Genomic DNA, 72,089 nt, shown 5'->3' with positions numbered 1-72,089 from the left:
ATCTAGTTTCCTGTAGCGGAGAGTCTGGACTGGCTTACTGACACTGAAATATATACGAATATTTAAAAGTACCACAACACTGTATACTGTTGTAAGCTTCGAGTACATTTCCCTTTTTCTAATTTTTATATTCTGGTGTAATCCGTACTGAGCCTGTGAGAGTTTGTGTCAGACTCTGCAAAACTATACGGAGATTTAAAATGACACCTACAATGTATGCATCTGTACGCCTGTAATATATTACCCTTTTTGGACTTTTTATATTCTTGTCTAATCTGTTATGAATGAGTCACCGGAGGAGGAAAAAACAAAAATGCAAAATAAGTCCAGAAAACCGGAGAGGTTGGTAGCTAGCGGATTGCAGACCCCTGATCCTATTCACAACAACTAACAGTAGCCGTGGGGTGTTCCTACAGTGGTCCTAGACCACTTAAAGAAAATTCGGCCAAGGGCAAAAATGAAACCCAATCATCCTGATCAGCAGAAATAAAACATCTCAAATAAGACTCCAAAGTCTGGTTTGTTCTCTCCATCTGCCCATTGGTCTGAGGGTGAAACGCAGAGGAGAAGGACAACTGAATTCCCAGCTTGGAACAAAAAGTCCTCCAAAATCTAGAAACAAACTGAACTCCTCTGTCAGACACAATATTCTCAGGAATCCCATGCAAGCGAACCACCTGTTGCAAAAACAAGGGCACCAACTCTGAGGAATATGGCAACTTAGGGAGTGGTACAAGATGGACCATCTTAGAGAATCTATCACAAATCACCCAAATAACAGTCATTCTCTGAGCGACAGGCATATCAGAAATAAAATCCATTGAAATATGGGTCCATGGCCTCCTGTGCACCGGCAAAGGCATCAACAACCCACTAGAGCGAGAACAAGGTTTAGACCGAGAGCAAGTCCCACAGGACTGCACAAAATTCCTACCATCATGAGACAAGGTGGGCCACCAAAAAGACCGACTCACCAAATCTCTAGTACCAAAAATACCTGGATGACCAGCCAATGTGGATCAATGAACTTCAGACATTACTCTCTTCCTCCACTGGTCAGGAACATACAATTTTCCAATGGGACAACGCTCAGGTTTGTCCTCCTGAAACTCTTCTAGAGCACGTCTCAAATTGGGGCGAGATGGCAGAAAGAACTACCCCCTCACCTAAGATGGTAGCAGGCTTGGTCACAATAGGAGAATCAGCAAAGAAACTCCTAGAGAGGGCGTCTGCCTTGACATTCTTAGTGCCCGGAAGAAAAGAGACCACAAAATCAAAATGTGTGAAAAACAAGGCCCACCTAGCCTGTCTAGGATTCAAGTGTTTGGCCGACTCAAGGTAAATCAAATTCTTGTGGTCAGTAAGGACCACGACTTGATGTTTAGCTCCCTCCAACCAATGTCTCCACTCCTCAAATGCCCATTTCATGGCTAACAGTTCCCGATTCCCCACATCATAGTTGCGTTCGGATGGGGAGAACTTTCGGGAAAAGAAAGCACAGGGATTCATTTTAGATGTTACCGGATATTTTTGAGACAAAACAGCTCCTGCACCAATCTCAGAAGCGTCCACCTCTACCTGAAAAGGGAGTGAGACATCAGGTTGCCGCAAAATCGGAGCAGAAGTGAACCTCTGCTTCAGCTCCTGAAAGGAAGAAACAGCCTCTAGAGACCATCAGCACCCTTCTTAGTCAAATCAGTCAATGGTTTGGCAATACCAGAAAAATTAGCTATAAATTTACGATAAAAATTAGCAAAACCCAAAAACTTCTGGAGGGCCTTCAAAGAAGTGGGCTGAACCCAATCATAAATGGCCTGTACCTTGGCCGGGTCCATTTCAATAGTTGACGGAGACAAAATAAACCCCAAAAATGAAATCCTCTGTACACCAAAAAGGCATTTCGATCCCTTAACATACAGGGAATTCTCCCTCAAAATCCGGAACACAGTCCGAACATGTTCCACATGAGAGTCCCAATCCCTGGAAAAGATCAAAATATCATCCAGATAGATGATCAAAAATTTATTCACAAAGTCCCGGAAAATATCATTCATGAAGCACTGGAAGACAGAAGGGGCATTAGTGAGCCCAAAAGGCATCACCAGGTACTCAAAATGTCCCTCCGGAGTATTAAACGCCATCTTTCATTCATCCCCATGCTTAATGCGAATAAGATTATACGCCCCCCTGAGGTCAAGCTTGGTAAACCAGCAAGCACCTTTAACTCTGGAGAATAGATCAGAAATCAGGGGTAACAGATACTGATATTTAACAGTAATTTTGTAGAGGGAACGATAGTCAATACAAGGCCTTAATGAACCATCTTTCTTGGCCATGAAAAAAACCCAGCACCCAAGGGTGAAGAGGATAAATTGATAAATTGAAAAGTTGACCCTTGGGAAATTTACACCCAGGGCTCAACTCAATTGCACAGTCATAACTCCTATGAGGAGGCAAAGACGCAGACTTATTCTCGCTAAATACATCATAAAAATCAGCCAAATAGTCAGGAACATCATGCGACTGGGGAGAGGTGGAGAAAACAGGAGCATCACCAAGAGCACACCGACAACCCCAACTCTCCACAGACACAGATTTCCAATCCAAAACTGGATTATGGATTTGCAACCAGGGAAATCCCAGAACAATGGTATCATGCAAATTATGCAACACCAAAAATCTGCAATTTTCTTGATGGTCTGGGGTGACCCGCTTTACCACCTGGGTCCAAAACTGAGGTTTATTCTTCGCCAAAGGAGTAGCATCAATACCCCTCAAAGGGATAGGCATCCGCAGAGGTGTCATAGGAAACCCACAACGTTTAGCAAAATCCAAGTCCATCAGGTTCAGAGCCGCTCCCAAATCCACAAAATCCTTAGCGGAAAATGTGGATAGGGAGCAGATCAGAGTAATTGCCAGAAGAAACTTAGATTGAACACCACCCACAGCAAATGTGTGTGCAAAACGTTTCTCTCGTTTAGGGCAGACAGAAATCATATGAGAGGCATCTCCACAGAAAAAACACAGCTTATTACGCCTCCTGAACTCCTGACATTGCACCCTAGACAAAACTCTATCACATTGCATAGGTTCAGACATTTGTTCAACAGGTGGCAACATTTCTCGTGTACTTTTACATTCATGCAAATGCCGATCAACCTGAATGGCTAATGACATAGAATAGTCAAGACCAGAGGGAACAGGAAATGCCACCATAATATCTTTTACGGTTTCTGACAAACCCTTCCGAAAGAGAGCTGCCAAGGCACCATCATTCCAGATAGTAAGGACTGCCCACTTTCGGAATTTTTGACATTATAACTCTGCAGAATCCTGACTCTGGCTCAATGCCAACAGGGCTTTCTCAGCTTGATCAATAGCATTAGGTTCATCATACAACAACCCCAAGGCTTGAAAAAATGCGTCCACATTAGTTAGAATAGGATCATCAGGTGTCAAAGAAAACGCCCAATCCTGGGGATCGCCGCACAGCAAAGAGATGACAATTTTAACCTGCTGCGCAGAGCTCCCCGATGAGTTAGGCTTCAAGGCAGGAAATAATTTAAAATTATTCTTAAAATTCAAAAATTTAGACAGATCCCCAAAAAACACATCAGGAGTAGGGATCTTTGGTTCAGCAGCATGTGAATGAGCAAGATAGGCGGAAATTCCCCGCACTTCAGCAGCCAGCTGCTCCACACGATCAGACAATTGCTCAATCTCTATTAAGAAAATTCCTCCTACGGCCCCAGAGAAAAAGAGGAAAAAATATACTTAAAAAAAATTCTGACACTTTTTTTTATTTACAATTCTCTCCTGCTATTGAGTACCCTAGAATCTGCGGTATGGCTGGTGATTCTGTTATGAATGAGTAACCGGAGGAGGAAAAAACAAAAATACAAGCTAAGTCCAGAAAACCGGAGAGGTTGGTAGCTAGCGGATTGCAGACCCCTGATCCTATTCACAGCAACTAACAGTAGCCGTGGGGTGTTCATACGGTGGTCCTAGACACCTCGTTCACAGACAGAGAACTAAATAAACCTAAAGAAAGAGAGGGGAAATCTAAACTGCCCCAGAGCAGACCCCAAAGCAATAGACAGCCCCAAACATGTATTGATGGTGAAAACAGATGAAAACACAGACACAGACAGAAAGACAGGCTGAGCAAACGATGGGGCCCTCACTAACTAGATAGGACAGGAAAGAAAAGCAACTGTCTGCAATCACGCAAAAACCCTGCCAAAAATAATGTCCAACATGTCTGATAGAAAAGGCCCTGAAGTCACTAGACTTCAAAATCACTATATCAGCACTCAGGTATATTCTGAAAACAGAGCAAAGAGATCAACTGATCGGAGACAAAAATGGAGTTCAGCCAGTCCCAACCAGGGCTGGCTGAACACAAACACTAAGTAAACCAGACAAAATCTCACGGAACAATAGCAGAGTAAAAACTTAGCTTTAGTAGACAGGACTAAACTGGAGGCCAGAGCTCAGAGCAGAGAGGATCACCAGCAACCCAGCAGGGCGTTGGCGGCCTTATATCCACTCAGAGATTCCGGATGTCCAATCACACTCCACCTGTTCAGATGACAGGTTTTTCCCATCCAAATCAATTTCACTACCTCCTTTCACCAGCAGAGGGAGTTCATCGGACATCAAAGGTGAAGGAGAAAATGAGCTCATAACACTAATCCATACTGAGACTGGGAGTGTATTTTTCTGACTCCGGAAATATAGACAGATATTTCCAATTACCCTGGACTGGATACACCTTGTATTTACTGATACAGTACCTTTTTTCAACTTGTTTGAGTACGGTTGAATCCATACTGACTGAGTGAGCGGGTGTGGTTGACTCATGAAATCCAGTGGTTGGAAAAAATAATGGAAACACATGGAAACATCAACACAACTTAGGTTAATATGGTGTAGGTCCACCTTTTGTGGCGATTACAGCCTCGATTATCTGAGGTATGGATTCAAACAAGGTGTGAATTGTTTCCAAAGGAATTGTAGCCCATTCTTCAGTTAAAACACCATCCAGTTCTTTGAGCGACAATGGTGGCGGAAGTCGACGTCTAATTTGAATCTAGAAAATCTGCCATAAATGATCAATAATGTGGAGGTCTGGGGATTGTGGGGGACAGATGAGATGCTCAACTTCATTACAGTGTTACTTGTGCCATGCTTTAGCGATTTGAGCTGCATGAATTGGTGCATTATCATCTTGAAAGATGGCGTTCCCCTCCGGTAACAGTGCCTGATCTACAGGATGCACTTGGTTGCCCAAAATGCCTAAATAATCGCGGCTGTTACTTCTTCAATTAAGGTATATCATTGGCCCGGCATATCTCCATGAAATATCACCCCAGATCATCACAGAACATCAGCCATGTTTTACAGTTGGGAGAAGGCAGTCTGGATTGAATGCTTCTTTTGGCTATCTCCAAACGTACACTTGGCCGGAGGTAGTAAATAGGGTAAATGATGATTTGTTTGAGAATATAAAATGTTTTCACAGCTCGAGAGACCTTTTCTGTAGGTTTCTACACCACTCTAAATGCATGGAAACATTTGTCATTGAGAGAAGCGTTTTTACAATTGCATTTCTTCCGTGGAATCCAGATTTGTGCAGCTCGCGACAAACTTTTTTCGTGGAAACTGTGTTCTGTAGGTGTTCATTGAGCTCTGCATTGTTTTCCGAGCAGTGGTCTTGCGATCCTCTCTCCAAATTTGCTTTATAGTCCGACAGTAACTCTCTCAGTCAACTTCAACTTTCGGCCGGACCAGTGTTTTGCTATGGACGTTTTTCCTTCTCTTTCAAACGCAGTCATTACTTTGGAGACAGTACCCCTTGACACGCCAAGCATACGGACACTTTCTGTTACACTAGCACCTGCCATACCAGCATCAAAAGTTTGGGCTCTTTGAAAATCAGAGAGATCTGCCATTGGCATCAGGTTTTCCTCAATGTTCTTAGAATTATGCAAAACAAACATTTAATTTACATACATATAACACATGAGACAAATAATCAACTACAAAACATTAACATATGTCACGGTTTGCATATTTATAACATGTTTGAAGATTATGATGACAACACGTTAGGTGTTTGGTTGCATTATTTTGTCCAACCCCTGTATATACGGAGTGTGCATAGAAGCCCTCACTGCCGACAGCCATTTTTCTGCTACCCATCTTTACAGTAGGGAGAGGTTGCTGACGCTGTTTATGATTTGGGAGACACTTAGGCCTGTAAACAGAAGTTATGTGCTTGCGCTGAACGCAATTGTTGTGTTCTGTTAGTGTGCAGTGACAGGGGAGGATTTTCTTGTGTGCAGTAGCGCCAGTTATTAAGCTGCCTGCCAGTGACAGGGACCATTTTCTTGTGTGCAGCAGCGCTGATTATTAGCCTGCCTTATTGCAGCATTGCTGTGTGGACACTGCTGTGCAGACTGCTTTTTACACAGCACTCCTACTTTTATTCTGTTTTCCTGCAGTGAACGAATGTTCATTATTTCACACACCGTATAGAGCTGTATGCTCCTCACACACTACCGTGTACCGGATGGTATCACGGAGAAATACATGCTGACTATCTGTATGAGACTACGGAAATATATAGGGAGATTTACATTTTCTATTACACTATATACACCTGGTATTTGATGATACAGTACCTTTGTTCTAAATTTTTGCTTATGGTATATTACATACTAAGTGAGTGTGTGTGATTTACTCATTCAATATATACGGAGAAAAACATTTTACCCTGTACTCTATACACCTCCTATCTTGTGATACAGTACCTTTGTTTGACATTTTGTATTACGGTCAAATCCATACTGGGTGAGTGTCTGAGGGTGACTATGGAAATATATACGGAGATTTAAATTGTACCCTACAATAAATATACTTGCTATCTTGTTATCCAGTACATTTTTTAAACATTTTGTATTATGGTCAAATCCATTACCCTTTTATTGCTTTTAACATTGTGGTATAATCCATAATGAGCCTGAGAGCGTCTGTGTCTGCCTCATGAAATATATACGTAGATTTAGAATGTTAAAACTATACCATATATATACCTGGTATCTGTTGTTACTGTTCAATTTTCACTATACTATATACAGTATACCTGCTATCTGTTGACACAGTACCCTTTGTGCCAGAAAGTCCTCCTCCACCCACCACTCTATAAGTGTCTTATTGACAACGTGAACATTGGCCCACATGTGTGATTATTTCTTGCGGATCTTCTTTTTATATTATGAGGTTATCCATACTGAGCGTGGGAGAGTCTGTGTGTTACTCCTGAAATATATATGTAGATTTAAAAATTACCCCAACACTGCATACAGCTGTAATCTTGTGATACATCACCCATTTACTGCTGTTTATATTCAGGTCTAATGCATACAGTGTTAGGCGTCGGATTCCTGCAGCGACACAACAGGAATCCAGAGCCTCATATGCTGCTCTGCAGCAAGCCATTTTGAGGCTAAGTCCCTCTGCCGCTCCACTGAGCATGCTCATGAGACGATCTCCCATTGGAGGTCGGGAGTCACGTGCTCAGGTCCTTCTCCAGATCTGATTGGTCCATCTCAGAGATCTGGAAGGTCCCGGCAGCGCACGGCTATAAAAGGCCCGCATGGCCGCTTGGCCATGCACTAGAATAGACTTTACTTGCTAGATGTGTGAATGATGATGGATGTATGATTCTGGTAACTGACATATTAAGATTCCCCTCCATCTGATATTATGCATGTGGATAGGGAACTAGAGAAAGAGTCAGCGCCAGTCATTGGCAAGCCATAGGCCACTGTGCACACCACACCTCTACACTAGCGTCCGATTGTGTCACGTCTCACGGCACTATCGTATAGCGGCTGTGTTTGCCGCCGCGCTGCAGTCAGCAGCACTAACCAGCGTCTGTGGTAGCGACGCCGCACACACGGTAGGTCTAGACGGACACCGACCTCAGCCTTGGGCCCGAGTCCTGTGACCGGATACCACGCGTGCAATTTCGCTGAGACCTGTGAGTCTAACAGGCTCGGCGTTTATGTTTATGTTTATGTTACAGCGCCTCTGTGAGCTAACAGTTTCCGCTCAGCGCACATTGGGTGGCGTTTAACCCATGCACGTTATAAAGCCATATAGTGCGTCTGCCATTATTCAGCAGCAGTGTTAACACCTTCTGAACGGTGGACCCCCAGCGGCGAGCGCACTTTATAATTTATTTATTTAGTGCGTTCTGCCGTTCCTAACATACAGAGCCAGTGAGAGTCTGTTTATGGCTATGGAAATATATATGAGATTTACAATGACCCCTATACTGTATACAGCTGTACGCTTCAGATCCATTGCCCTTTTACTGCTTTTTACATTGTGGTGTAATCCTTAATGAGCCTGAGAGCGCCTGTGTCTGCCTCCTGAAATATATACGTACATTTAGAATGTTTAAACTATACCATATATATACCTGGTATCTGTTGTTACTGTACCCTTTCTCAACTATTTATATTACTGTCTAATCCATAATGAGGCTGTGAGCGTCTGAGTCTGACTCATGAAATATATACGGAGATTTACAATTATCCCTAGACTATATAGAGCTGTACGCTTCTGATACAGTACCATATATCTGCTGGTATTTTGGGTACATTTTCACAAAAATTAGTAACTATGGTGGAAGAGGCCGCAGACGTGGGCGTGGGGGGCCAGCTGGTACTGATGGTGGTGGTGGTGCATCTGCTGGTACGGCCAAAAGCACAATAGCAGCTAAGGCTGGAGGTGTTGCAACTGCGCCATGGTCTGGTTCAGGAAGGCCTGGAAGGCTACCTTTTCAGGGATTCGGTAAACCGCTTTTATTTCAAAAATTTTGTATTACATTAAAAATTTAAGAGGAAAGGAAAGAAAGGGAAGGGTTAGGATTAGGAATGAAAAACCCCTGTGAAGACAGGGAGCCCCCAGATGGTGGATAGACAGGTAGACATACAAAGAAATGACATAATTACATAAACGATAATGTTACACTTTTTAAATTCAGTACGTTAAGTTCCCTTAAGATTGATTTTGTCCACTGCTTTGTACCATCTTCTATAAATAAACAACTTGTCTCATGAGCATGTTTGACATGTGAATACAAAGATCACAAAGCATAAAATTTCTGCTGCTTCATACCATCAGCTATAAACAAACTGTCACCTAAGCTTTATATTGTATATAGGACCTTAGAAAGCGTTGTAATATAAAAAATTCTTACATAGCGCACGTACTGATTACCTATCCCTAAACAAAAAAACAAAATATTCCCTATAAATGTATGATTCCCCGTCCCGTCCGTGAACACCGTTGGTGGTTCTAGGACAGATGTGGAGGCAAAAGAAAAAATGGTGCATTCAAACACTACAAAAGCGAAATAATCTTCTTTAACTCTACATAAATATAATACTAATCAAATTAATTATATAGTTTAGACACAAATAGTTAACTCCTGAAGAAAGAAAAAGAAATAAAGCCGCCATTAATGTCAGAATCCTTACAATCTTCAAGTGCTTTCAATTAGGGTGAAGATCCAATTTAGATAGTCTAGAGAGTCCAGGAGAAGCCATAGAAGATAATATTCCTGTGTTTTTCAAGAACTCTCCTCTGGTGAGGATATACCAGTCATTTTTGAAGCAAATTGGACCTGCAGAACAGAGTGTTGAGTCCAAATGTAGGGAATGCCTGCACGACGGAGTTCTTTTGTTGTAGTTTGAAATGATTTCCTTTTTATCCAAGTGTCTTGCGAAAGGTATTTGTAAAAGGATAAGTGGCTATATGGAGATGAAAGAAATGTTGGTTCCTTGGAGACTTTTAGAAGCGTGTTCCTGACCCATTTGGGGTAGAATGAGACGCTAACGTCCATGGCTACATCAGGTGGAAGACAAGGGTGTCTACGAATTCTAAAAGCTTTCTTGATTAGATTTCTCTCTTCAATGTTTGGAATAGTGGGGTGAATCATAGAAGAAATGGTGCTTTTCAAGTGGAAGGACAGGACTTTTTCGTGGACCATCCATAATCTTGATATTGTTTCTCCTTTTAAAATCTTCATATGTGGCCAAACTGTTTGTAAAGGAATCTATGTCCTTTTGAATATTCCACACGGATTCTGTAACTGTAGCTAAAATCTTAATTACCCCAGCACATAAAGACGCATATTCTGAATAAGGAGATTTAACCCTATTGTAGTCATGAGAAGGACTGTCTGAAATTTCAGTAGCATTCAAATGACAATCTTCTACAAATAGTAATAGTGTCTTTCGGAATAGCTTTTTTATTAAAGCTTCGGAGGCCTTAGCTTGCTAAGAGCCTGTGTTTTTTGCTTTTAAATCATTCAGTGTTTCGGAAACATTATCTCTAATGGATTTTTTCCCAAAAAAAACATTGATTTTAACAAAGCTTTGAGCATTCTAGCCCTAAACCCTCTGTAGGGTATTCATCTGAAGCAGGTATTTCATCAATTAATGATGTCTTCGAAGTATTACGCCTTCCATTGTTGTATGGCTTCTCATGATCCCAATAATCTATATCGATTTGGGTGGTATAATTTTCTCCGGACTCATAATCACAGTTACAGTTGTCATGTTGGACAATATCGTCAGAGATTGAGCCTGAGGAATTAGATTTCTCATAATCCGTGTCAGCAGATATGTCACTTCCCCCAGATTCAGGTGACCCCATACCCTCCATAAATTCCGCCGAATGTACATTATGCAAATCTTCAAGTGAATTGTAGGACTTATATGAGTGGTCTGATAAATTATCTGTGTAATTACTCCCTTTTAGAAGTTGAAGATTACAGCCTTCTTCTTTCTCCCCTTCCCATATCCTATTATCATTCTCCCCATTCCTCCCTGGGACAAACACTGGCACATTGTACATGAGCCTGCCATCAGCAATCAATCTGGGTTAAAGTGATCTGCCTGCATTTTGCCATATGATTTTCCTCTTTAAGCACTGCTAAGTCCAATATGTGACAATTCTCCCCTAAGCCACCAAATCTTGCCCAGTATGGAGGATGCAGTTTCTCCCTCCTCTGATCCACAGCATCTCCGACACCTTGTCTCCTCTGTTGCTATGTGCTGCCTTCACTCCCCATCTCCACCGCAAGCCTCAAGCCTCTCCCTGCAGCTGTCAATGATTATTCATGTACCCCTGATGAATTTACCGCCGCTTCTCCTGGATTCCCAGCTGCTCCTGCAGCCGCAGATGAGTCCACCGTCGCCTCTCCTGGGCTCCTGGCTGCTCCTGCATCCTCTGAAGAGTTCACCACTGCTTCTCCCGGGTTCCCGCCTGCACCCGCTGTCACTGGCTTTGGCTTTGAAGTGTATGCCACTGCCTCCCCAGGGCTACCGCCTGCTTCCTTCCCCGCCACTGCAGTTAACACCACTCCTCCTGACCTCCGGCTCCCTGTGTCCTGCCCAGCAGCAGGCTTACCGCCGCTCAGGACCAGCGCCGACAATGATGATGTTACAGCTTTAACGGGCGGTCTTCCTGAGTCGCACCTTCCCACGGTCTCCCGACGCTGCTGCCAGCATGTCTCCTCCGGCACATTTGTTGTGGCCTGCAGACTCCTCTTCGTGCCCGCAGTCAGGGGATTTCCCAGAGCCTCCTGAGCCATCAGCTTCCATCTCGCTTGTTCAGATGCTGTAGCTCCAGATAGCTGGTTAAGTTGTTTTGCTCTGGGGGAGAGGAGGCCTACCTCGTATCTTCTTAGTGAGCTTCTTTGGCCATCAATAAAGTTTTTCTTCATTGGATCCTGAATTTCTTCCTTCTTTCTTACTCCAGGCATGTTCCAACAAGATTTTAAGTCCAAAATTCTGCTTTTAGTGCACTTTTGCAGGCTTAAATAGGGGAATACCAGGAGCTCCTGATAAACAGGTCTGCTCCCTTCCCCTGCAAACCAAGCCCCGTAAAACGCATTTAAAGCCAGAGCATCAGGAACTGGCTTTGGCTTACATTGGCTAAGCAGCATCCAGCTCTATCACCTCCTCTTCTGAAGTTTCAAAAACTGCAAGCACTAAGTCATCAGTGCAGGCTTCTGGTCAGGAACCACCCCTTTCCTAGTGTCCTTCACCCCCACCAAAAGTGAAGCATGCGGCAGACCCCACTTCAGATAACTCCATGGAGCTCTTTTCATATACCATGCCTGGGTTATCAAGTCAAATCCTGAATTCCCCAGTCCAATATGAATCTGACAAGGAGTGCACTGATGCACAGCCACTGCTAGATGATTCTGCTGGTACATTGACCCAGAGCAATACATTTCCCTCAAAGTCTAGTGAGCCTGAATCAGACCCTGATGAAACTCAGGTGCCCCTTCCCGCATACTATACCACCTTACACGGTGACCCAGAGGAAGGTGCAGATGAAATTGAAGAGGAGGTGATGGATGACCCAGTTGTTGACCCGGATTGGCATCCATTGGGGGAAGAGGGTAGCGCTGGAAATAGCTCTTAAGACAAGAAGGATCCGCAGGAGGCATCGACATCACAGGAGCGGTTATCTGGCAGGACCGTAGCTGTACAAAATCTTGTTTAAAAAAACAAAAAGAGTTGCATGAGAGCTTGGACAGACTTCAAATTAGCACAGCGTGCAAGGCCTGCAAATTTATACCATAATACGAAGAGTGCAGTGTGGCACTTTTTAACCAAAATCCTATTGATGAGGCAAAGGTTATCTGTAAGAAGTGCGGAAGGACCTTTAGCCGACGTAAAAATCTCAGAAATTTGAATGCCAGTTGCATGCTTACACATTTAATTACCATGCACTTGCAAGTGTGGACGGACTACAAAACCTCAGGTAGCACATGTGCACCTGCTCTGTCTGAAGGTATCCAGCAATGCTCCATTGCTTCCCCCACTGAAAGCCCACCGGTAAGCACACCACCAGCAAGAAATTTTGAGGTGTCGTCGCAATGGCAAAGCAGTCAGGGAATCACTATGTTTTGGCTATGAAAGACTGAATCTAGGCCACCACCACCATCACCATCACAAACCCCCTCTCAGTCCGTCAGGTCCACCGCTAGTTCCCCCATATGCAACTCTCAAGTCCAGCTCACCCTAGCAGACATTCTGAGTAGGACAAGAAAGTACTCATCCTCTCATCTGCGTACACTGGATTTGAACAGCTACATTGCCAAACTGATCTCATTAGTGATGATGCCCTTCTGTTTGGTTGAAAGCAAAGCATTCCAAGAGCTCATGACCTACCCAGTCGGCACTTCTTTTCTCGAAAAGCCATCCCTGACCTCCACCTGCATGTGAAAGACCGCATTTCCATGCACTCAAACAATCAGTGAGTGGAAAGGTGCACCTCACAGCAGATGCATGGTCGAGTAGGCATGTCCAGGGCCATTACGTGTCCATCACTGTGCACTGGGTTAATGTGGTGGATGCAGGATCCACAGGGGACAGCAGTGGTGGAACAGTGCTGCCTAGCCCACGGTATAGGCATTAGACCCTCCTCCTCCTCCCAGAAGCGAAAGCTCGTCAACAGAGCGCAGTCGCACGAGCACTCCATCCGCGGCTGCCAGTATTATACATGAGGTGTCCCACTATCGAACAGCTAGTGGTAAGCGGCAGCAGGCTGTTTTAAAGATGGTGTCTTTGGGCGACAATAGACACACTGCAGAGGTACTGGCCGACTACTTGCAGCGACAGACTGAGTCATGGCTGGGCAGTCTACATCTTGAGCCAGGCAAGGTAGCCAGTGTTAACGGCCAGAATTTTGTGGCAGCCATAGCACTTGCAATACTTACCTCTCTCTGCTCCACCGCTGTGTAGTCTGGGCAGTGAAATCCTTCACAGGGACGGCCACTACAAATTTTGTGAACTGATCGATGATGGTTAATACGTAGCTATGGCCTGTCCTGCTGGCCTCTACCTTCAGATGATCAATGGCTATCATTCGTAATGGACGTCGACTCACAATCGGATGCAGTGGTGCTTTATGATCAGCTTTGACAGTTTTCCTAGTCACAGATGTGTGACATTCTTACCACCATTTTACAATGTCTCCTCTCATGCCAATCCAATAGAATCGCCAACGCCCTGTGGCTTCTGTCTTTTGCACTCCAAAGTGACCAGACAGATCATGATAGGCAGTGAGGACCATGTCTACATCTCTCCCTGTGATCACAATTTGATGGAGGCGAGTTACGATGATGGGATCCACGCTACTGTGATACAGCAAACCTTTCTTCACAAAGAACCATTTTCGCTGTCTCCACAGACAAAGTAATTGAGGGTCAGCATCGCCTCTGCGAAATCTCCCGGGAGGTTTTCCCATGATTAGTAATTCCCAAATTTCAGCAATCACTCGACTTACCATCTGTACTTGTAACCATCTAGTTTCCTGTAGCTGAGAGTCTGGACTGGCTTACTGATACTGAAATATATACAAACATTTAAAAGTACCCCAACACTGTATACTGGTGTACGCTTCGAATACATTTCCCTTTGTCTTCTTTTTAATATGAGTGTCTGTGTCTGACTCTGCAAATATACACAGAGATTTACAATTAGCCCTAGACTGGATACTCCTGGTATCTGCTGATACAGTACCTTTTTTCTACATTTTGGATTACAGTTAAATCCATACTGACTGAGTGAGCGTCTGAGGGTGACTCCTGAAATACTGTATATACGGAGTGTGTATAAAAGCCCTCACCGCCGACCGCCATTTTTCTTCTTACCATCACTACAGTAGGGAGAGCTTGGTGATGCTGTTTAACATTAGGGAGACACTTAGGCCTGTAAAAAGAAGTTATTATGTGCTTGTGCAGAACGCAATTGTTGTGTACCGTTACTGTTGTGTGACAGGGGAGGATTTCCTTGTGTGCAGCAGTGCTAGTTATTAGTCTGCCTGCCAGTGACAGGGAGGATTTTCTTGTGTGCAGCAGCGTTGATTATTAGCCTGCCTTAATCACTATTGCTGTGTGTACACTGCTGTGCAGACTGCTTTTTACACAGCACTCCTACTTGTATTCTTTTTTTCAGCACAGTGAATGAACGTTCATTATTTTCCACACCGTATAGAGCTGTACACTCCACACACAGTACCGTGTCCCGGCTGGTATCACAGAAAAATACATGCTGAGTATCGGTATGTGACTCAGGAAATTTATAGGGAGAATTACATTTTCACTTATACTTGATACACCTGCTATCTGCTGATACAGTACCTTAGTTCAAATTTTTTCTTATGGTATAATCCATACTGGGTGAGTGTGTGTGGTTCACTCCTTCAATATATACGAGATAAAAATTTTACCCTATACTATATACACCTCCTCTTGTGATACAGTACTTTTGTTAGACATTTTATATTACGGTGAAATCCACACTGAGTGAGCATCTGAGGGTGACTACGGAAATATATAAGGAGATTTAGAATGTTTAAACTATGCTATATATACCTGGTATCTGGTGATACTGTACCCTTTCTCAACTTTCTACATTCTTGTCGAATCCATACTGGGCCTGAGAGCATCTGTGTCTGTCTCCTGAAATATATACAGGGATTTTGAATGTGAAACTATGCTATATATACTTGTTATCTGGTAATACTGTACCCTTTCTCAACTTTCTACATTCTTGTCTTATCCATACTGGGCCTGAGAGCATCTGTGCCTGCCTCCTGAAATACATACGTAGATTTTTTCTATTTTCACGATACTATATATACCTGGTATCTGTTGCTACAGTACCCTTTCTGCCAGAAATTCCTCCTCCACCCACCACTCTAAGTGCATCATTGACACCTTGAACATTGGCCCACATGTGTGATTATTTCTTGCTGATCTTCTTTTTATATTATGGTGTAATCCATAATGAGCGTGTGAGAGTCTGTGTGTTACTCCTGAAATATATATGTAGATTTAAAAATTACCCCAACACTGTATACAGCTCTACGCTTTACATTACCCATTTACTGCTTTTTATATTCTTGTCTAATCCATACTGAGACAGTGAGAGTCTGTTTCTGACTCTGGAAATATATATGAATATACCTGGTATCAGGTGATACTGTACCCTTTCTCAACTTTCTATATTCTTGTCAAATCCATACTGGGCCTGAAAGCGTCTGTGTCTGCCTCCTGAAATATATACAGAGATTTTGAAAGTTTAAACTAGACTATATATACCTGGTATCTGGTGTTACTGTACCCTTTTTAAACTTTTTATAGTATTGTCCAATTCATACTGAGCCTGTGAGCGTCTGTGTCTGACTCATGAAATATATATGGAGATTTACAATGACCCTTACACTGTATAAAGCTGTACGCTTCTGATACAGTACCATATATCTGCTGGTATTATGGGTCTATTTTCACAAAAATTAGGAAGTATGGTTTAAGAGGCCGCAGATGTGGGCGTGGCTAGCTAGCTGGTACTGATGGTGGTGGTGGTGCATCTGCTGGTAGTGCCCAAAGTACAATACCAGCTAAGGTGGGAGGTGTTGAGACTGTGGCATGGTCTGGCTACAGAAGGCCTGGAAGGCTCCCTTTTCTGGGAGTAGGTAAACCACTTTTAAAGCCGGAGCATCATGAACTGGTTTTGGCTTACATTGCCGAAACAGCCTCCAGCTCTATCGCCTCCTCTTCTGGAGTTTCAAAAAATGCAAGCACTGAGTCGTTAATGCAAGCTTCTGGTCAGGAACAACTGCTTTCCTTGTGTCCTTCACCCCCACCAAAAGTGAAGGATGTGGCAGCCCACACTTGAGATTACTCCATGGAGCTCTTTTCACATACTATGCCTGGGTTATCAAGTCAAATCCTGAATTCCACAGTCCAACATGAATCAGAGATGGAGTGCACTGATGCACAGCCACTGCTAAATGATTCTGCTGGTACATTCACCCACAGCACTACATCCCCCTCGCACTCTACAGAGCCAGAATCTGACTCTGATGAAACTCAGGTGCCCCTTCCATACTATACCACCTTACACAGTGACACAGAGGAAGGTGCAGATGAAAGTGCTGGTTCCCTGAGCAGGTGGGGGAGGCATACTCGTGGGCGACGGCACTGGCACAGGGCCCCTCATAGTACGCAAAAGTGTCTCTGCCGGTGGGAGGGCCCACTTGCCGTCATACACACTGGCATACTATGAGGGGCCCTGTGCCAGTGCCATTGCCCACGAGTGGCCCCCCTGCTTTCTCATGGCCACAGCACTTGCAATACTTACCTCTCCCTGCTCCACCGCTGTGACGTCTTCAGCATTTCCTGACAGTGACTTTCAGGTCAGAGAGCACGATGACATCACATCTGTATGCCGTCTCCCTAAACAGTCCAAGTGCAGAGAGCTGGAAGATGTTGATGTTGAGGAGTCCAGAGTAGAGCAGTGCCCGGTGAGGAGAAGTATTTAACTTTTTTAAAGGTTGGGAACAATTTTTGGGGAGCACTATACACTGGAGAATGAGATATGAGGCCCATCATACACTGGAGCATCATCCATTTGGCCCATCATATACTGGAGCATTCCAAATGGGGGACATCAGACACTGGAGCAGCATTTACGGGGCCCATTATACACTGGAGCATTAGAAATGGGGCCCATTATAAATGGAGCATTATTTGGGCCCATAAGACACTGGAGCATCATCCATGGGGCCCATCATATACTGGAGCATTCTAAATGGGGCAGATTATATATGGAGCATTATTTGGGCCCATCATACCTTGGAGCATCATCCATGAGGCCCATCATATATTGGAGCATTCCAAATGGGGGACATCAGGCACAGGAGCAGCATTTACGGGGCACATTATACACTGGAGCATTAGAAATGGGGCCCATTAGATATGGAGCATTATTTTGGCCCATAAGACACTGGAGCATCATCCATGGGGCCCATCATATGCTGGAACATTCTAAATGGGGCAGAGTATATATGGAGCATTATTTGGGCCCATCGTTTACTGGATCGTATATGGAGCATCATCCATGAGGCCCATCATATACTGGATAATTCCAAATGTGGGACATCATACACTGGAGCAGCATTTTATGGGGCATATTATACACTGGAGCATTAGAAATGGGGCCCATTATATATGGAGCATTATTTGGTCCCATATGACAGTGGGGCATCATCCATGGGGACCAAGATATACAGTAGCATTATGTGGAGCTCGTCATATACTGTATGGAACATTATATGGGACCAATTATTCTGTATGGAGAAATATATGGGGCTCATTATTCTGAATGGCTCACTAAGTGGTGGCCATAATACTGTATAGAGTAATATACTGTTCGTTTTTTGAGCTATTGGAGAATTTAAAATAGATATCAGTCATGTCATATAAGAAGTGAAGCATTTTTCATTGTACTATACCAATATTTCTCTGCCATATCAGAGCATCATGAATTGTGGTATATGTTAAAGGAGCCCATTGACACTCTTTGGCCCGGGCCACACGAAAACCTGGAGCCAGCCCTACCCCCCCCACAACTTTAGCCAAATAACCCCCAGTTTTCAATGCGTAACTATAATTATAAAGTAAATTAAGGTTGACAAGCTTAAGTAATAAGAATTGATGTTGTTGCCATTGAAATGGGCACTGTAGGTGTGTTTACTGTCCTTCACTCCATGACGACTTTGCTTCCCCATTGACTTGCATTGGGTTTCGTGTTTCAGTCAGACCCCAACTTTTGCCTATAGTCGGCGGATTTCATTCGACTCGACTTTTGCGAAATGATTCCCCACTCGACCCTAAAAAAAGCAAAGTCGCTCATCTCTTAAATATTCTATTAAAGCGAACCTGTTAGCAAGATTTTGTTAAGTAAACTACAGACAGTGTAAGGTCGGCACAATTACACTGATTAAAATGATACCTAGGTTGATGAAATCCATCTTGTGGTTGTTGTTTATTCTGTATTTGCAATTTTCAGTTAATGATATTCTCATGCTCCTGGGTGGCCTGTGGGTGGTATCTTTATGTTGTACAGTACTCTGTTCACATATGCATGCTTGTCGGCTTATGACAGGTCACTGATCCTTTAGTGACCTGCCCCCTATTTTATATAATGCATATAATATTGTTAGCATAAAAAAGTTAACTCAAACAAAATGGCGCTGGAGGTGGCACATGCGGAGTAGCATCTATCGCTTGAGGATAGATGCTACTGTGCAAGAGCCGATGCCATTTTGCTACAGCCAAATTTTTTTTCCTACAAAAAAAAATCAGCAAGCGATGGCTGAAGCAAAATAATAAAAAAGAAATTTGAAGAATTGCTCTTTTTTTTGCAATTTCACCCCACTTGAATTTTTTTCTGTTTTCCAGTTCACTATCTGGAAAAATGAATGGAGTCATTGAAAAGCACAACTCGTCCTGCAAAAAAATCAAGCCTTCTTATGGCTATATGCAAAACACAAGCCGCGGAGACACCATCACGTGTTTCTAAACGCAAGCAATGACTAGCCAGGTCTTTCCCCGGGAAGGAACAACCACGGGAAGGGCAGTCTCCAATGAAAGAAACCACCAATGCCAAAACATGGTATCCATCCACAGACAGCTGTTTCGGGGTATTGCCCCTCATCAGTGTGGAGTAGGAAACTGGCTAGTAGGAGCAATGCCTAGTAAAAGACTGTGAAAATGAGGATGAGTGACCTCGTGGAGATCAAACATCCAACACTGCGGAGACACCATCACATGTTTCTCAACGCAGTGATCTAGAGCAATGCCCCCATCCCTTATGGGAAATATGCAAAAACATGCAAAACACAAGCCGCGGAGACACCATCACGTGTTTCTCAACGCAAGCAATGACTAGCCAGGTCTTTCCCCGGGAAGGAACAACCACGGGAAGGGCAGTCTCCAATGAAGGAAACCACCTATGCCAAAACATGGTATCCATCCACAGACAGCTGTTTCGGGGTATTGCCCCTCATCAGTGTGGAGTAGGAAACTGGCTAGTAGGAGCAATGCCTAGTAAAAGACTGTGAAAATGAGGATGAGTGACCTCGTGGAGATCAAACATCCAACACTGCGGAGACACCATCACATGTTTCTCAACGCAGTGATCTAGAGCAATGCCCCCATCCCTTATGGGAAATATGCAAAACACAAGCCGCGGAGACACCATCACGTGTTTCTCAACGCAAGCAATGACTAGCCAGGTCTTTCCCCGGGAAGGAACAACCACGGGAAGGGCAGTCTCCAATGAAGGAAACCACCTATGCCAAAACATGGTATCCATCCACAGACAGCTGTTTCGGGGTATTGCCCCTCATCAGTGTGGAGTAGGAAACTGGCTAGTAGGAGCAATGCCTAGTAAAAGACTGTGAAAATGAGGATGAGTGACCTCGTGGAGATCAAACATCCAACACTGCGGAGACACCATCACATGTTTCTCAACGCAGTGATCTAGAGCAATGCCCCCATCCCTTATGGGAAATATGCAAAAACATGCAAAACACAAGCCGCGGAGACACCATCACGTGTTTCTCAACGCAAGCAATGACTAGCCAGGTCTTTCCCCGGGAAGGAACAACCACGGGAAGGGCAGTCTCCAATGAAGGAAACCACCTATGCCAAAACATGGTATCCATCCACAGACAGCTGTTTCGGGGTATTGCCCCTCATCAGTGTGGAGTAGGAAACTGGCTAGTAGGAGCAATGCCTAGTAAAAGACTGTGAAAATGAGGATGAGTGACCTCGTGGAGATCAAACATCCAACACTGCGGAGACACCATCACATGTTTCTCAACACAGTGATCTAGAGCAATGCCCCCATCCCTTATGGGAAATATGCAAAAACATGCAAAACACAAGCCGCGGAGACACCATCACGTGTTTCTCAACGCAAGCAATGACTAGCCAGGTCTTTCCCCGGGAAGGAACAACCACGGGAAGGGCAGTCTCCAATGAAGGAAACCACCTATGCCAAAACATGGTATCCATCCACAGACAGCTGTTTCGGGGTATTGCCCCTCATCAGTGTGGAGTAGGAAACTGGCTAGTAGGAGCAATGCCTAGTAAAAGACTGTGAAAATGAGGATGAGTGACCTCGTGGAGATCAAACATCCAACACTGCGGAGACACCATCACATGTTTCTCAACGCAGTGATCTAGAGCAATGCCCCCATCCCTTATGGGAAATATGCAAAAACATGCAAAACACAAGCCACGGAGACACCATCACGTGTTTCTCAACGCAAGCAATGACTAGCCAGGTCTTTCCCCGGGAAGGAACAACCACGGGAAGGGCAGTCTCCAATGAAGGAAACCACCTATGCCAAAACATGGTATCCATCCACAGACAGCTGTTTCGGGGTATTGCCCCTCATCAGTGTGGAGTAGGAAACTGGCTAGTAGGAGCAATGCCTAGTAAAAGACTGTGAAAATGAGGATGAGTGACCTCGTGGAGATCAAACATCCAACACTGCGGAGACACCATCACATGTTTCTCAACGCAGTGATCTAGAGCAATGCCCCCATCCCTTATGGGAAATATGCAAAAACATGCAAAACACAAGCCGCGGAGACACCATCACGTGTTTCTCAACGCAAGCAATGACTAGCCAGGTCTTTCCCCGGGAAGGAACAACCACGGGAAGGGCAGTCTCCAATGAAGGAAACCACCTATGCCAAAACATGGTATCCATCCACAGACAGCTGTTTCGGGGTATTGCCCCTCATCAGTGTGGAGTAGGAAACTGGCTAGTAGGAGCAATGCCTAGTAAAAGACTGTGAAAATGAGGATGAGTGACCTCGTGGAGATCAAACATCCAACACTGCGGAGACACCATCACATGTTTCTCAACGCAGTGATCTAGAGCAATGCCCCCATCCCTTATGGGAAATATGCAAAAACATGCAAAACACAAGCCGCGGAGACACCATCACGTGTTTCTCAACGCAAGCAATGACTAGCCAGGTCTTTCCCCGGGAAGGAACAACCACGGGAAGGGCAGTCTCCAATGAAGGAAACCACCTATGCCAAAACATGGTATCCATCCACAGACAGCTGTTTCGGGGTATTGCCCCTCATCAGTGTGGAGTAGGAAACTGGCTAGTAGGAGCAATGCCTAGTAAAAGACTGTGAAAATGAGGATGAGTGACCTCGTGGAGATCAAACATCCAACACTGCGGAGACACCATCACATGTTTCTCAACGCAGTGATCTAGAGCAATGCCCCCATCCCTTATGGGAAATATGCAAAAACATGCAAAACACAAGCCGCGGAGACACCATCACGTGTTTCTCAACGCAAGCAATGACTAGCCAGGTCTTTCCCCGGGAAGGAACAACCACGGGAAGGGCAGTCTCCAATGAAGGAAACCACCTATGCCAAAACATGGTATCCATCCACAGACAGCTGTTTCGGGGTATTGCCCCTCATCAGTGTGGAGTAGGAAACTGGCTAGTAGGAGCAATGCCTAGTAAAAGACTGTGAAAATGAGGATGAGTGACCTCGTGGAGATCAAACATCCAACACTGCGGAGACACCATCACATGTTTCTCAACGCAGTGATCTAGAGCAATGCCCCCATCCCTTATGGGAAATATGCAAAAACATGCAAAACACAAGCCACGGAGACACCATCACGTGTTTCTCAACGCAAGCAATGACTAGCCAGGTCTTTCCCCGGGAAGGAACAACCACGGGAAGGGCAGTCTCCAATGAAGGAAACCACCTATGCCAAAACATGGTATCCATCCACAGACAGCTGTTTCGGGGTATTGCCCCTCATCAGTGTGGAGTAGGAAACTGGCTAGTAGGAGCTATGCCTAGTAAAAGACTGTGAAAATGAGGATGAGTGACCTCGTGGAGATCAAACATCCAACACTGCGGAGACACCATCACATGTTTCTCAACGCAGTGATCTAGAGCAATGCCCCCATCCCTTATGGGAAATATGCAAAAACATGCAAAACACAAGCCGCGGAGACACCATCACATGTTTCTCAACGCAAGCAATGACTAGCCAGGTCTTTCCCCGGGAAGGAACAACCACGGGAAGGGCAGTCTCCAATGAAGGAAACCACCTATGCCAAAACATGGTATCCATCCACAGACAGCTGTTTCGGGGTATTGCCCCTCATCAGTGTGGAGTAGGAAACTGGCTAGTAGGAGCAATGCCTAGTAAAAGACTGTGAAAATGAGGATGAGTGACCTCGTGGAGATCAAACATCCAACACTGCGGAGACACCATCACATGTTTCTCAACGCAGTGATCTAGAGCAATGCCCCCATCCCTTATGGGAAATATGCAAAAACATGCAAAACACAAGCCGCGGAGACACCATCACATGTTTCTCAACGCAAGCAATGACTAGCCAGGTCTTTCCCCGGGAAGGAACAACCACGGGAAGGGCAGTCTCCAATGAAGGAAACCACCTATGCCAAAACATGGTATCCATCCACAGACAGCTGTTTCGGGGTATTGCCCCTCATCAGTGTGGAGTAGGAAACTGGCTAGTAGGAGCAATGCCTAGTAAAAGACTGTGAAAATGAGGATGAGTGACCTCGTGGAGATCAAACATCCAACACTGCGGAGACACCATCACATGTTTCTCAACGCAGTGATCTAGAGCAATGCCCCCATCCCTTATGGGAAATATGCAAAAACATGCAAAACACAAGCCGCGGAGACACCATCACATGTTTCTCAACGCAAGCAATGACTAGCCAGGTCTTTCCCCGGGAAGGAACAACCACGGGAAGGGCAGTCTCCAATGAAGGAAACCACCTATGCCAAAACATGGTATCCATCCACAGACAGCTGTTTCGGGGTATTGCCCCTCATCAGTGTGGAGTAGGAAACTGGCTAGTAGGAGCAATGCCTAGTAAAAGACTGTGAAAATGAGGATCAGTGACCTCGTGGAGATCAAACATCCAACACTGCGGAGACACCATCACATGTTTCTCAACGCAGTGATCTAGAGCAATGCCCCCATCCCTTATGGGAAATATGCAAAAACATGCAAAACTAGTTATGGGAATGTGGACAGAGCAGGTGACATTGCCGGACACACATCAGGGGATTAACTGACCGGACTGAACACCTGTAACACAGGAACAAGTGTGGATTGTGCAGACGCCACTTCGGAGCTGTAACTGGCAGGGTTGGAGGACAGGGGAAATACGAGAGACAGTGGAGCCACAGGCCTAATTGGAGCACGGTAAAAATCAGTAGTGGTACGACTATGTAGGCAGCAGGAGACTTTGCCATCCACACAGCAGGGGATCAGCTGACGTTACTGAACCCCACTGAGACACGGGAGCAAGTGTCTCTTTCCGTGTGGACGGCACTTCCGAGCTACAACTGGCTGTGTTGAAGCCCAGGAAATAGGAGGGTGTAGGCAGAGGCCTACTGTATTTGGAATGTGGTGACAGCAGGAGAGACTGCCATCCACACAGCAGGGGATCAGCTGACGTTACTGAACCCCACTGAGACACGGGAGCAAGTATCTCTTTCCGTGTGGACGGCACTTCCGAGCTATAACTGGCTGTGTTGAAGCCCAGGAAATAGGAGGGTGTAGGCAGAGGCCTACTGTCTTTGGAATGAGGAGACAGCAGTAGAGACTGCCATCCACACAGCAGGGGATCAGCTGACGTTACTGAACCCCACTGAGACACGGGAGCAAGTATCTCTTTCCGTGTGGACGGCACTTCCGAGCTACAACTGGCTGTGTTGAAGCCCAGGAAATAGGAGGGTGTAGGCAGAGGCCTACTGTCTTTGGAATGTGGAGACAGCAGGAGAGACTGCCATCCACACAGCAGGGGATCAGCTGACGTTACTGAACCCCACTGAGACACGGGAGCAAGTATCTCTTTCCGTGTGGACGGCACTTCCGAGCTATAACTGGCTGTGTTGAAGCCCAGGAAATAGGAGGGTGTAGGCAGAGGCCTACTGTCTTTGGAATGTGGAGACAGCAGGAGAGACTGCCATCCACACAGCAGGGGATCAGCTGACGTTACTGAACCCCACTGAGACAAGGGAGCAAGTATCTCTTTCCGTGTGGACGGCACTTCCGAGCTACAACTGGCTGTGTTGAAGCCCAGGAAATAGGAGGGTGTAGGCTGAGGCCTACTGTCTTTGGAATGAGGAGACAGCAGGAGAGACTGCCATCCACACAGCAAGGGATCAGCTGACGTTACTGAACCCCACTGAGACACGGGAGCAAGTATCTCTTTCCGTGTGGACGGCACTTCCGAGCTACAACTGGCTGTGTTGAAACCCAGGAAATAGGAGGGTGTAGGCTGAGGCCTACTGTCTTTGGAATGCGGAGACAGCAGGAGAGACTGCCATCCACACAGCAGGGGATCAGCTAGCGTTACTGAACCCCACTGAGACACGGGAGCAAGTGTCTCTTTCCGTGTGGACGGCACTTCCGAGCTACAACTGGCTGTGTTGAAGCCCAGGAAATAGGAGGGTGTAGGCTGAGGCCTACTGTCTTTGGAATGCGGAGACAGCAGGAGAGACTGCCATCCACACAGCAGGGGATCAGCTAGCGTTACTGAACCCCACTGAGACACGGGAGCAAGTGTCTCTTTCCGTGTGGACGGCACTTCCGAGCTACAACTGGCTGTGTTGAAGCCCAGGAAATAGGAGGGTGTAGGCAGAGGCCTACTGTCTTTGGAATGCAGAGACAGCAGGAGAGACTGCCATCCACACAGCAGGGGATCAGCTAGCGTTACTGAACCCCACTGAGACACGGGAGCAAGTGTCTCTTTCCGTGTGGACGGCACTTCCGAGCTACAACTGGCTGTGTTGAAGCCCAGGAACTAGGAGGGTGTAGGCTGAGGCCTACTGTCTTTGGAATGTGGAGACAGCAGGAGAGACTGCCATCCACACAGCAGGGGATCAGCTGACGTTACTGAACCCCACTGAGACACGGGAGCAAGTATCTCTTTCCGTGTGGACGGCACTTCCGAGCTACAAATGGCTGTGTTGAAGCCCAGGAAATAGGAGGGTGTAGGCAGAGGCCTACTGTCTTTGGAATGCGGAGACAGCAGGAGAGACTGCCATCCACACAGCAGGGGAACAGCTGACGTTACTGAACCCCACTGAGACACGGGAGCAAGTGTCTCTTTCCATGTGGACAGCACTTCCGAGCTACAACTGGCTGTGTTGAAGCCCAGGGACAAGCACGGAGCAGGCTGAGGCTGCATTGAAGAAATTTTAAGATCGGTTGTAGACTTCTACTAATTTTAACCGTGCTCCACTTAGGCCTGTGGCTTCACTGATTTTCATATTTCCCCTGTCCTCCAACCCCGCCAGTTATAGCTCCGAAGTGGCGTCTGCACAATCCACACTTGTTCCTGTGTTCCAGGTGTTCAGTCCGGTCAGTTAATCCCCTGATGTGTGTCCGGCAATGCCGCCTGCTCTGTCCACATTCCCATAACTAGTTATGGGAATGTGGACAGAGCAGGCGACATAGCCGGACACACATCAGGGGATTAACTGACCGGACTGAACACCTGGAACACAGGAACAAGTGTGGATTGTGCAGACGCCACTTCGGAGCTATAACTGGCGGGGTTGGAGGACAGGGGAAATACGAAAATCAGTGAAGCCACAGGCCTAAGTGGAGCACGGTTAAAAATCAGTAGTAGTAGGACTGTGTAGGCAGCAGGAGACTTGCCATCTCCACAGCAGGGGAACAGCTGGCAGTGCTGAACCCCACTAACACTTGAACGAATGTGTTTGGCTCTGTGGAGACGACACTTCTGAACACCAACTTACGCTGTTGGAACCCAAGATTAGGCGTGGAGCAGGCTGGGGCCTGTTGCTTTTGGCAGGTGAAGGCAGCAGGAAACTTGCCATCTCCACAGCAGGGGAACAGCTGGCAGTGCTGAACCCCACTAACACTCGAACAAATGTGTTTGGCTCTGTGGAGACGACACTTCTGAACACCAACTGATGCTGTTGGAGCCCAGGATTAGGCGTGGAGCAGGCTGGGGCCTACTGGATTTTGGCAGGTGAAGGCAGCAGGAGACTTGCCATCTCCACAGCAGGGGAACAGCTGGCAGTGCTGAACCCCACTAACACTCGAATGAATGTGTTTGGCTCTGTGGAGATGACACTTCTGAACACCAACTGACACTGTTGGAGCCCAGGATTACGCATGCCGCATGCAGAGGCCAATGGGCAGCAGTTTTTATGGAGGTTGTTGACTACTACTGATTCTAACCATGCTCCACTTAGGCCTCTGGCTCCACTGTCTCTACTATTTACCCTGGCCTCCAACCCCGCCAGCTACATCTCTGAAGTGGCGTCAGCACAATCTACACTTGTTCCTGTGTTACTGGTGCTCAGTCCCGTCAGTTGATCCCCTGATGTTTGTCCGGCAAGTTCGCCAGCTCTGTCCTCATTCCCACTACTGGTTATGGGAATGTGGACAGAGCAGGAGACCTTGCCGGACACACATCAGGGGATAAACTGATGGGACTGAGCCACAGGAACACAGGAACAAGTGTAGATTGTGCTGACGCCACTTCAGAGATGTAGATGGCGGGGTTGGAGGTCAGGGGAAATAGTAGAGACAGTGGAGCCAGAGACCTAAGTTGGGCACGGTTAAAAATCAGTAGTGGTTTGAATGTTGATGGAGCTGGTGACTTTGCCGTCCACACAGCAGGGGATCAGCTGGCATTACTGAACCCCACTAACACAGGAGCTAGTGTGTTTCTCTGTGCAGATGACACATCTGAGCGACAACTGGCTGTGTTGAAGCACAGGGATTATAGTTCAGGTGGTAGAAAAATTAACACACCAGCAGACCTGGATACAGTTGCCAACCACTAATTTAGTCTGTAAAAGGAATGGCAAAGTTTTTGGAGATCCAGGCCTTGTTCATTTTCAGAAAAGTCAGCCGGTCAACATTATCAGAAGATAGTCGCGTGCGACGGTCTGTTAGTACACCACCTGCGGCACTAAAGACACGTTCTGATAATACACTGGCAGCAGGGCAAGCCAGCACCTCCAATGCATACTGGCTAAGCTCTGGCCATGTATCCAGCTTAGAGACCCAAAACTTGAAGGGGGAAGAGCCATCTGGGAGTACAGTGACAGGGCAAGACATGTAGTCTGACACCATCTGACGGAAGCGTTGCCTCCTGCTGACTCGAGGTGTCGCTGATGGTGTAGACAATTGTGGTGGACACACAAAACTTTGCCACATTTGGGCCATAGTGGTCTTGCCTTGTGCTGCGGTGCTGCCTCTGCTCCCTCTTTGTGCAGAGTTTCCTCCACTGCCTCGACGCACAGAGCTGCTTTGTAAAGCACTAGCAACAATGCTGTCGGGTGGAATGGGAAACATTATGGACTGCACCAGTGACTCTTCGTACTCCCGCAGTTTACGCTCCCGGTTCAACGTTGGTATGAGCCTTTGTACGCTGTCCCGGTAGCGAGGATCTAGGAGGGTGTACACCCAATAATCAGCCGAGACGAGAATGTGGGCGATGCGGCGGTCATTTCTCAGGCACTGCAGCATGAAATCAACCATGTGCTGCAGACTCCCAACTGCCAAAGAACCGCTGTCCCCTGTTTGAGGCGTGACCTCGGCCTGCTCTGCATCACCCCACCCTCGCTGCCCATACTGAGTATAGGTTTGTGTACCTCCCTCCTCTGGAGAGATGTCTTCCTCCTCCATCGACTCCTCCTCATCCTCCTCACAAAGTGTCCCCTGCCTAGGCCTTTGTGAGGAAACACGTAGCGCAGACTGTCCAGAAGCAGATGGCATTTGGGACTCCTCATCCTCCACCTCTTCCGAAACCTCATCCCTTAGTGCTTGCAGTGTTTGTTGAAGCAGGCAGATAAGGGGGACAGTCATGCTGACTAGTGCATCATCTGCACTCGCCATCCGCATGGATTCATCGAAGGCACGCAAAACGAGGCAGATGTCCTTCATAGAGGCCCACTCAATGGTGCTGAAGTGTGAACGGCGCACAGTGCGACTTGTTTGCGCCTGATGCAGCTGGTACTCCATGACTGCTGCCTGCTGCTCACACAACCGCTCCAACATATGTAACGTTGAATTCCACCGGGTGGGTAGGTCACATATGATGCGATGTTCCGGAAGGCCAAATCGTCGCTGCAGAGCAGCGAGGCGCGATCTTGCCGTGCTGGAACGCCGCAAGTGAGCGCACTCTATGCGGACCTTGTGCAACAGTGCATCAAGATCCGGATAGTCCCTCAGAAAGCTCTGCACGACCAAGTTAAGCACATGTGCCAGACATGGGATGTGTGTGAGGTTGCCTAGGCCAAGAGCTGCCACCAGATTTCGGCCATTGTCACACACTACCAAGCCCGGCTGGAGATTCGCTGGCCCAAACCACACATCGCTCTCCAGCTTGATAGCATTCCAGAGCTCCTGCGCTGTGTGGCTTTGATTCCCCAAAGAAATTAATTTGAGTACAGCCTGTTGACGTTTGGCCACGGCTGTGCTCATATCGGTCGTAACAGGCTCCTGCTCTGCTGTTTCTGAGGAACTTGAGTAGGAGGAGGAGTCTATGTGTACAGACTCGAGTCCTGCAATCCGTGGCGTTGGAAGAACACGTACAGCGCCACTCTCCAGATCTGTACCCGGCTCCACAACATTGACCCAGTGGGCAGTGAGGGAAAGGTATCGTCCCTGTCCATGGTTACTGGTCCACGCATCGGTGGTCAGGTGGACCTTGCTACTAACGGCGTTTAGTAGCGCATGTTTTATTTTGCCCTCAACATGTTTCTGCAGGGCAGGGATGGCTCGCCTGCTGAAATAAAAGCGGCTGAGCACGTTGTATTGGGGGACTGCCAATGCCATTAAGTCCCAGAAGGTGTCAGTGTCCACCAGCCTGAATGACAGCATTTCAACTGCCAGAAGTTTGGCAATGCCAGCATTCAGAGACTGTGCTCGGGGATGGTTTGCCGAGTAAGGGCGCCTTTTATCCCATGCCTGTGCTACCGATGGCTGTGATGGATGGGAACGTGCTGCTATGGGTGGAATCTGACAGGGTCTCCGGACAACAGTGGCAGAGGTTCTTCCTTGGCGATCCTGTGAGGAAGCCGAACCAGCAGTGCGTGAGCTGGAGGAAGAGGCCCCAACACGAACTGAAGAGGTGGTAGGTGGTGCTGTACGTTGGCCTATGTCTTCAGGGTGTCTCTGCAACTCCAACTCGTGCTTGGTGCGCACATGTTTCCACATATTTGTGGTATTGAGGTTGCTGAAATTTCTCCCTCTTTTGACTATCTGATGACACAGCTTGCATTTGACAAAGCAAATGTCATCTGCAACTGTGTCAAAAAAGGACCACGCACTGCAACTCTTGGGAGCGCCCGTTTTGCCTTTGGAATGAGGAATGCTCCTAACGGGTGCCGAAGTGGAGGGTACAGGCAACCAAGTCTTCCCCCTCCCTCTGCCTCCTGTTTTGGCCGGTAGGGGAATCTCTTCCTCCGAGCTGCTCCCACCACCTTCCTGTTCCTCACGCCATGATGGGTCAAGGACCTCATCATCTTCCCTCCCCTCTTCAACCAGCTGCTTCTCCGGGGTTGTCTCGCCAGCACCGTACGCACCAGAAAGTGGCAACTGAGTCTCGTCATCATCTGATGCGTACTGAGGTGTGCTGACCATAGGCACTGGCCCACTCGCCTCTTCAGATTCAGAGGGACAAAGAAGTTGCGCATCACTGCATACTCCCTCTTCTTCACATTCAGGAATGCTGCTTGGCTGGCCCCCTCTTTCCAAGCCAACAGATTCCGAGAACAGAAGTAGAGACTGTGATGGCTCCTGTCCATGTCTCTCTGACGGCCTGGGCACTTTGGCAGGTGGTGAAGAGACAGATGGTTGCTCTTCGATGCTCTGGCCCTGAGAGGATGTGGAAGTAATTGAAGTCGATGCGTTAGCTGCCATCCATCCGACAACGGCTTCAATTTGTTCCTCCAGCAGCAGTGGGGTACGTTGAGGTCCTACAAAGCTGCGCATAAAGGACTGTTGCCTGCTAAAACTGGGGGATGCTGATCCACTGGTGCCCGCAGCAGGCCCAGAATCCCCACGTCCTCTACCTGCAGAATCCCCACGTCCTCTCCCTGCAGAATCCCCACGTCCTCTCCCTGCTGAAACTCCACGCCCACGCCCACGCCCACGCGCCTTACTCCCTGCCTTCTTCATCTTGCCAGACTGCTTAAGATAGGCAGAAAAGTACAAAGGGGGGCCTTAGTGTGCTTATTCCTGAACAGCTGGTTACAGGTACAAGAAACACTAATTTTATGAAGTGTGTGTGTGTGGACTACACTTTAATAGGAGCTGATGTGGCCTACACAAGTTCCAAATGTAGTGTTTGGTGAACTTTTTTTGTGGTTTCTTTGTTGGAAACAAACTCAAAGTATGTGAACAAAGAATTGAAACTGATAGTATCACCAACTTTTTGGAGCTATTACAATGCAGGCAGGTAACCTACAATGCAAAAGATGAGGCTCCAAAAAAATTGGGTAATACTAATCTGGCTGCGCCGGCAGGGCACAAGCCAGAAAAAAAGGCTCCTCTATCTACTCCTATATAGTGTTTGCAACCAACCAATGTTGATGGATACGGATGGATGCACACTAATAGGAGAAGAAAAAATGAGCTGCACTCAAAGACAAATATGTGTGAGGCAGTGATGCACGTTGAGCGTCCTACAACCAGACGTAGCTGCAGGACACTCTACTCTGCGTGAGCTGCACTCACACACAGTCAGAGACCTCTCAGACAGCCGTGAACAGTGCAGCTAAGTGGGCACTGGCACTGACAGGCTGCAGAAAGGCTCCGCTGTGTACTCCTATATAGTGTTTGCAACCACCGTAGATGGAGACGGATGGATGCACACTAATAGAAGAAAAAATGAGCTGCAATAAAAGAAAAATGTGTGAGGCAGTGACACACTGAGCGTCCTACAACCAGACGTAGCTGCAGGACACACTACTCAGCATGAGCTGCACTCACACACAGTCAGAGACCTCTCAGACAGCCGTGAACAGTGCAGCAAAGTGGACACTAGCACTGAAAGGCTGCAGAAAGGCTCCGCTGTCTACTACTAGTGTTTGCAACCAACGTATATGGATACGGATGGAAGCACACTAGATTGAAATTATGTAAAAAATGCAGCTCAAAAATTAAAAGATGTATGAGGCAGCAGTGATCACACTGGGTGGCCTACAGCCTGACGTGGCTGCAGGACCCACTCCACAGCGTGAGCTGCACTCACACAGCCCTTGCAGACAGCTGTGAACACTGCTGCTAGGGCAAAGAAGGCTACAGTGGTGGTTTATGTAGCCTGGGTAAAGCACTAGAAGTTTGGTGGAATCGCTATTTCTAACTGTCCCTCACAGCCTTCTACAGCAGCCTGTCCCTAACTGAATTCACAGCAGAGTGAACCAGAAATGGCGGCTGCGGTGGCTTTTATAGTGCATCATGACATCATTTCGGCAGCCAATCACAGCCATGCCAATAGTTAACATGCCTACATGCCTAACAGGATGTGCCCACACTTCGGAGGATTCCCATTGGCTTAATCAAAGCAAGCAGGCTCATAGCATGATGGGAACTTCCAATTCCGATTCCGGAATCCAATATGACAAAAGTATCGGAAGTCAGTATCGGAATTCCGATACCGCTAATATCGGCCGATACCCGATACTTGCGGTATCGGAATGCTCAACACTAGTCATAAGCAGAACAGAGGGCATGGCTAGGGTGGTAGACTGAGATGAGGGAGGAGAAGTAGGGGGTACTGAATTGTGCAGCGCTTTGTGGGTGAGAGTGATAAGTTTATATTGAACTCTGTATTGGACAGGCAACGATTGCAATGACTGGTACAGGGAAAAAACATTGGTGTAGCAATTGGCGAGGAATATGATCCTGGCTGCACCATTCAGGATGGATTGGAAAGGGGAGTGTTTAGAAAAAGGGAGACCGATTAGTAGAGAATTGCCATAGTCCAGACGATAATGAAAAAGAGCCACAGTAAGTTTTTGCCGAGTCAAAGGTAAGAAAAGGTCTAATTTTGGAGATAATGTTTAGGTGTAGGTGACATAAGCGGGCATGTGATGAGATATAGGGGGTGAAAGAAAAATCCGAATCAAAGACAACACCATGTTGCTGGAGAGTAGTGATGGAGCCACACACGGAAATGTTAATATCAGGTATAGGTACATTAGTGGAGGGAGAAAACACAAGGACTTCAGTTTTTGACAGATTCTGTTTTAAAAGTAGAGAGAGGACATAATGTTAGAGACAGCAGAAAATTCGGGATAGGAAAAATGTGGTCAAACAATCCGCGCTGCGAATCACTAAAAACTCAGATTATTAATACAGTGATCTTTATTCTACACGTTTCAGAGTCTCACAGAACTCCTTCCTTAGGAAAAAAAACATGTGGTCTTCTATGTTGGTCCTTTGTGGATCTGTGGTTCTGCAGCAGCGAATCCTCCATTGCCTGTTACAAAACTCCATTTGGTGAGTGTATTACTTGCAATTGTTATCTGCACACCGGATAATGCACTATTGCGCTATTTCTCTTTTACAGCAATCTTAGAGACAGCAGAAAGACAATCACTGGTATTTTGTAGTAATGAAGAGTTAATGTCAGGAGATGAGGTATATAATTGGGAGTCATCAGCATAGAGATGCTACTGAAAATCGTGTGTACTCATTGTTTGTCTAATTGGGGCAGTGTGAAAGGAGAAAAGGAAGGGGCCTAGAACTGATCCTTGAGGAACCCCAACAGAAAGGGGAGAAGAGGAGCCAGAAAAAGATATATTAAAGGAGTGGTGTGAGAGATAGGAAGAGAACCAAGAGAGAACAGAGTCCTAGAGGCCAATGGTGTGGAGCATAGAGAGGATGAACTGGTGATCCACAGTATTGAATGCTGCATAAAGATCCAGGAGAATCAACAGGAAGTAGTGACCATTAGATTTAGCTGTTAGTAGATCATTAGAGACTTTAGTGAGGGTAATTTAGGAAAATGTAAAGAGCGGACACCAGATTGTAAAGTGTCCAGAAGAGAGTTTTTTGAGAGATAGTGGATTAGACATGAGTGGACCAAGCATTTCAGTAGATCGGAAATGAAGGGAAGATTGGGACCAGGTCTGTAGTTAGTAGCACAGTTCTGGTCAAGAGATTTATTATTTTTTAAATGATGGATGTATGCTAGCATGTTTAAATGAGGATGGAAAAATACCAGATGAGAGGCAGAGATTAAATATTTTAGTTAGATGAATAGTGACAGCAGGGGAATGGTACTGGACAAATAGTGAGGGAGTAAAGTCACTGATTCAGGTAGTAGGGTGAGAAGATGCAAGGAGCCTGGTCACTTCTTCTTGTGTTACTGGTTCAAAGATGGAAAATGAGCTAGATACCACCCATTAGAGAGATTAAGGCATAGCGTTAGGGGATTGGGAGAAAATTCCTTGAAACATGGTCAATTTTTTTCTTTGAAAAAATTGACCAGATCTTCAGCATTGACTTCGGTGGTGGGGGCCTGCACTGTTTGATTGAGGAGAGGGTAAAAGGTGTCATTTAGGATAATTGGATAGTGAGGTGATGAGGTTGTTGAAGTAGATTTGTTTGGAGAGGTGAAAGGCGGAGTTGTATGTTTTAAGCATAAACTTATAATGGACAAAATCTTCAGCCAGATTGGATTTCCTACACAGATGTTCGTTCCACCTGGATTACCGTTGGAGAAAACAATTTTGCAGCGTGTGCCAAGGTTGAATCAGTCTGTGCTGAGTTGTTGTTCTATGTATAGAAGGTGCAGATTGATCCAGGGCACATTGCAATGTCCAATTGTAATGTTTCAGTGCGGTGTCAGGACATGAGTGAGAGGAGATTGTGGCCAATGATGACTGCAACTTCTTAATAAATTCCTAGGAGTTAAAGACTGGGATATTTCTATAAATGTGGTTAGTGGGGGTGTCGTGAGCATGGTGACAATTCTTCTCAGGGTAGAAAAGAAGGTTGTGGTCTGAAAGCGGAAGAGTATTCCCTTCTTCATATTAACCTTGTGACAGAGTCACTGGTAAGGTGATAAAGGGGAGATATGTGTCACTGTGTTTAACGGCGTCAGTAATGTGAAACCAGTGCATTTTTCCCCATCACACTACATGTTGTGAGGCTGAAGTTACATAAAAAGGGCTGGTTTATGTGGACCTTCATAAAGCGGGTGGGAAAATGTCTACTTTATCTCCCCTGGCAGACCTGCCAGGACCTGCATGAGGTCATGATCATGTGATCAATTACATGATGGGGAAGTTACAGGCTCCAGTTTAAATAACCAAGCTCTATAGGCAGTCTGGGTTCAGCTAGCCTGGAGAGAGGAGTCTCCAGAGGCTTTGTGGCTCATTGAGCACAGACTAAACCTGTGCTGCTCCAGAGCAGGGTTCCACCTACAACATATGGACTGTGCTGCAGCATTTTGTTTTCTCTTGTTGTTTTGCTCCTGTTATAGCCGGAAGGGCTGAGTTTGTTTTCCCCACTAGTTGGTTTGGTTTATGCTGCCTTACAATAAACCAACGAGGGTTTTAAAGAGACTGTGTTCCCATTTTTCCTACCTCTGTGCGCCGCCATGTGAGTGAACTACCACAACCTATAATTTGTTGAGGATACCTCAGAGATTAAAACAATAAACCTGAAAGAAGGGAGTTCCTATCAATTGCTGCTCTGACACAATGAATAATAAAGTCCTATTGGATGAATTTTACGTTTAATCCAGCAGAGAGAGAGAGACCCAAAAGCAAAAGCGGTTCAATAGAAAAATGAAAAGTTTACTATACAACAATAACAATAATGTACAGCAATATAAGTAATATGGACTGAGGAGAGAAGTACAACTAAAAATGGGAACTGATGGAGAAAAGGTCTCTAAGGCCAGGATCACACATGCAAGAAACTCGGACGAGTCTCGCATCTTAATACCTGGTGCTGCCGCCGACACTTGGGAGTGGAGTGTTCGACTGCATAGAAATACATGGAGCTGCACGCTCCGCTCCTGAGTGCCGGCGACAGTGCCGGGTATTAACATGCGAGACTCGGCCATATTCCTCGCAAGTGTGATCCCAGCCTAAAAGTGATAAAGATATAAAATCCTGGGGTGTTCCTGCTATATCTCATATAGTCAGAGATACCATTCAGAAATAGGCTGTGGTATATTGAAATAATCTATGCACGAAATAGGCCTAGGGTTACAGGTAGAGAGCTATTCGATATATGGATGTTCAGCAGGTAAAGAAGTTCAATAAATATACAGTAAATGACCAGCCATATACATGAAAAGTCAACATCAATAAATACACTCTTGCTCTTGTGGAATGTATTTACAGAGTGATGATTTTGACTTCATGGGTATTTTCCAGAAACAAGAAGCATTGGATGTTACTGAGTAAATTTCAAACTGCTATTGTAGTGCCCAGTACTTCATGCTTCTGAAGACACAAACCTGTATATTAGGCAGGCTCTCATTACTGCAGAAATTTCAAACATCTGGATGCTAAATGTGGTTTAGGCACACTGGGTCTCCGAAGGGAAAGGGGCATTTGGATTTGGGAGAGCAGAATTTGATGAATTTATTTTGGGGTGCTAGGAGCCATAGTGCTTTTTCAAAGCCTTTGCTCTTCCAGTAACGTAGATGCTCCCTACATTTTCAATGACAGATGGTGGACCTGAGTGGGGTAGTTGGAACTTGTTAATTTTGTGGATTAATTTGAAGATTTTATTGGGAACATTATACATAATGTTTGAGATACCAGATTTATATGGATTTTTATGTTTGGCTGTTGTCACACACTAAAAAAACGCTTTTTATTGCAAAAAATAGTTTTTGCATCTCCTTATTTAGATAGGTATAAATTTTCCATGTTTCTGATGGCTTGTTTTTTGTGGGACAACTTGACATTTTTATTGATTCCATTTTCGATCACAACATTTTTTGATCACTTTCTATTCCGATTATTGTAAGGCAGCATGAACAAAAACCAGCAATTCAGGAATTGTTTATTGGGGTTTTCTTTTATGCCATTCGATGTGTGGTAATATTGATAAGGCAGCTTTACTATTCAGGTCAGTACGATTACAGCAATACCAACATTTATATAGAGTTTTTTTATGTTTTGGCACTTTTATACAAAAACTATTTTATAGAAAAAATAATTATTTTGTATCGCTTCATTCTGAGACCTCTAACTTTTTTTTTTTTTCCCACTGATGGAGCTGTACGGGAGATTGTTTTTTCATGACAAGATGACATTTTCAACAATACAATTTTAGTTTACATTTGTCTTTTTGATCGCGTTTTAGTCTACTTTTAGTTTAGCATCATTTTTTACCCCGATTTTTAATTTTTTTAACAGTTTACACTAAAGGGGTTAACTAGTGGGCCAGTTTTATGGGGCAGGTTGTCCAGTAAGATGCAGCGATACCAAAAATATGTATTTTTTTGCACAAAAATAAAAATTTCTTAGTGCAATATATATATATATATATATATATATATATATATTATATTCTGATTTTTTTAAAAAAATTTTTACATTTTTTTAAACTTTATTACTTTGTCTCACCATGGGACTTTCACTTTCAGAAGCCTGATTATTGTTATAATCCATTGCAATGCAGGTGGATTGCAATGTATTATAACTGTTTCAGTTCTGCACTGACACAAGCCTTTTAGTTCATGCTCTGATGGGATTGTCATGGCCTGGTGACCCAAATGTCGTCATGATGATAGGTTACCATGGCAACGATCGGGCCTCCGCAATGACGTTGTGGAGGCGCCGATTGGAGTGCAAAGTGGGCTCCACATCTCTGCATGCCTGCTAAATGATATGATTGCAAGCAATCACATTATTTTGGGGGTAAAAGTGCCTGGAGTGGTGTAGCCTTGTGGGCACTGCTCCTGCACTGAGTGCCAAGTGTCAGCTGTTGAAATCAGCTGACACCCGGTGGCGATCATGCACATACAGATTCTGTGCCTGCAAAAATGCCTGAATGTACCCAGTACATCCAAGGTTGGTAAGTACTAGCTAACCAAGATATACTGAGTATGTCCAAGGTCATGAAGAGGTTGATATTTCTAATATTGTCCTTGTAGACTGCTTCATCATTGAAAGAAAAGTCCTATTCATAGCTACATACTGTCCTTTTTCTAGTAAAATCACTGTCACCTGCATTCAGTGTAGGAATAGCTGGTGGAGGAGGGATAGTGTGTCATCCGACCTCTCCACCTGTGGAAGTACTTTTTTCAAGACTGCTGTGTTTTGCCTAGTAGAGTGGCAAATGAATGCTTGGCAGCAGCCATCTTGTTGACACTTGAAGGTTAAAGAATACAAATTTTCTGTACCGCTGTCTTTTCTAGTAGTGTGGCAAATAAATTATTGGCATTGGCCATCTCACTGCCATTTATTGGCCAAAAAGTAATTTTTCAGGACCTGTGTGTGTTTTCTAGTAGTCTGGGAAATAAATACCGTATTTTTCGCTTTATAAGACGCTCCGGATTATAAGACGCACCCCAAATTTTGAGGAGAAAAATAGGAAAAAAACTTTATTTTTAATAAAATGGTGGTGCATCTTATAATCCATGCGTCTTATTGCTTTCCAGGGGTGGTGATGGAGGAGGCCGGAGTGGAACATTGCTGCTGGGATGAGGGGGTGTTTTGATGTGCAGCGTGCCGCTGCCGGTGTCTGTTACTGCCGCCGCCCTCTGTCCCCTGATGCTTGCCACCACTGCCACGCTCTGTCCCCCGGTGCCTGCTTGCCACCACCGCCGCACTCTGTCCCCCAGTGCTTGCCACCACCGCCACGCTGTCCCCCGGTGCCTGCTTGCCACCACCGCCGCGCTCTCCCCCGGTTCTTACCGCCACCACCGCGCTCTGTCCCCCCGGTGTTTGCCGCCATCACGGGTTCTGTCCCGTTCTGAGGGTACTTGCCGCGGCACTCTGTGCCCTGATGCTGCCGCTGCGCTGTCCGCCACCGCCGCGCTCCTGTCCCCCGGTGGTTTCTTCCGCCCCACCGCCGCCGCCGCGCTCTGTCCCGTTCAGCGTGGGGGGTCTCTGTCGCTCCATGCCTGCTTTCTTCCTGGAAAATGGCCGCCGCGCATGCGCAGACGGACATCTCGGCACTGAAATCTCGGGAGATGAGATTTCAGCGCTGAAATCTCATCTCCCGAGATTTCAGTGCCGAGATGTCCGTCTGCGCATGCGCGGCGGCCATTTTCCAGGAAGAAAGCAGGCATGGAGCGACAGAGACCCCCCACGCTGAACGGGACAGAGCGCGGCGGCGGCGGTGGGGCGGAAGAAACCACCGGGGGACAGGAGCGCGGCGGTGGCGGACAGCGCAGCGGCAGCATCAGGGCACAGAGTGCCGCGGCAAGTACCCTCAGTGGCAGCACAAATGTATATCCTCTTTGTAAGACGCACCCCCTTTTTCCCCTCAATTTTGGGGGAAAAAAAGTGCGTCTTACAAAGCGGAAAATACGGTAATTACTATCAACCAGCTCATTTCCATTCATAGGCCAAAGAAATATTTTTCCAGGACTGTTGTGTGTTTTCTAGTAGTGTGACAAACAAGTAATTACCATCAGCCTAGTAATGATCGAGCATGCTTGGATAAGATGTTATCCGAGAACATTCATTTCCTCAGCCATTTCATTGCCATTTTTAAGTCAAAGAAATAATTTTTTTGTACCTCTGTATTTTCTAGTAGTGTGGCAAATAAATAATTGGCATCAAACCTCTCCTTGCTTTTTATAGGCCAAAGAAATAATGTTTCTGGACCGGTGTGTGTTTTCTAGTGGTGCAGCAAATAAATAATTGGCATCAGCCAATTCATTGCCATTAGTAGGCTAAATAAATAATTTTTCTGTATTGCTGTCTTTTCTAGTAGCAGGGCAAATAGATAATTGGCATTGGCATCTTGTTGCCATTTATAGGCCAAACAAATAATTTTTCAGGACCAGTGTGTGTTTTCTACTAGTGATGCAAATAGATAAATCTACATTTCCGCTATCTCTTTGTGAGTAGTGCTTCAAACAACACTTACAAAAATGATGAGAGCATCAAGTAAGGGACGTGGACATGAACGTGGTACTGCTGATGTAGCTGCTGATGGTGATGGTGTAGATATTTTACATAGAGGATGTGGTTGTTCTGTAACTGCAACTTGATCAAATATGACACATTCCTCTAGTGCTCGTACTCAGCAGGATATTAAAAAGTCCACCTGCATTTTTCGATGCCTGTTGGAGGGATTGCCTGCCAGTCACTGTATTGCTGTAGCAATCTTGCTTGTGGCATTACTATGATTGTCTGGCCGCTTTACCTCATTATAAAAGGACCAGCATCGACATGCTTGACACACTGACACCATTGCACAGCTCAGAGACAGTTGTGATTGAAGAGAGTAGTTTTCCTGTCCTTTGTGCACAGTTTTAGGAATCAGAGTAATAAAGTGGTGATACTTTTCTGAACCATCATACTAAAAGTTCTTCTTAGGGCTAATTTTGTGCTTTGCTATTTCTATGCTATCTACACAATTGGTCAAAATTGTTGGTACCACTCGTTTAATGACAGAAAAACCCACAATGGTCACAGAAATAACTCAAATCTGACAAAAGTAATAATAAATAAAAAATCTATGAAAATGAATAAATGAAAGTCAGACATTGCTTTTCAACCATGCTTCCACAGAATTTAAAAAAAAATAAAACTCATGAAATAGGCCTAGACAGAAATGACATTACTCCTGAAAATAATGTGACAAAAGGGACATGTTAATCAAGGTGTGTCCACTAATTAGCATCACAGGTGTCTACAATCTTGAAATGAGTGAGTGGGCCTGTATATAGGGCTACGGATACTCTCTGTGCTGTTTGGTGACATGGTGTGTATCACACTCAACGTGGACCAGAGGAAGTGAAGGAAAGAGTTGTGTCAGGAGATTAGAAAGAAAATTATAATTATATAACATGTTAAAGGTAAATGTTATAAGGCTATATTCATGCAGTTTGATGTTTCTGTGACTACAGTTGCACATATTATTCAGAAACTTACGATCCATGGAACTGTAGCCAACCTCCCTGGATGTGGCGACAGGAGGAAAATTGATGACAAATCAAAGAGATGGATAATACAAATGGTAACAAAAGAGCCCAGAAAATTTCTAAACAAATTAAAGGTGAACTTCAAGTTCAAGAGACATCAGTGTCAGATCGCACCATCTGTCATTGTAATAGCCAAAGTGAACTTCATGGGAGACGACAAAGGAGGACACCATTGTTGAAAAAAAATCATAAAAAAGCCAGACTGGAATTTGCCAAACTACATGTTGACAAGTCACAAAGCTTCTGGGAGAATGTCCTATGTGCAGATGAGACAAAAATGGAACTTTTTGGCAAGGCACATCAGCTCTTTGTTCACAAACAGAAAAATGAAGCACAGCAAGAAAATAACACTATGAAATATGGAGGAGGCTCTGTTATGTTCTGGGGCTGCTTTGCTTCATCTGGCACAGGGTGTCTAGAACCAGTGCAAGGTCCAATGAAATCTCAAGACTATCAAGGGATTATAGAGAGAAATGTGCTGCCCAGTGTCAGAAAGCTTGGTCTCAGTCGCAGGTCATGTGTCTTGCAACAGGATAATGACCTAAAAACACGTAGCTGAAAACACCCAAGAATGGCTAAAATGAAAATATTGGACTATTCTGAAGTGGCCTTCTATAAGCTCTGACCTAAATCTTATTGAGCATCTTTGGAAAGAGCTGAAACATGCCATCTGGAAAAAGCAACCTTCAAACACGAGACAACTGGAGCAGTTTGCTCTTGAGGAGTGGGCCAAATTACCTGTCGAGAGGTGCAGAAGTCTCATTGACAGTTACAGGAATCGTTTGATTGCAGTGATGGCCTCAAAGGGTTGTGCACCAAAATATTAAGCTAAGGATATCATCATTTCTGTCCAGGCCTGTTTTATAAGTTTTATTTTAAAAAAAAAATTCTGTGGAAGAAGGATTGAAAAACAATGTCTGACTTTCATTTGTTCATTTTCATAGATATTTTTATTTATTATTACTTTTGTCAGATTCAAGTTATTTCTGTGACCATTGTGGGTTTTTCTGTCATTAACCCCTTCACCCCCAAGGGTGGTTTGCACGTTCATGACCGGGCCAATTTTTACAATTCTGACCACTGTACCTTTATGAGGTCATAACTCTGGAACGCTTCCATGGATCCCGGTGATTCTGACATTGTTTTCTCATGACATATTGTACTTCATGTTAGTGGTAAAATTTCATTCAAATAACTTGCGTTTATTTGTAAAAAAATGGAAATTTGGCAAAAATTTTGAAAATTTCGCAATTTTCCAACTTTGAATTTTTATGCCCTTAAATCACAGAGATACGGCACACAAAAAACTTGATAACTAACATTTCCCACATGTTTACTTTACATCAGCACAATTTTGGAACCAAAATTTTTTTTTGTTAGGAAGTTATAAGGGTTAAAAGTTGACCAGCGATTTCTCATTTTTACAACACCATTTTATTTTTAGGACCACATCACATTTGAAGCCACTTTGAGGGGTCTATATGATAGGAAATACCCAAAAGTGACACCATTCTAAAAACTGAACCCCTTTAGGTGCTCAAAACCACATTCAAGAAGTTTATTAACCCATTAGGTGCGTCACAGGAATTTTTTTGAATATTTAAAAAGAAATGAACATCTAACTTTTTTTCACAAAAAAAATACTTCAGGTTCAATTTTTTTTATTTTACCAAGGGTAACAGGAGAAATTGGACTGCAAAAGTTATTGTGCAATTTGTCCTGAGTACGCTGATACCTGATTTGTGGGGGGAACAACTGTTTCGGCGCATGGCAGAGCTCAGAATGGAAGGAGCGCCGTTTGACTTTTTCAATGCAAAATTGGCTGGAATTCAGATCGGACGCCATGTCACGTTTGGAGAGTCCCTGATGTACCTAAACAGTGGAAACCCCCTACAAGTGACCCCATTTTGGAAACTAGACCCCCCAAGGAACTTATCTAGATATGTGGTGAGAACTTTGAACCCACAAGGGCTTTACAGAAGTTTATAACGTACAGCGGTACAATTAAAAAATCATATTTTTTCCACAAAAATGATCTTTTCACCCCAATTTTTATTTTCCCAAGGGTAACAGGACCCTAAAAGTTATTGCGCAATTTGTCCTGAGTATGCTGATACCCCACATGTGGGGATAAACCACTATTTGGGCGCATGGCAGAGCTCGGAAGGGAAGCAGCGCCATTTGACGTTTTTGGCTGGAATTGAGATCGGACATCATGTCGCGATTGGAAAACCCCTGATGTACCTAAACAGTGGAAACCCCCCACAAATGACACCATTTTGGAAACTAGACCCCCTAAGGAACTTACCTAGATGTGTGGTGAGAACTTTGAACCCCCCAGTGCTTCACAGAAGTTTATAACGCCCGGGCGTGAAAATAAAAAATTAGTATTTTTTCCACAAACATGATCTTTTAGTCACCATTTTTTTTATTTTCCCAAGGGTAACAGGAGAAATTGGACCCCAAAAGTTGTTGTCCAATTTGTCCTGAGTATGCTGATACCCCATATGTGGGAGAAAACTACTGTATGGGCACACGTCGGGGCTCGGAAGGGAAAATTGATAAAGCGGTTTTATTCTTCGGGTCAGTACGGTTACAGCGATACCTCATTTAGGTCGTTTTTTTATGTTTTGTCGGTTTTATGCAATGAAAACTATTTTATATGAAAAATAATTATTTTTGCATCGCTTTATTCTGCGAGCTATAACTTTTTTATTTTTTCGCTGATGATGCTGTGTGGCAGCTCGTTTTTTGCGGGACAAGATGACGTTTTCAGCGGTACCATGGATATTTATATGCGTCTTTTTGATCGCGCGTTATTACACTTTTTGTTTGGCTGTATGATAATAAATCATTATTTTTTGCTTCGTTTTTTTATTTTTATTTTTTAAGGGGTTCGCTAAAGGGGTTAACTATAGGGCAGGTCATTACGGATGCGGCGATACCTAATATGTGTACTTTTATTGTTTTTTTCTATTATTTTCAAAAAATGAATTTATTGGGGAATATTTTTTTTTTTTTTTACTAATTTATTTGGCGATTTTTTAAAAATTATTTTTACACTTTATTTTAATTTTTTTTTAACTTTATTACATAGTCCCAGGTGGGACATCACTGTCCTGTGACAGATCGCTGATCTGTCACATCACAGATCACTGTGACAGATCAGCGATCTGTCACAGGCAGTGCCGAAGGCTTCCTCATGCCTGCGCTTTGCAGGCACTGAGGAAGCCAGCTTCCTGCAGGCCCCCGAAGGCCCCCGTCGCCATCTTGGATTCGGGGGCCTGGAGGAAAGGAACCCCCCGCAGCAGCGCTGCACATTGCGCTGCCGTGGGGGGCTCAGGGAAGCACGGAGGGAGCCCCCTCCCTGCCGATGCTTCCCTTTAACTCCCGGTACACCACGATCATGTTTGATCTCGGTGTGCAAGGGGTTAACATTGTGCCGGGTGTCAGCTGTGATAATCAGCTGACACCCGGCCGCGATCAGCGGCGCTCACCACGTGGGCGCCGCTGATCGCGGTAGATGTACTATCCCGTCCACGGTCATACGGGCCCAGGTACCGTGGACGGGATAGTACGTCGGATGTCAGGAAGGGGTTAAGCGAAATTACCAACAATTTTGACCATGTGTGTATTCTGCATTTAGCATAGAAACAAATGCTGGTGCAGGCAGGGTGGCTGAATATATAGCCTCTAAATAGGGTGTAGAAGTTTGCAATCCTTAGCTGAATTTGTAGCTGTTGCAGGAGTTCTTGTGAAAAAATTGATTATATTGTCAGCAATACATGCTTTCTGTGAAATTACCGTGGTTTGAAATAATTAAAAAAAATGCTTGGCTTGCTACAGGTGTAGTATAGCAATGGTACATCCAACCTTTAAATTGATATCAGCAACTTGGATTAAGATATAACCTTTATTCGCATTTACATAAAAAAATCCATCATAAAAAAGTGCAAGGTGCTCAAAAAACAGACAACACAAAAAAGCTGGAGAAATTTCACCAGCTTTTTTGTGTTGTCTGTTTTTTGTGCACCTTGGACTTTTTTATGATTGATGTTTTTATGTAAATACAAATAAAGGTTATATCTTAATCCAAGTTGCTTGCTACAGGTGACAGAATTTTTTGTACCAAAAATTGAGTATTGTCATTCATACAGTTTAACCTGCTTTGTGTGAAAATGAGGTAGTTTCAAATTATAAAAAAAAAACTGCTTTGCCTGCTAAAGATTACCAAATGTTTTTCTTCCAAAAGTTGACTATTGTTATCCATAATATTTAACCTGCTTTGTGTGAAATTACGGAGGTTTGAAATTTATAGAAAACTTTAAGCTTGCTACAGGTGACCAATTTATTTTTATATGAAAAACATTAAGTTTCACTTAACCAAGGAAATTTGGTTTTCCAGAAGCCTAGTAATTAGAAAATGCATAAGGTGTGCTGTAAGGGGTGGGGAAGTTGATGTGCTAATGATGGTACATGTAGATACCAAGGCTGTAGGGTAGATGCAACTGTGCCTGTTGCTGGAGCAGAAGCAACATGCCTATCCACGACACATAACATCATGTTCCATTTTGCAGAGATGCATGGAACACCAATTCTGAAGTTACACCAATGCAAGCAGCTGGTCAGTTGGATAGCAGATAATGCTTCCATCATGCTTGCCAGCACCACCCAGTCTTCCACACGGTCCAGTCTCAGCAGCCAAGAGTCTGGATCATGAAATCCACCCTTGATCCTGCCATGTTGAGTCCCAGGAGATCAATGATCTAACACTTGGATATTCCGAGTAGCTATTTATATCATCATTTCTTGATTGTGATTTCTCGCCTTGCATGCTCCAAGAGTGCAATGACCGCCAAGATTCCCGCATTGTAAACAGTACAGATAACTAGGTAGTCACCCTGCTGGATCCCAGCTACAGGGACAACAAACTATCAATACTTCCATCACTTCTGCAGGACCGCAAAATGCGTGAATACAAGCAGATGCTTATAGATGAACTACTGATTGTTTTCCCTCCTGACAGTGGGGTCTCAGTGGAAAAACAAGGCAGAGGCAGAAAGGAAGATGCCAATGCAGCTGGAGTACTGCCAGTACATTGAAAGGCAGAGTCAGCATGGCCAAAATGTTGTAAAACCTTACGAGCGCAACACTACATAAAGTATAACCATGTAACAGAGTTCGTATTAGCAGGAGCCAGCATTACAACATGATTGAAGAGCACATGTCCACAGGTCTCCACATACTAACTGATAGGTCTGCCACATTTAACTTCTGGGTCTGTAAATTGAGCACATGGCCTGAGCTTGCCCATTATGTCTTGAAGGTGTTGATCTGCACTGCGGCATGTGTCATGTCGGAACTTGTGTTTAGCACGGCATGGGGTATGATCACATACAGGCACATCTGCCTGCCCATATCCAACATGGGGAACCTAATATTCCTTAAGATGAACCCACAGGACTTGGCCATACCTTTGGATGACTAGACAAGTATAGCAGCTACACCAAGCTATTCATTTCATTTGAGTGCATGTTCCACAAATAAAAAACCCAAACAGCGACAGCTCTGGCAAAAATTAAGAGACCACTTTCAAATGTTCAGTTTCTCTGATTTTTCTCTTTACAGGTATATTTTTGAGTAAAATGTAAATTGTTATTTTAGTCTAAAAACTTCTGACAAGATACCTCAAAATTTCCAAGCAATAAATTTTGTTTTTTTTCTGAAAAGGAGAAATGGTAAAAATTTAAAAAACAGTGCTTTCAGACCTCAAATAATGCAAAGAAAACAAGTTCATAATAATTTAGAAACAACATTACTAATGTTTTAACTCAGGAAGAGTTCAGAAATCAATATTTTGTGAAATAACCATGATTTTTAATCATAGCTTTCATGCGTCTTGGCATACTTGCCACCAGTCTTTCACACTGCTTCTGGTGCAGAAATTTAAGCAGTTCTTCTTTGTTTGATGGCTTGTGACTATCCATCATTCTCTTGATCACATTCCAAGGTTCAGGTCTGGAGAATGGGCTGCCCATGACAAGGTTTTGATGTGGTGGTCTCTTAATTTTTTCCAGAGCTGTATGTTGGCTACCTCCTCCACTTTCATCCCTTCCACCACTTGGACCTATGCATCATAGTTCTAGATAGTTATTTTTAGTTTTGTTAAATCTAGAATGTTAGTTCCATAAAAAAAATACAAAAATAATAAAACAAAAAATGTTGGATTACTCCTCCCTTGCCTTTTCCAACCATACTGCCATTTCCACCTCTTCCTTCACTTGGACCTATTCCTCATGGTTCCAGTTTGCTAGTTTTAGTTTTTATTTTTGCTCTGCATAGTACAGGAAAAGGATGCAGCTGTAGTGAGGGAAAGCATTAGAATTTGCATTTGCTCAGTTTTCCGAAAACACAAAAACACTCTCTATGTGTATTCTGCACCCGAGTCTGCATAACCCAAAAATTTTATAATCTTAGACTGTGTCAATCGAAGTGATTTGCATCTAAACATAATTTTCTACTTCTATGCAATGACAGTATATCTGTGATAGTACTGTATCAAAATCTGCAGTATTTATTTTTTAACCTATATCTGTGTGATTACTGTGCCAAAAGCTGCTGTGTGTATTCTTTAAACCATATCTGTGGGATTACTGTGCCATAACCCGCTGTATATATTCTGTAACCCATATCTGTAACCCATATCTGAAAAGGGCCTCTGGTACCAAAGAAATTACTAGGAGCAGGGACGTAGTGGCTCTGAACAAGCAAGTCATTAAGATTTTTCCATCTCTGAGGTGTCATGGAAGGGGAACGGTCCAGAAAAGTCACCAGGGTTAGATACGTGCCCAAGACTGACCAGTGCCTGTTTAATATGGCATGCATATTATGCCACTCATGATTATGAGTCGAGATAAACCGAATTGGTCCACCATCCTCAGCATTCCTATTTCTCTTGGTAGAATGTAATAAACTGCCGCGTGGAGGGTGTCTAGCCCTGTCATAGCTCACTTTTTTTTCTCAAGTAACTTGAGCCACATGGCCATTAACTTTTTGCAGGGTGGCATTACATTTTTGGGCTTTCACTTTTTATGCATGATGTTTGCATACATATGAGGATATTATTTCCATCTTGGATGGACAATGGGTTGTCCGGGTGTGTGTTCATCTGCATTGCATTGGCACTTCAATATGACCTTGTGCACTTTTCGTATGATATTTAATAATAAAAATTATTGATATTTTTGTAATCATCGTTTGGCTCCCTTTCTTCTCTGGTGTTTACAGATGGTAGGAGCTGATGTGGCTTTTGCCGTGGGTGAACAAATTGTTTTGATATCACCCACTGGCAATTTAGCGATCTACATGGGATTTCTGTTGATATTAACTGCTGTGTATAGTAGCAGTATCACTTATATAATGTATATACAGCAGTATCACCTAAATAATGTACATAGATTGGTGTATATACATTATATAGGTGATACTGTGACTGCTGTATATATGTTATACAAGCAAACGAAAGATGGCCTAGCTATTAGTGGCACTTCCACAATTAAACATATACCTACAAACATACGGTACGGAAGCAAATGCCAAGTATTTTTTTTATATAGATAAATCTTTATTGAAAAAGAAATTACATAAAATTTAAAATTTCAATGGGAAACACAAGTTAAAAAACGGATCTGCAAACACAGGGGTAGCTATATCTAAAGTATATGGTATGTAAAAAATGAGCAAAAAAGTACTTCCCTTATGTGAAATTAACCCATATTTATTAGATCAAGAAAAGGAGTTAGACTCTCTCAGGATATATATTTGCACAGTTAGTGCTTGTGAGAGTCAACATACAAAAACCATATACAAGAAAAAAGAGATTTTCTGATAGTAGTGAGTAGAGTTGAGCGATACCGTCCGATACTTCAAAGTATCGTATCGGATGGTATCGGCCGATCTTTAAAAAAAGTATCGGTATCGCCGATTCCGATACCGGAAGTCCCATTCAAGTCTATGGGACTTCCGGTATCGGAATAAGAAAAACCCTTTCCTGCCCTTGTACAGCCTCTCTGGGGTCTGTACGGGCCTTTCGGGGGGCTGTGCCGGCCTGCCAGGGGGTCTGTGCAGGCTCCGGTGGTCTGTGCCGGCCTGCCGGTGGTCTGTGCAGGCTCCGGGGGGCTGTGCCGGCCTGCCGGGGGGCTGTGCCGGCCTGCCGGGGGGCTGTGCAGGCTCCGGGGGGCTGTGCCGGCCTGCCGGGGGGCTGTGCAGGCTCCGGGGGGCTGTGCCGGCCTGCCGGGGGGCTGTGCCGGCCTGCCGGGGGCTGTGCCGGCCTGCCGGTGGTCTGTGCAGGCTCCGGGGGTCTGTGCAGGCATCGTCCGATGGGACTACAAGTCCCATCGGGCGATGCCTGCTACCATGACAGTGATTGACACATTAGCCAATGATGGGACAGTAGTAGTCCCATCATCCGGCTAATGTGTTAAATGTAAAAAAAAAAAATAAAAAATAAAAAAATTACATGCTACATACATACAACATGCATACTACATACATGCTACATTCATACTACATACTACATACATGCTACATTCATACTACATAAATACTACATGCAACATACATACTACATATATACTACATGCATGCTACATACATACTGCATGCTACATACATACCACATATATACTACATACATACTACATGCATGCTACATGCTACATACATACTACATATATACTACATGCATGCTACATACATACTACATACATACTACATATATACTACATACATACTACATACATACTACATGCATGCTACATGCATGCTACATACATACCACATACATAACACATATATACTACATGCATGCTACATACATACTACATGCTACATACATACCATATACATACTACATGCATGCTACATACATACTACATGCATGCTACATACATACTACATGCTACATACATACTACATATATACTACATGCATGCTACATACATACTACATGCTACATACATACTACATATATACTACATGCATGCTACATACTACATGCTACATACATACTACATATATACTACATGCATGCTACATACATACTACATGCATGCTACATACATACTACATGCTACATACATACCACATACATACTACATATATACTACATGCATGCTACATACATACTGCATGCTACATGCATGCTACATACATACTACATACATACTACATGCTACATACATACCACATATATACTACATACATACAATACATTCATACAATACATACATAGACATACAGTACATATAACATAGAGTAACATACTTACCAATACTTGTCACATTGTTCCCCGAAGCCATTGTCTTTTCCGGAATAAATATTAACATAACAAACCACAAAAATACTCACCCACGATCCGAAGCAGTCCACGAGTGTGTCCCACGACGATCTTGGGTAGAGAACTGCAGCATCAGCTGTTGCTGCCGTTCTCTACGGGCTGCAGGAATCCAATGACGGAAGGTAGGTATCCTTCCGCACTGTATTCCTCCGCCACTTAAAAAAAAAAAAGTCCCTAGTCTCACTTTATGCCATTGCTGTGTGGGAATTTCCCACGCAGCAATGGCATAAAGTGAGACTAGGGACTTTTTTTTTTTAAGTGGCAGAGGAATACAGTGCGGAAGGATACCTACCTTCCGTCATTGGATTCCTGCAGCCCGTAGAGAACGGCAGCATCATCTGATGCTGCCGTTCTCTACCCAAGATCGTCGTGGGACACACTCGTGGACTGCTTCGGATCGTGGGTGAGTATTTTTGTGGTTTGTTATGTTAATATTTATTCCGGAAAAGACAATGGCTTCGGGGAACAATGTGACAAGTATTGGTAAGTATGTTACTCTATGTTATATGTACTGTATGTCTATGTATGTATTGTATGAATGTATTGTATGTATGTAGTATATATGTGGTATGTATGTAGCATGTAGTATGTATGTAGTATGTATGTAGCATGCATGTAGCATGTAGTATGTATGTAGCATGCATGTAGTATATATGTAGTATGTATGTAGCATGCATGTAGTATATATGTAGTATGTATGTAGCATGTATGTAGTATGTATGTGGTATGTATGTAGCATGTAGTATGTATGTAGCATGCATGTAGTATATATGTAGTATGTATGTAGCATGTAGTATGTATGTAGTATGTATGTAGTATGTATGTGGCATGTAGTATGTATGTAGCATGCATGTAGTATGTATGTAGCATGCATGTAGTATGTATGTAGTATGTATGTAGTATGTAGCATGTATGTAGTATGTATGTGGTATGTATGTAGCATGTAGTATGTATGTAGCATGCATGTAGTATATATGTAGTATGTAGTATGTATGTAGTATGTATGTGGTATGTATGTAGCATGTAGTATGCATGTAGTATGTATGTAGCATGCATGTAGTATGTATGTAGCATGCATGTAGTATGTATGTAGTATGTATGTAGTATGTATGTAGCATGCAGTATGTATGTAGCATGTATGTAGTATGTATGTAGTATATATGTAGTATGTATGTAGTATATATGTAGTATGTATGTAGCATGTAGTATGTATGTAGCATGCATGTAGTATGTATGTAGCATGTAGTATGTATGTAGCATGCATGTAGTATGTAGCATGCATGTAGTATGTATGTAGTATATATGTAGTATGTATGTAGCATGTAGTATGTATGTAGCATGCATGTAGTATGTATGTAGTATTTTTTTTTTTTTTTTTTTTTAACATTTAACACATTAGCCGGATGATGGGACTACTACTGTCCCATCATTGGCTAATGTGTCAATCACTGTCATGGTAGCAGGCATCGCCCGATGGGACTTGTAGTCCCATCGGACGATGCTTGCACAGACCCCCGGACATCAGCACAGCCCCCCGGCAGGCCGGCACAGCCCCCCGGCAGGCCGGTACAGACCCCCACAGGGTGCACAGACCACCGGCAGGCCGGCACAGCCCCCCGGCAGGCCGGTACAGACCCCCACAGGGTGCACAGACCACCGGCAGGCCGGCACAGCCCCCCGGCAGGCCGGTACAGACCCCCACAGGGTGCACAGACCACCGGCAGGCCGGCACAGCCCCCCGGCAGGCTGGTACAGACCCCGGGCAGTCCACACAGCCCCCCGGCAGGCCGGCACAGCCCCCCGGCAGGCCGGCAGAGACCCCCGGAAGGCCCGAAATGACGGCGCATCATGATGCGCACACACCGCGCATCATGATGACGTCAGTCTGTCAATCAACTTTGAACTTCCGATTCCAATGCCGAATTCCGATATTGAAAAAATATCGAAAGTCGGTATCGGAATTCCGATACAGCAAGTATTGGCCGATACCCGATACTTGCGGTATCGGAATGCTCAACACTAGTAGTGAGTCCAAGTATTATTAGACCAATTTAATTATTTAGGCCAGATTAAATTTTTAGGGCCTAATAGCAGTCATTGGAAGTCCAAAGATTGCTATATGTTGAACAGCAGTTAGTATATATCCAAATGGACACGAACTGAGTGCAATAATGCAGAGGTCTAATTTAGAGAGGACACCAGTGACACAAGCAGAGACTGCAGCTCCACGCACTAGTGACACAAGCAGCAGAGTGTGTAGCCCCCCACACTAGTGACACAAGCAGCAGAGTGTGTAGCCCCCCCACACTAGTGACACAAGCAGCAGAGTGTGCAGCCCCTGCACAAGTGACACAAGCAGCATAGTGTGCAGCCCCTGCACAAGTGACACAAGCAGCATAGTGTGCAGCCCCCCTACTGACACAAGCAGCATAGTGTGCAGCCTCCCTGCACTAGTGACACAAGCAGCAGAGCCTACAGGCCCCCGCACTTGTGACACAAGCAGCAGAGCGTGCAGCCCCCCGCACTAGTGACACAAGCAGCAGAGTGGGCAGCCGAACACTAGTGACATAAGCAGCAGAGCCTGCATCCCCCCGCACTAGTGACATAAGCAGCAGAGCGTGCAACCCCTCGCACTACTGACACGAGCAGCAAAGTGTGCAGCCCCCTGCAATAGTCACACAAGCAGCAGAGTGTGCAGCCCAACACTAGTGACATAAGCAGCATAGCCTGCATCCCCCCGCACTAGTGACACAAGCAGCAGAGCATGCAGCCCGCAGCACTAGTGACACAAGCAGCAGAATGCAGCCCGCCTGCACAAGTGAGACAAGCAGCAGAGTGTGCAGCCCCCTGTTCTAGTGACACAAGCAGCAGAGTGTGCAGCCCCCCGAACAAGTGACACAAGCAGCAGAATATACATTCCCCACACTACACTGGCCCCATCAGCAGAGCCTTCAGCCACCCCCCACACTACACTGGCCCCATCAGCAGAGCCTGCAGCTCCCAGTACTACACTGGCCACATCAGCAGAGCCTTCAGCCACCCCCCACACTACACTGGCCCCATCAGCAGAGCCTGCAGCTCCCAGTACTACACTGGCCACATCATCAGAGCCTGCAGCTCCCAAACTACACTGGCCTCATCAGCAGAGCCTGTAGCCCCCCACACTACACTGGCCCCATCAGTAGAGCCTGCTTTAAGTGTCGAGTTTCCCCCACTGCACAGGGGGAATCTCAAGCCATGTTCTCTGCGGTTTCCCATTCTTCTGCGGCCGCAAAGGTTCCTGCTCAGCAATGACGTCAGTCCTAACGTCTTGCCCAGGCTAATGCTAGGCATCTGGCTGCTCCTCCAGGCACAGCTATAGCACCATGCATGAGTCAGCATCGAGCAGACGCTCCTGGGACTAAGTCCTGCTTTTCTCCATCTGAGCATGCCCGTGAGATGACTGCTCATTGGTGGTCAGAGGGCACATGCTCAGGTACTCAAGCAGCTCGGACTGGGCCATCAGGAAGGTCCCATAAGGCTGCACCTATAAAAGGATCCCACAGCAGCACGGCCGTGCGGTAGTATAGATCATGTGGAGTGAGAGTTGTATGCACGTATGAATGTCTCTAGTGAATGATTCATTATGAAACCCCTACCCTTGGTACGCATGTGTTGTATAGCCTTGCCTGTCAGTGCCCAGGCTGAGGTGTAGGTAGGAGGTCGAGTCAAAGACCGGCTTCAGAGCCAAGTGGTGGCTTTGTCTATACGCCACAGTGCACTTGGCCGACACTCCACGGTAGCCAGTGTCTATTAATGGCATCCGCAGGTGTGACTCCACGCGCTTAGTAGGTCTAGAGGGACTCTGACCCCGTATCCTTGGGGCTGAGTTCCATGACCACATACTGAGCGCTCCCTTTGCTGAGCTCTGTGAGCTTCAACAGGCTCCGGCATTTATATTCCACGGTAGTGTGACTCTGTGAGGAAACAGAGTTCGCCTCTGTACACACCGGATGACATTAACCTGCATTTGTTCTTCTTTTATACCGCCAAATAGGACCCGCCATTACTGAGCAGAAGGTTTCCATCTCTGCACAGTGGACCCCGGGGAGCGAACACATCTCATTATCATCTTTATTATATGGTGTGTTCCGCCAGCCTAACAGCCTGCAGCCCTCACACTACACTGGCCCCATCAGCAGAGCTTGCAGTCCCCACACTACACTGGCCCCATCAGCAGAGTCTGCATCCCCCCACACTACACTGGCCCCATCAGCAGAGCCTTCAGCCCCCCACACTACACTGGCCCCATCAGCAGAACCTGCAGCCCCCACAGTACACTGGCCCCATCAGCAGAGCCAGCAGCCCCCTACACTACACTGGCCTCATCAGCAGAGCCTGCAGCATTACAAGAAACAAAGAAAGACTACAAGGAGGCAGAGCTGCTATTACCATGTTACAGTGACGCCTACTTCCTCCACATCTGACAGGTCAGACTAATACAGGGGCCACCGCGGCCGCTCTGCACATTAGGAGGGCTGCCGTGCGGCCTTACTATTGAGGCTGCCTATGCAGCATCAGAAGTAAAAAGATTTAATGTTAAAAATAATAAAAAAATAAAAAATCGGGTTATATTCACCTTCTGACGTCCTGTGCAGTGTCCCCAGGCCTCCGCGATGCTCCGACAGGTCCCGTTCCCAGTGTTGCATTGCGGTAATGACCTTTGATGACGTTGTGGTCTCGCTAGAAAGCTACAACATCGAGAGACCACTACAGCATTGTGAGACGCAACATCAGCAAATGTCATCGCAATGCATTACTGGGAACGGGAGCTGCCGCATGTATCGCTGAAGCCTTGGGATGCTGCGCGGGACGTCTGAAGGTGAATATAACCCGATTTTTTAATTTTAATTCTATTTTTTAAGGGGATATGGTACCCAGAGCCCGGAGGACAGTCTCCTCTCCTCCGGACCGTGGGTACCATCCACAAATGTTCTGCTTACTTTTCGCATGGTGGGCACAGCCACATGCGGAAAGTAAGTAGAACAATGCAATCCTATCTGGGCGGAATCGCCGCGATTTCGCCAATTAATGAGCATGCTGTGGACTTTTCCACGATGCAATTCCACCACGGGAAAATCCACAGCATTAGCACAGCATTGTGGAATCCCATAGGCTTGCATGGGATGCTTTTTTTTTGCATTTTTGCGGCAAAGTCGCGCTGTAAAAACCGCCGCGAAAAAACCTGAACGTGTGAACGCAGCCTAAAAGTTTGCGCTACTACCCAAATTGTGCTTTGTTTTGTTGCATGTTCACTGAACCATTCATCTAGTTTACGTCTCATTGTCAGCACGGAATTGTAATGGTATTACCACTGGGAGACAATGTTGTCAGTATTGTCTATTTATTTATTTTACTCTTTTATATAGCGCCATTAATTCCACAGCGCTTTAAAGACATTATTGGCACTGTCCCTGATGGGGCTTACAATCTAGATTCCCTATCAGTATGTCTTTGGAATGTGGGAGGAAAATGGAGTACCTGGAGGAAACCCACGCAAGCAAGGGGAGGACAAACAAACTCCTTGCAGATGTTGTCCTTGTTGAGATTTCAAATTTCAAGTTCAACCTAGGACCCCAGTGCTGCAAGGCTGTAGTGCTATTCAATGAGCCACCGTGCTGCCCTACATCAAATAGTTTTAATGACAGCTTCCCTGCAACAACACATTGCAAATGATTTGCCAACTGGCATTGATTTTAATACGGAATCTACCTACCTAATTTCTAGTAGGTTTGTAGGTCATCATTTACTTTAACAAATGCAGAAGGATTCCCTTGTAATAGGAGCTATTTATTTAAAATTGATTTGCTTTATTTGATTTTAAATAATGCAAAATTAATAATTTATCATTATATAGCAGAAAATGGCATATTTCTTACATATATACTTGTTGAGTATATTCATTATGTTCGTATATATTTTAAATGTTGCTGTTTCATATAAAAAGGCATGTTACTGGCCTAGTTTCCGAGTAATTTAGAGATCAAGACCTCTCTTGTAAGGATACCCCATGAGATCAGCATTTAGACACCTGGAAGCTGTTTGCAGTGACACTCTCCAACTGTGATGTTAATGAGATGTACAAGAGCTCTGCTGAGAAGAGTGATAATTGCAGGGTGAAGAGTAGATTTCTTCCTGGACCTCCTCTTAAGCTTGTCTTGTCCTTTAAGGCTCAATATTTTGTAATGCTAATTACCAATTTTAATTAAACATTTCTTCGGAAAAATGCCTTCCATTATCAAGTCAACCAAACAGAAAATATAACTAACTGAAATGTTTTCTTTTCCAACCTTTCATAGAATTAACATTTTCATTATTTCTGCATTCTGTGCAAGAATCCTGTTTAAGAGTCTGTGACACTAGAGGATGTTTTCGGTGGATGTTCCCCAAGAGTCACCTTAGACTCCTCCGCAGAGTTCATAAAAGTCCCACTCCGGTTTATTCTAAGTAGGGGGCATGATTACATTTAGCAAACGGTTTTATTATTCTTCAACTGTAAAGGTTGATGGCGAGGACGCCTGGTAGGAAAGTACACTTTTGTATGCGTGACCAGATTTTAACCTGCGTCTCTTGAGAAAGTATTTAAAAAAAAAAAAACACAGAGAAGAAAAAACATTTTACAAAGGGCTAAAATTGCAAATAGCTACAAATGGTACATATTGGAATCAATAAAAAGTATTAATGATGACATTTATCCCATATTAATAGAAACCATGGCTAATTTTATTCTAAAATGTTTCCATGATTTATCATTATAATTAAAGAAACATTTGTAACATATTCTATGTATACAGGCCGTGATGACTGCATTAAATTACCAGGGATTACCCTGTACAATGGTTGCCCTTACATTTACAATATTTACAATACTACTAATCCCGATGCTCACTAGAGTTTTTACAAGGGAAAAGCGAAGACAATTTGATACTGAAGAAATATAAAATAAATTTTAAGAACATGTTTCCATATGTTAAAATGAGGAACACAGTATATTTAGCATTATTTAAAATCATTTAAGAATTTAAATTATCAACTGATCAAGCTGCTTATCAATGGCAAATTTAAGATAAATATGTTAGCGAGTTGTCTTTGGGTTTAAGAACTTAGTCTGGCAGAAACACAATTTCTAAAATGTTGTGAAAAATAAATACATGAACAAGCAACAGTTATTCAGCTATTAAATTCCTCATCACTACAATGCCACATTTCCCGTACAGTCTTTGCTTATTTTTCTGCACTGTGATATTAAATGCATCCACTTGACTAATAGCCAGTCATTGACCTCAGCTATGATCAGAAATGAGTGAATTTATTTGAGTAGAATTCATTTCAAGCGGAATATAGGAATGTAGAAAAAATCCACATTCTTGAAAATATTGATTTTTGGAAATTGGCTTAGAGCAGATTCAATGAAATAGTGGCCAGCTGGCCACCATTTTGCTAAACCGTAGACGGCTATCAAAAGTTAACAAAAACAAACTTTTGCTCACCTCACCACTCACCTTTCTGCCCTGTACACTGCTTGCTGCCTGCAATCCAGTTCTCAGATGCGCCTCATCTTTTGCCTGTTGCGAGCTACATTTCCTATCCTACATACTCTAGGTCAAGACTTCTGGCCACAACCAGGCCTTGGAGGTCACATTGCATTGGATTTTGTGACAGCAATATACATGTGTGGTGACTTCCGAGGCCAAGTTAAGATGAAAGCCACTGTTTAGAGTGAAAGTCCTAAAGTTGCAAAAGCAGAAAGAAGAAGACTGAATTTCGAGCAGCACTGCTCTCTACTTGATGTTTGGTCCTTATGGCCTCATCTTTCTGTGTTCATAGCTCCAGTCTGATCACTAGACCTCTGAGTTCACTGTGTGCTGCCCATGTGTGACATCATGACATGTGACACGCAGTGACCTTCACGTCATGGTTTTGGCTGGAAGTTCTGGCCTAGAGTCAAAAGGCTAGGAGATCTTGCTTTCATTGGGGAAAAGATGAGCCACACTTAGGACTGGACAGGAAGTAGAGCGCATTGTAGAGCCAGACAGGTGAACAGTGAGTTAAATTAAATTTGGGGTGTTTTTTGTCTGTTTACATCTAACATCTATTATACAAATCAATTTTCACAGAAACATGTCTAATTCGATTGATTTGAGTTTTGTAGAATCTGCTCATCTCTAGATGGGATGCTAGTATACACAGCACAAGACTATTGGCTGCAGTTGTCAGATGGATCTGTAGCACTCTATATCTGCAGATTAATGTTATCTTTTAGTTTAATAGAATTTAAATTCCCAAACTGTGAATGTTTTAAACAAAAATATATGGTTTACAAATTATCCTAACTACTAACTAGCAACACTATGAAGACTGAAAGAAATTGACAGAAAATATGCAAATACCAAGAGATGTCAAGAAGGGATGTCAAAAGATATGGAGGCTTTTTTTTAACTTATTATGTACGATTCTGAGAATATGACAGATTCTGTAAGGATAGCATGCAAAGTTGATATAACAAAAAAATGTACATAACCCACACATACGTTATCCAGGACATATGACAGAATAGAAAATAGCTAAAGTGATTATGAAAAAAGGAATGAATGATAAATATATATGTTACTGTATATCACATTCTTGGTTACATGACATCTTTTTAAACAAAATTTAGTAATATGTGTTAACCCCTTAGTGACAGAGCCAATTTTCACCTTAATGACTAGGCCAAATTTTACAATTCTGACCACTGTCAATTTATGCGGTTATAACTCTGGAACGCTTTAATGGATCCTTCTTATTCTGACATTATTTTTTCCTTACATATTGTACTTCATGATAGTGGTAAAATTTCTTCGCTATGACTTGCGTTTATTTATGGAAAAAGGAAATATGGCAAAAATTTTGAGTATTTTGTAATTTTCAAACTTTGAATTTTTATTCCCTTATATAAGAGAGATATGTCATGCAAAATAGTTAATAAATAACTTTCCCACATGTCTAATTTACATCAGCACAATTTTGGAAACAAATTTTTTTTGTTAGGAAGTTATAAGGGTTCAAATTTGACCATCGATTTCTCATTTTTCCTATAAAATTTACAAAACCATTTTTTTAGGGACCACCTCACATTTGAAGTGAGTTTGGCTGGTCAATATAACAGAAAGTTTGTTGCGCAATTTCTCCTGAATACGCCGATACCACATATGTGGGGAAAAATACTGTTTGTGTGCATGGCAGGACTCAGAAGGGAGGGAGCACCGTTTGACTTTTAGAACGCAAAATTGGCTGGAATCAATGGTGGCTTGATGTTGCGTTTGGAAACCCCCTGCTGTACCTAAACAGTGGAAACCCCAATTCTAACTCCAAACCTAACCCTAATCCCAACCCTAACTATAACTCTAAGCACAAACCTAACCCCAACACACCCCTAACCTTAATCCCAACCCTAACCATAACCCTAACTACAAACCTAACAGCAGCACACTCCTAACCATAACCGTAATCCCAACCATAATGATAACCCTAGACTTAACTTAGCCCTAGCCCTAACTGTAGCTCTAGCCCTAACCCTAGCCCTATCCCTAACCCTAGCCCTAACGCTAACCCTAGCCCTAACGCTAACTCTAACTTTAGCCTAACCCACTTTAGCCCAACCCTAACTTTAGCCCAACTCACTTTAGCCCAACTCTAAACCTAACTTTAGCCCATCTCACTTTAGCCCAACTCTAACCCTAACTTTAGCCCAATTCACCTTAGACCAACTCACTTTAGCCCAACTCTAAGCCTAATGGAAAAATGGAATTAAATATATTTTTTATTTTATTATTTTTCCCTAACTAAGGGGGTGATAAAATGGGGTTTTATTTGCTATGTTTTTAATTTTGATCACTGTGATAGGGTCTATCACAGTGATCAAATGAACCAATAGGAAAATTTGCCTATTGTTGCCAGGTGCCAGCCGGCAGATCTCAGCAGGCGCACTACAAACACACCTGCCATTTTCTTCTGGAAGAAGATGACAGCAACCCGGGGGACATCATGGGGGCATGGAGGGACTCCAGAGGTTCAGTGGGGTGACCAGGGGACCCTATTTCTCTCTCCTCTGATGTACGTTCACATCAGAGGAGAGAAAAATTAAATGGCAAATCGGACTTCATTTTTTTGCGGTCTCTATTACACCGTTAATAACAGCGATCACAACACCGGAGTCGGTAAAAACCGACCCGAATCATGTTCTCTGGTGCCTCGGCTACAAGTTCTCCCACTTAAAAAGATGAGAGAGGACTGTAATTGACATCATAGGTAGACCACAACTATGAGAGTCAAAATGAGAACACAAATCCAGAAAATCACCTTGTCTGATTTGGCAAGATTTATTTTGCAAATTATGGTGGAAAATAAGTATTTGGTCATTAACAAAAGTTCATCTCAACATTTTGTTATATATCCTTTGTTGGCAAAGACAGAGATCAAACGTTTTCTTTAAGTCTTCACAGGCCTCTCTCATCTTTTTAAGTGGGAGAACTTGCATGATTGGTGGCTGACTAAATACTTTTTTTTCCCACTGTATATTACTGCACTTGTCACTGTACACAAGTGTGGAAAAGAATGATTATTTTCTGACAAATATCCTGGCACAGTCGTGAAAATAACTTTATTGAAACTATGTGGTTACTGATGTGCTGATGGCTGAATAAAGGAATTGATTTTTTTTTTCACCCGGTTTGGATGCTGTTCCTCCTTCATTTTTTCCTGTGAAATATCCTGGCACAGTCGTGAAAATAACTTTATTGAAACTATGTGGTTACTGCAAACAACATGGATAATAAAGGACATTGTCAAGTTATGGACTGTAGCACATGTGAAATAATACTTCAGAATAAATTCAGAATGTTGTTAGGCTTTAATGTATCAATACATTTCATGACCATAGTGTAATGTATCTGTTGTAAATCTAGGGGTATGGAACAGGAAGGGTTTTTCTAACTTTTTATCCAATTTAGTTATTTTTGCATACAGTAAAAAGGGTAATGTAATGACATGTTTTCTATCTAAGAGTTGCTAACCTAACAAAAGTGCTTTATTTTGAGGGGAAATAATAGCATAGTTTTTAGTTATTGCAAAGGAAAAAGAGAAAATACATCTATCAATAGTTCTATCTACTTGTACCCTGTGAGTGCACTTTTTAACATTTTACTCCTGTATTTCAGCATGCATGATTATCCTATGATTAAGTGGGAAAGACATGTATGTATTTTTTATAACATGAAGGAGAACATTATTGACAGATTCAAATCTGCACAGTAAATTATATTATAAGCAAAATGCTATAATAAATAGTATTAAGGGAAAAAGAAATAATATATATACACTGAACTGAAAAAGAAGTCACGGCTTCAGCCAATTCTTGATTTCCTCTTCATATTCAGCTTGTCCGAAGGTGGGGACAGTGATGCCAGCACTGATTGGGCACCGGGAATCATGTGCTATTCCATCACATCACAGCCCCGGGACCACGAGTGTCGACACTGCTGGAACGGTGCCGGCATGGCAGATGAGAATAGGTTTATTTATTTTATCGGAGCAGAACATTTAGTCTAAGAAGGGGTTGCCCTAATAGTGGACAACCCCTTTAAAAGTACTTTCATGTTATGAATTAAAATAATTTTTAATGGGTCTCAGTTAGAGTTGAGCGACTTTAGTCAGATCGGGTTTCAGGAAACAAAATTCGTTTCAGATGAAACTGGTCCGACTAGGGCAAAAAAAGTCAGAGTTTCGTCTGAAACCCGACCCCAATGCAAGTCAATGGGAAATAAAAGTCGGCATTGAGCGGATGACATTCATCCACTCAATGCCGACTTTTATTTCCAATTGACTTGCATTGGGGTCGGGTTTCGGAGGAAACTCCGACTTTTTTTGCCCTAGTCGGATCAGTTTCATCTGAAACGAATTTTGTTTCATGAAACCCGATCCGACTAAAGTCGCTCAACTCTAGTCTCAGTCTTATCAAAACTTTTGAAATTGTTCTTGTATGCAGTGATATATTAATTATGTAGTGAACAAAAATATAAATGCAACATTTTTATTTTTGCTCACATTTTTCATGGGCTGAACTCAAAGATCAAAGACGTTTTCTATGTGCACAAAAGGCATTTTGTGAATATTGTTCACAAAATTCTAAATCTGTGTTAGTGTGCACTCCTCCTTTGCTGAGAAGATCTGTCACGTGGACCCGTCCTGTGTGACGTGACCAGCAGGCTGGTAACTAGAACAATAGGACACGGCACGTGATACTGTCCTGTGTGACACAGCACGCAGGCCGGTAACTAAAACAACGAGATAAAGGGAAGTGAAACAATTACAACGGTGGGCCCTGCGATAGGGAAAGGGGACGTGGAGACCTCCTGCACTCCCCTGAGTCAGTGTCCCTAACGCTCCTAATGTTCCCTATGCCAGTTCCGCACCGGGCACCAATAAGGAACCTGTCACCCTAGCACACCCTACACCTATCCCTTGCTAGGGATCTGGGTGGTGCAGGCACTGGCCCCACTGCTGTACTAATACACACTAAGGAAAAACACAAACAGGGAACACAACTTAGCTTTACTCTGTTGCACTTGCTCCTGGCAACAGAGTCCACCACCAGCATGCAGCTGTCCTCCTGAATCGCTGCCACCAAGCTCTGTCAGAGCTAGAAGGAAATCCCCTATGATTCCTTCCACACCAGGGCTAAGACAGTGCTGCAAGGAACGCTCTCCAGCTCCTTCCTCCACCAAGGATGCTTGAAATGAACACTATCACCAACACTGATTGCAACACCTGTGTGTCATGGTCATGTGTGTCTGGAAGCAGCGAGTACCACAAGGCGAACCCATATGACACACGTGACCCTGGATACACCGCCTCCAGTGGGGCAAATTTAAATAATAAGACGTGCAGCTGGATACACCGCCTCCAACTGGCGAGGTAACATTAACAATGGAGGGCCCTGCCATAGGGAATGGGAACATGGAGACCTCCTGCACTCCCCTGAGTCAGTGTCTCTACACTCCTATCGTTCCCTATGCCGGTTCCGCACCGGGCGACGCATGCGTACCTTAAAACCCTGACTCACCTTGCACCTAAACCCTCACTAGGGAATTGGTCGGTGCGGAAACTAATCCCACCACTGCACTAAACACACATAAGGGAAAATGACAAAACAGGGGGACACCACTTAGCTTTGCTCCGTTGCTTACGCTCCCAGCAACAGAGCCCACCACCTGCGTGCATCTTCTCCTCCAATCGGATCCATCACCATAGCCAGATCCATCACCATAGTGCAGCCTTGGAGCAGAGTCCACCACCAGTTGCAGCTGCCCAGTAAACAGAGTCCCAAACATGAGTCCAGCTTCAGCCAAAAAGTCCAGTGTTGTGAGTTCATTTTCCCCTTCATTACTGAGGCCCGAGGAACTCCCTCTTCTGGTAAAGAAAGGTAGTGAGCCTGATTATCAAACACCTGAGGCTGATAATGATGACTGGCTGAGTGGAGTTACTGACTGGATATAAGGCTGCCGATGCCCTTCTGCCCTGCGGGTGATTTCTCTGTGGGATCCTTGGAGACCAGTCTGAATTCCTGCTCCTCTAAAGCTAAGTTTGCTGCTCGGCCTTTTGCATTGGTGCTTGACTTTGTTTTGCTTTGTTTTTCTGGATTTCTGCCATTCCCTGCTGGGGTGTGCTGAATTCCTTTAGCTCTGTCTTCTGAAAATACCTGAGTGCTGATTTAGTTTTTGAAGCCTAGCTGCTTCAGGGCCTTTTTCATATCAGCTTGTTGGCTTATGTCTTTGATAGGGTTTTGGCAGATTGCAGACAGCAGCCTTCCTGTCCTTTCCTATCTAGGTAGTTTTGGGCCCCGTCTTTGCTCAGTCTATCTTTCTGTCTGTGTTAGTGTTTTCATCTTGCTTCACCGTCATTATGTGTTGGGGGCTGCCTATTGCTTTGGGGTCTGCTCTGGGGCAGTTTAGATTTCCCCTTTCTTTCTTTAGGCCTATTTAATTCTCCGGCCGTGATCGAGGGGTCTAGGGCATCGTAGGAACCCCCCACGGCTACTGCTAGTTGTGTTGATAGGTTCAGGGGTCTACAATCTGATAGTTGCCAACTTCTCTGGTTTTCTGGACTTAGCTTGTATTTCTGTTTTTGCCTCCTACAGTGACTCAATCATAACAGTCCAGCATGCTTGAGTCCAACTTTTCTGCCAATAAGTCCAGCATGCTTGAGTGCAACTCTCACCATAGTCGCCACTCCACCAAGCCATGCAAGCACCTCCTGCTGACACCATAAACTGCGACTCCACCATGCCATGCCAGCCCTTCTTGCAGACCACATTGTTGGACTCCACCAATCCATGCCAGCACTCCTTGCAGACTCCAAAGCTGCCACTTGTCCCCTCTGGCTGGGCTGCCCAGGACTCTAGCTCAGCTCCATCTTTCACCCAGGCTTCCTTGTAAATGACTAACTCTCACCAACAGTGATTGAGCACACCTGAAACTCTTTTATAGAGCCCCACACCTGATTTGTAATACGTGCACATTAAAACTAAAGTGTAATACCACTCACCACCACCGGGGCAACTTAGAACAAACGACACCACGTGTAATAATTCTAATGGCCACCGGGGGCAATCAACCCAATTTGGCAACAAGCCAAAGAAAAAAAGTTCACTTTGTCCATTTACTTGTCAGATCGACCTTGGATCATGACACTGTGACTCTTTTATAGCAGAGCCAGCAATCACACCTGCATTATAATCATGTGCACTTAACTAAAGAAACTAGAGTGCCATGGCGCTCACCACCACCGGGGGCAAACTTAGAACAAACGACACCACAGTGCAATAATCCTAATGGTCACCGGGGGCAAAAACACCTTAAGCACAGCTTAGGAAAAAAAAGGTTACCTGTGCTTTTATATGTCCTGATCCAGCATGGATCATGACAGTATCCTCCCCTTAAAGAGGGGCCTCTGGACCCTCAAGACCGCTCCCCATCAGGGAACCACCTACAGCGGGGACACCCAGACCCAGAGTTCACCCCAACAACTACCTGCATGTCAGGTTGATGAGAAACGAGCCCGCTGGTATTGGCAAAGTATGTTTTGGAGGCAACACACATCTCCGAAGCTCTGACCTGGGGAACGGGTTGTGTATGTGTATGTTTGGTATGAGCTGGTAACACTCCACAACACACTTCCACTGGATGTTTTTTGGTGGCCACCCATACACGCTCGTTCACACACAGGTCCGGACCTGAACGTTTATTGCCACTCGTTCGTTTGTCACCACTTGGAGAACTCTTTCTGGAATTGACAACAGAGGCGTCCCCCTGTTTTACCACACTCACACCCCCGCACCTCACCAAGGGGTACACCACCCTCCAACCCCTTCCACCACGAGTTCTGCACCTCCCAGGGTTTGCCAATGGCAAGGGTTGAGACTTGCCCCTACTCTACTGCAGCACATCTGCTGCCCTCACCGGAGAGGAAGGGGTCCATTGAAGAGAGACGGCAGAGACAGTAGCTCCTAGGCAGCAGCCCTTACACGAGTGCCCCCAGCTGACCAGCTGACCACTTCCCTCATCCACCAATCTATTGCCAGGTTGTCTCCTCAGCCAAGGGAGGCCTAAAAGAATAGGTACTGGCATTCCCTCCAAAATGTAGCATGACAAGGACTCCTCATGATGTCCTATACGCAGGTGGATATTCTCTACGACCTTGGTCAAGCTCCCCTGGCTCATTGGAACAGAGTTTATGGCCCGGATACTTATAGGCTGTGCTAGCGTCCTACACCTCAGACCATGAGTCTGGACAAAGCGAGCACCACCAGACTGACTCCTGCTCCGCTGTCCACAAACACCTGTATCACCTCCAGTACCCCGCCAGCCAAGACCTCTGCTGACATGGTACTTTGGGAGGGCAAAATGGAGGAAATGTAAACTCCCTGGTCACCTCCCTCCAAGCAACCAGGGGAATGCGGCTTCTCAGATGGCACAGATAATTTGGTGCGCAATGGGCAAGCCTTCAGGACATGACCAGTCTGCCCACAGTACAAGCATGCCGAAACCACTCCCCGAACCGTAGGCAGCTCTGAATGCAAACTAGCTCCTCCTACTTCCATTGGTTCGACAGGAGACTTGGCATGAACTGGGCAGGCTCTCATAAAATGGCCAGGCTTCCCACAGGAAAAGCATACCCCCCCACCATGACGAGCCACAGACACACCCATTTTTGTATCAACAACACAATCTGTCTGGGTTCCTCCATCCGCACTGGTGGGTCCTCTTCCCTAGTGAGATAAGTATAGCGTGGCACTACCGCAGGGTGAACAAGTAGGTTACCCAGACCCAAATGAATAGCAAATAGTAACTTGGCACTCAACTTGAATGATCCTTTTTGAAAGAAAATTTTATTATGTGCAGTCTCAGACTGAGACTGCACATAATAAAATTTTCTTTCAAAAAGGATCATTCAAGTTGAGTGCCAAGTTACTATTTGCTCCTCCCTAGTGAGGACATCAGGGGGCACTTTATGTGTATGTCTTTCCCAAAGGCGTCTATCCACCCAGATGGCAAGGGACATGGCGGCCTCCAGCGACCTGGGGGAGGCATACTGCACCAGAGTATCCTGCAACTTTGGAGACAAACCCTGCACAAATTGACTCCTAAGTGCAGGGTCATTCCACTGAGTATTAGTGGCCTGGCCCATCTCCTAAACTCTGAGCAGTACTCCTCAGCGACTCGGTCTCCCTGTTTACACCTACGGATTCGAGATTACGCCAGGCGACGCCATCAGGATCCCCATACACAAGGGCCAAAGCCGTAAAGAACTCGTCAATGGACTCTAAAGATGGATACTCATCCGGTAGGGAGAAAGCCCAGGATTGGGGATCCCCTTTAAGATGGGACATAATGATACCCACCTGTTGCTCTTCACTCCCTGATGAACGAGGGCGCAGCCTGAAATACAATTTACAGGCTTGTTGAAACACCAAGAATTGATCTCTCCCTCCAGAAAATCTGTCAGGGAGGGATATCTTGGGTTCTGGCTGAGCCTGTCTCTGAACCAAGCCCCCAAAGCTCACCAACTGCTGCAGTTGCTGCACTAACTCACTGTGCAGCCCCCTAATCTCCTCAGTAAGGGTCTGCAGCATTTGGGCAAAGGTCTGAACTGGGTCCATGGCTCAGCAGAAAAAAAGTTTGGTTGGTGATAATGTCACGTGGACCCGTCCTGTGTGACGCGACCAGCAGGCCGGTAACTAGAACAACAGGATGCGGCATGTGATACTGTCAGGTGTGACACAGCTCACAGGCCAGTAACTAAAACAAGACAAAGGGAAGGGAAACAGTTACAACGGTGGGCCCTGCGATAGGGACAAGGGACGTGGAGACCTCCAGCACTCCCCTGAGTCAATGTCCCTAACGCGCCTAATGCTCCCTATGCTGGTTCCGCACCGGGCGCCGATCAGGAACCTGTCGCCCTAGCACATGCTACACCTAGAGATGAGCGACTGTGCCTTTTTTCCAGTCGAGTCGGGTTTCATGAAACCCGACTTTCTCAAAAGTCGGGTCGAACGAAATAGGCCGATTATCGTGAAAAGTCGAAGGCCGACTGAAACACGAAACCCAATGCAAGTCAACGGGGAAGAAAAGTGAGCAGTGAGAGGACAGGAAACACACCTACAGTGCCCATTTTAATGACAAAACATCAATTCTTATTACTTAAGCTTGTCAACCTTAATTTACTTTATAATAATAGTTAGGCATTGAAAACTGGGGGTTATTTGGCTAAAGTTGTGGGGGGGTAGGGCTGGCTCCAGATTTTCGTGGGCCCAGGGCCAAAGAATGTCAATGGGCTCCTTTAACACATGCCACAATTCATGATCCTCTGATACGGCAGAGAAATAGTGGTATATTACAATGAAAAATACTTCACTTCTTTCATCTCATGACTGATATCCATTTTAAATTCTCCAATAGCTCCAAAAACAGACAGTATATTACTCCATACAGTATTATGGCCACCGCATAGTGCGCTATACAGACTATTGAGGCTCATATATTTCTTCATACTGAATCATTGGTCCCATATTATATTTGAAACAGTATATGATGAGCTCCACATAATGCTACAGTATATGTTGGTCCCCATGGATGAAGCTCCACTGTCTTATGGGCCCAAATAATGCTCCATATATAATGGGCCCCATTTCTAATGCTCCAGTGCATAATGGGCCCTGTTAATGCTGCTCCAGTGTCTGATGTCCACCTTTGGAATGCTCCATTGTATGGTGGGCCTCACATATCATTCTCCAGAGTATAGTGCTCCCCAAAAATAGCTGTCCCAACATTGAAAACAATTAAATAAGTCTCCTCGCTATGGAATCCCTGTACTAGTCTGGACTCCTCGTCGTCCCCAACTTCCATCTCACTGCACTTGGACTGTCTAGGCAGAGGGCATACAGACATGATGTCATCGCGCTCTCTGACCAGAATGTCACTGTCAGGAAACGCGGAAGACGTCACGGCGGTGGAGCAGGGAGAGGTAAGTATTTCAACTTTGCAAGTGCTGTGATCTGAGCAAGAAGGGGGCCCACTCGCTGACGACACCACTGGCACAGGGCCCCTCATAGTACGCCGGTGTGTCTGACGGCGGGTGTGCACCCCCACCGTCAGAGACACTTGACTCTACTATGAGAGACCTTGTGCCAGTGCCATTGCCAAACAGTGTGCCCACCCACCTGTCCAGGGCAACGGCACTCGCACTCGCACGGGTGCGTGCGCCAGGTGGTTACCCTGGCCCTGTGGGGGGAGGCAGCCCAGTTAGAGAGGTGGAAAAATTGGCATATGTTGATGTTGGACTTTCAGCAGCTGCAAATGGAGTAATTGGAGAAGTCCGCGGAAGAGGAGGACAAAAGCAAGCCATTTTTCTGGCAACCTATGTGTCAGCAGGGGAGGGTGGGACAAAATCCTTTGAAACCCATGCATGGTTCATTTTAATGAAGGTTAAATCATCAACATCTTGGGTCGACAGACGGGTCCTTTTTTCTGTCAGGATTGATCCAGCAGCACTGAAGACTCTTTCAGATAACACACTAGCAGCAGGGCAAGCGAGCTCCTGTAAGGCATATTGTGCCAATTCAGGCCAGGTGTCAAGTTTACTGGCCCCATAGTCAAAGGGGAAAGACCGGTGAGGGAGAACATCAATATGGGAGGAGAAGTAGTTTGTTACCATAGTTGACAACTGCTGTCTCCTGTCACTTTCGATCGATGCAGTATTACCTGTCGAGTGAGCGGTACTTGAAAAATCAGTCCACAACATAGTCATGAAACCCCTGTGTCCAGCACCACTTCGGCTGTGTGCACCACGAACACCTCTTTCATGTTGCCACCTACGGCTTGTTGGAAAAACATCACCGCCGCTGTGTGCTGGGAATGCCTCAAACAAACGACTTACCAGAGTTCCTTGTTGTTAGCCAATGTTAGCTCTAGGTTCTCCTGTGGCATGATGTTTTGGAATTTGCCTTTATAGAGTGGATCCAGGATGCTGGCCAACCAGTAGTCGTCATCGTTCATCATTTTGGCAATGCGGGGGTCCCTTTTTAGGATCTGCAAGGCATAATCAGACATGTGGGCCAATGTTACAGGTGTCAATGATGCACTGCGAGTGCTTGGTGGAGGAGCACATTCTGGCAAATCCACATCCCTCCAGTCATGCACAAACTCTGTACCTGACCTTGCTACGCTAACATTTTTTCTTGCCCCCTGAGAAGCATCCTCCTTCCCAAAATAATCATCCCCATCATCCTCCTCCTCCTCCTCTTCCTCTTCTTCCTCCACCTCATCCACGAGACTTCCCTGACCAGAAAATGGCTGACTGCCATCAAGGCTTCCGTCCTCCTCTTCCTCCTCGGCTGCAGACCCCTGCTCCTTAATGTGCGTCAAAGTTTGCATGAGCAGACGCATAAGTGGGATGCTCATGCTTATGATGGTGTCATCTGCGCTTACCAGCCATGTGCATTCCTCAAAACACTGAAGGACTTTACAGAGGTCTTTCAGTTTTGAAAACTGCACACCAGACAACTCCATGTCTTCCTGCAAACTGCCTGCCCATGTATCCTCCCACAAATGAATTACAGCCTGCCTCTGTTCGCACAGCCTCTGAACCATGTGCAGGGTAGAGTTCCACGTTGTTGCAACGTCGATAATTAGGCGGTGCTTGGGAAGGTGGAGCAATCGCTGCAGCTTCTGCATATGACAGGAGTGTACAGGCGACCGGCGGATGTGCGAGCACAGTCTTCACACCTTATGGAGCAGGGCTGATAATTATTGAGGAAGCACTGCACCACCAGGTTCAAGGTGTGAGCCAGACAAGGTATGTGTCTGAGTTTTGAAAGGGCTATGGCTGCCACAAAATTCCGGCCGTTATCACTAACTACCTTGCCTGCCTCAAGATGTAGACTGTCCAGCCATGACTCAGTTTGTCGCTGCAAGTAGTCAGCCAGTATCTCCGTGGTGTGTCTGTTGTCTCCCAAACACATCATCTTCAACACAGCCTGCTGACGCTTACCACTAGCTGTTCAATAGTGTGACACCTTGTGTGCAACACTGGCAGCTGCGGAGGGAGTGGTCGTGCGACTGCGCTCTGTGGACGAGCTTTCGCTTCAGGAGGAGGAGGAAGGTCGAACGCCTACAGCTAACTGTTTCCTATACCATGGGCTAGGCAGCACTGTCCCAGCACCGCTGTCCCCTGTGGACCCTACATAAACCACATTAACCCAGTGCGCAGTGATGGACACGTAACGGCCCTGGCCATACCTACTGGACCATGCATCTGTTGTGAGGTGCACCTTTTCACTCACTGATTGCTTGAGTGCATGGACAATGCGGTCTTTCACATGCACGTGGAGGGCTGGGATGGCTTTTCACGAAAAGAAGTGTCAACTGGGTAGGTCATAGCGTGGTACTGCGTAGGTCATGAGCTCACGGAAAGCGTTGCTTTCAACCAACCGGTAGGGCATCATCTCTAACAAGATTAGTTTGGCAATGTGGGCGTTCAAAGCCAGTGTACGCGGATGAGAGGATGAGTACTTTCTTGTCCTACTCAGAGTCTCTGGTAGGGTGAGCTGGACTTGAAAGCTGCATATGGTGGAGCTAGCGGTGGACATGGCGGACTGAGAGAGGGTTGGTGATGGTGTTGGTGGTGTTGCTGATGGCCTAGATTCAGTCTTTCATAGCAATAACATTGTGATTCCAAGACTGCTTTGCCCTTGCGACGACACCTCGACATTTGCTGCTGGTGGTGTGCTAACCGGTGGGCCTACAGTGGGGGAAGCGATGTAGCATTGCTGACTACCTTCATTCGGAGCAGGTGCACATGTGGTACGTGAGGTTTGGTAGTCCGTCCACGCTTGCAAGTGCATGGTGGTTAAATGTCTAAGCATGCAACTGGTATTCAAATTTCTCAGATTTTTCCCTCGGCTAAAGGTCTTTGCACACTGTTTACAGATATATTTTGC

Source organism: Dendrobates tinctorius, unplaced genomic scaffold (assembly GCF_039654945.1).
Source record: "Dendrobates tinctorius isolate UK_male_01 unplaced genomic scaffold, ASM3965494v1 ptg000163l, whole genome shotgun sequence".
Classification (NCBI taxonomy): Eukaryota; Metazoa; Chordata; class Amphibia; order Anura; family Dendrobatidae; genus Dendrobates; species Dendrobates tinctorius.
This window is presented reverse-complemented; position numbering follows the sequence as displayed.